The sequence below is a fragment of the Electrona antarctica genome (assembly GCF_951216825.1).
Source record: "Electrona antarctica genome assembly, chromosome: 14".
NCBI lineage: Eukaryota > Metazoa > Chordata > Actinopteri > Myctophiformes > Myctophidae > Electrona > Electrona antarctica.
In genome coordinates, this window is record NC_136795.1 from 16,065,129 (window position 1) to 16,137,217 (window position 72,089).

The 72,089-nt window shown below is 39.0% G+C and overlaps 1 protein-coding gene and 3 gene segments (V, D, J or C); all 4 read left to right on the plus strand.

The window, feature by feature from the left end:
* Nucleotides 1–20,925: 20,925 nt before the first annotated feature.
* On the plus strand, nt 20,926–23,232 carry LOC306937019 (Ig heavy chain V region 914-like). The segment is given in 2 exons: nt 20,926–20,951; nt 22,932–23,232.
* A 3,088-nt stretch (nt 23,233–26,320) lies between these two features.
* Nucleotides 26,321–31,134, plus strand: LOC306937020 (uncharacterized protein; the record flags this gene model as incomplete). The annotated part of the gene is made up of 11 exons (XM_079520696.1): nt 26,321–26,360; nt 26,453–26,605; nt 28,191–28,328; nt 29,346–29,483; nt 29,679–29,777; nt 29,885–29,956; nt 30,053–30,172; nt 30,350–30,418; nt 30,570–30,617; nt 30,730–30,801; nt 30,960–31,134. 11 exons carry the CDS (start codon nt 26,321–26,323, stop codon nt 30,992–30,994), a joined length of 984 nt encoding a protein of 327 aa, XP_079376822.1. The 3' UTR covers nt 30,995–31,134.
* Nucleotides 31,135–51,711: 20,577 nt separating this feature from the next.
* On the plus strand, nt 51,712–52,425 carry LOC306937021 (Ig heavy chain V region G4-like). The segment is given in 2 exons: nt 51,712–51,754; nt 52,118–52,425.
* Nucleotides 52,426–64,274: 11,849 nt separating this feature from the next.
* Nucleotides 64,275–67,858, plus strand: LOC306936123 (Ig mu chain C region membrane-bound form-like). The segment is given in 5 exons: nt 64,275–64,322; nt 64,654–64,968; nt 66,054–66,398; nt 66,494–66,802; nt 67,329–67,858.
* Nucleotides 67,859–72,089: the final 4,231 nt, after the last annotated feature.

The following is a 72,089-nucleotide window of genomic DNA, read 5'->3' on the forward strand; positions in this document are numbered from 1 at the left end:
ATTGGGGGTTGGTGATTATTACAATGCATTAGTAATTTCTTAATTATAGGCTACATAAAGAAAACCATCAAACATGTTGATGTGTTGATTTGTCTACACTCTACAGGTATTGAGGGTCAGACTTTGACTGAATCTGAACCAGTGGTTATTAAAAGCTGGGAGAATCTCACAAGTTGACCTGTGCGGCCTCTGGATTCACATTCAGTAGGAAATTAATTGGATCAGACAGGCTCCTGGAAAAGGACTGGAGTGGATTGCCTACATCGCTACCACCACTAGCACTTATCCCTGTCAGTCTAGGGTCGGTTCATACAGAGACAATAGCAGACAGCAGGTGTATCTCCAGATGAACAGTCTGCTAGACATTCACAGGGCTAGCAGAGCTATAGACAAAAACTAGACAACAAAAAATGTGTAACAAAGCTGTACGAAAACTAAATCGTTGAAGAACTACCTCTTTTCACATTTCTAAAACTATACAATGTTGTTATAGTCACAATCATGACAGTTACAGTATACTGAGTCACCATGAAGGAAATCATTTCTAAAAAAACCTTATACCTGTTTGCGATTGTGTAAGAAGTTTTGTAGACATGAACATGTATATCTGAAGTTTTATCTCCATGTGAACCATGAAGGCTGAGGACAATGCATTGTTTTACAGTTTCTGGGGTTTAGAGTGATACATACATTAGATTAAACACCATTCTTCAATTTCACATAATTATTTTGGAGACTATTGTTTCTATAGAGACACTAGCACAAGAGAAAAAGTAAATGAAAAACCTTTATAATAGCTTTGTGTCATTATGTATAAAACACCCTAACAGCTCTCATATAAATTACATTTATTTAATATTTATGGTTGAGACAATCAGTCCTTCCCTCTTTCCCCACACAATAATCCATTATTATAAACATTTCATAAATAAATTCCATGATCAAGATGAACCATGACAGTAATCTAGTCTTGCTAATGGTAACATCTGTAAAGAACATGAATAATGTTAATAATAGCTTTGTATAATTATGTAAAACACATATTTGGTTTCCTCATCCTAACAGCCCTCATATAAATGCCATTCACTAGTTGAGAGAGTCGGTCCGTCCCTCTGAGAAGAGCAGCTTCCATCAGTTCATCTTATAAAACCATGTTCTCTGTAGCTCTGCTGCTGCTGGCAGCTGGTTCCTGTGAGTCTCTCTAGATTGTTTATAATCGAAGACAGTTGTTATTCTACGGTGTAAATTGATAATTTATTACTAAACAGTTCTCTTTTCAACAGGTGTGAACAGTCAGACACTGAGTCAGCCAGCCTCCCTGACTGTCCAGCCTGGTCAAACACTGACCATCACCTGTCAGGTCTCATATTCTGTTGCTAGCTATTACACAGCATGGATCAGACAACCTGCAGGGAAAGGACTGGAGTGGATTGGGAGTAAATATACACAAGAGGAATACTATAAGGATTCCCTCAAAAATAAGTTTAGTATCTCATTAGACTCTTCTAGCAACACAGTGACTCTGAATGGACAGAATGTACAGCCTGAAGACACAGCTGTGTATTATTGTGCCAGGAGTCACACAGTGAAACAAACCAACAGAAGTGATGTGCAAAACCCCCTGTCCTTAAAGAGCCCATGAAACAGATGTCAGAGCTCAGTTTAGGATGCAGGCCTTTGTTGAGAGGATGTTGAGACAACATGATTGAATTGCAATACATCACATTAAAAATATGATGCAATTTTTTGATTTGCTCAGGGTCCATATATGGAGCTGGCCATCATTCTGACGTCTGCATATACTCCATATTTGGGCATGCCAGAACTCTACTGTATATGTGGGCATAAAAGGGACACCGGCCATTTCCAACTTGCATCGTTCCAAGTAGGCCAGTGCCCAACGGGCCCCGCTGTCGAGGCCCCACGGGCACCTTTAGTATATAAATAAAATAAAATCAATAAAAATCACACCAATGTGAAGTGAGGGGCGCTCTTATCATCTTACAATGAGGTGATGTAATGATGATGTAAAACAGGGACACTGAGGACAATGCATTGTTTTACAGTTTCTGGGATTTAGAGTGATAAATACATTAGATTACACACCATTCTTCAATTTCACATCATTATTTTGGAGACTATTGTTTCTATAGAGACACTAGCACAAGAGAAAATATACACTTGCTCCTTTACTGTTTAACAATCTTTGATTTTGAATGTATCATTCAGCATGCAACAATTATCCCCCCCACAATAATCCATCATCATTATAAACATTTCAAATTAATTCTGTGTTCAAGTTATTAATTTATTAATTCATCTATACAGTAGGCCTAAATCTCAGTCTTAATAATAGATCGATAATGGTGACATCTGTCCCTGTAAAGTAAATGAAAAACCTTTATAATAGCTTTGTGTCATTATGTATAAAACATCCTAACAGCTCTCATATAAATTACATTTATTTAATATTTATGGTTGAGACAATCAGTCCTTCCCTCTTTCCCCACACAATAATCCATTATTATAAACATTTCATAAATAAATTCCATGATCAAGATGAACCATGACAGTAATCTAGTCTTGCTAATGGTAACATCTGTAAAGAACATGAATAATGTTAATAATAGCTTTGTATAATTATGTAAAACACATATTTGGTTTCCTCATCCTAACAGCCCTCATATAAATACCATTCACTAGTTGAGAGAGTCGGTCCGTCCCTCTGAGAAGAGCAGCTTCCATCAGTTCATCTTATAAAACCATGTTCTCTGTAGCTCTGCTGCTGCTGGCAGCTGGTTCCTGTGAGTCTCTCTAGATTGTTTAGAATCGAAGACAGTTGTTATTCTACGGTGTAAATTGATAATTTATTACTAAACAGTTCTCTTTTCAACAGGTGTGAACAGTGAGACACTGACTCAGCCAGCCTCCCTGACTGTCCAGCCTGGTCAAACACTGACCATCACCTGTCAGGTCTCATATTCTGTTGCTAGCTATTACACAGCATGGATCAGACAACCTGCAGGGAAAGGACTGGAGTGGATTGGGATGAAATATACACAAACGGAATACTATAAGGATTCCCTCAAAAATAAGTTTAGTATCTCATTAGACTCTTCTAGCAACACAGTGACTCTGAATGGACAGAATGTACAGCCTGAAGACACAGCTGTGTATTATTGTGCCAGGAGACACACAGTGAAACAAACCAACAGAAGTGATGTGCAAAACCCCCTGTCCTTAAAGAGCCCATGAAACAGATGTCAGAGCTCAGTTTACAGGATGCAGGCCTTTGTTGAGAGGATGTAGAGACAACATGATTGAATTGCAATACATCACATTCAAAATATGATGCAATTTTTTTATTTGCTCAGGGTCCATATATGGAGCTGGCCATCATTCTGACGTCTGCATATACTCCATATTTGGGCATGCCTGACAAAGAACTCTACTGTATATGTGGGCATAAAAGGGACACAGACCATTTCCAACTTGCATCGTTCCAAGTAGGCCAGTGCCCAACGGGCCCCGCTGTCGAGGCCCCACGGGCACCTTTAGTATATAAATAAAATAAAATCAATAAAAATCACACCAATGTGAAGTGAGGGGCGCTCTTATCATTTTACAATGAGGTGATGTAATGATGATGTAAAACAGGGACACTGAGGACAATGCATTGTTTTACAGTTTCTGGGATTTAGAGTGATAAATACATTAGATTACACACCATTCTTCAATTTCACATCATTATTTTGGAGACTATTGTTTCTATAGAGACACTAGCACAAGAGAAAATATACACTTGCTCCTTTACTGTTTAACAATCTTTGACTTTGAATGTATCATTCAGCATGCAACAATTATCCCCCCCACAATAATCCATCATCATTATAAAGTAACATTTCAAATTAATTCTGTGTTCAAGTTATTAATTTATTAATTAATCTATACAGTAGGCCTAAATCTCAGTCTTAATAATAGATAATGGTGACATCTGTCCCTGTAAAGTAAATGAAAAACCGTTATAATAGCTTTGTGTCATTATGTATAAAACATCCTAACAGCTCTCATATAAATTACATTTATTTAATATTTATGGTTGAGAAAATCAGTCCTTCCCTCTTTCCCCACACAATAATCCATTATTATAAACATTTCATAAATAAATTCCACGATCAAGATGAACCATGACAGTAATCTAGTCTTGCTAATGGTAACATCTGTAAAGAACATGAATAATGTTAATAATAGCTTTGTATAATTATGTAAAACACATATTTGGTTTCCTCATCCTAACAGCCCTCATATAAATGCCATTCACTAGTTGAGAGAGTCGGTCTGTCCCTCTGAGAAGAGCAGCTTCCATCAGTTCATCTTATAAAACCATGTTCTCTGTAGCTCTGCTGCTGCTGGCAGCTGGTTCCTGTGAGTCTCTCTAGATTGTTTAGAATCGAAGACAGTTGTTATTCTACGGTGTAAATTGATAATTTATTACTAAACAGTTCTCTTTTCAACAGGTGTGAACAGTCAGACACTGACTCAGCCAGCCTCCCTGACTGTCCAGCCTGGTCAAACACTGACCATCACCTGTCAGGTCTCATATTCTTTTGCAACCTATTACACAGCATGGATCAGACAACCTGCAGGGAAAGGACTGGAGTGGATTGGGAGTAAATATACAGGAGCGGAACACTATAAGGATTCCCTCAAAAATAAGTTTAGTATCTCATTAGACTCTTCCAGCAACACAGTGACTCTGAATGGACAGAATGTACAGCCTGAAGACACAGCTGTGTATTATTGTGCCAGAAACCCACAGTAATACGAACCATCAGTAGACATGAACAAAAACCCTCAGCAGTTACTGTAATACCTGAAACCACCAGAGGAGGCACTCACAACACATGACTGAATTGAATGATGAAAACAAATACCTTATTAATCAAACAAAGTGTTTTCTACAGATTTGGTATTGTAGAACATAAATTATTACATAAGATAAGATTTTCTATTTCTGTAACCTACACTACAGCTTGTTTAAGTCAACTTGGTTCCTTGCTTCATCATTCAAACCTGAACTGTCTGTCATATGATCATCTCAAACAATAAAGTACCTTTACCTGCTTTTCACAAAAAATTGGGTTGAAATGTTTGTCGAAATTTGCACAATACAAGAGTAAAATGTGTCTCACCAATGATCAGCTATTTGGATGTTGTGACATAATGTTATTAAAGATACGTCCCCAACTATATTTTAAACACATACAAATATTCATGTATTTTCCTTATTCAACATCACTCCGTTGATGGTTTTCAACAGGACAATCCATCCTCCCTCTATGAAGTCAGTGCCTGTTCTATGCAAAGTCTACTTCCTTGTCACACTGCTATAAAGAGTTCATGTTGCTCACAGGTGAATCAGAAGAAGATCATCTCCCCCACAGTTCAGCTTCAACACCATGTCCTCTGTAGCTCTGTTGTTGCTGCTGCTGACAGCTGGTATAATATGTAAGTCTCTGGTGAAATACTGTAATAATAACATTATCAATTGTCAATTTATAATAAAGTATTGCACATAATTAGATTTTCACTTGTTTGTTCTTAATTCCTCTCAGGTGTTAGTGGTGAAACACTGACTCAGCCAGCCTCTCTGACTGTCCAACCAGGTCAACCACTGACCATCCCCTGTCAGGTCTCCTATTCTGTAAAGCCTGGTGTTTTTTGTTTTTTTATCACTTAAATTTGTATTGATTTTTGAACAAAGGCAAAAGAAAGAAAAACACATACAGAAAAAGAAAACATACAGTACAAACAAACATGAAAAAATTAAATGAAATAAAATATTTCTAGGCATGTACTGTTGTTATTCATTCTGTTCAGTCTTAAATGTTGTCCATTTGGACCATTTGTCCTCCATTTGCTCTTCCTGTAGCCTCAGACGGTGTGTCAGTTTCTCCATGAGATGTACAGTATCTCCTGAATCAACTCCTCCCATTGTCCCTGTGTTGGAGGCTCCTTCTGTCCCCATTTCCTCGTGATAGCCTTCTTTCCATGCACAGGCACTTGCTGCCCTGCAGGCCTATTCCCACTGGCTTGCACAGTTCTATGGGGAGGTCCACAGACAAAACCAGAGATTCAACCATCTCATCACATCGGCCATATATGCTAAATGGTGCATTTATATAGCACCTTTATCCAAGGCGCTTTACATAGATTCACCCAGGCATTACATTCACCCATTCACACACACATTCATACACCGATTGCAGCGGAAGCCATGCAAGGTACCAACCAGCACATCGGGAGCAATTTGGGGTTCAGTGTCTTGCCCAAGGACACTTTGACATGTAGACAGGAGGAGCCGGGATTCAAACCGCCAACCCATGGATCATTGGACGACCTGCTCTACCTCTTGAGCCACAGTCGCCCCTAGCTAGCAGTCCACTTATCACTGCCAAGGTAACTTACTCCAGTCTGAATTTACACTTTGTTTTCAAGTGTCAGTTTTATATAAAGAAAACAACTACTTAGATTAAAAGGTATAAATGCAGGTGCTTAGGCAGAGGGCAACATCAACAACAAAATAATAAACCTGCACACTGCCAACTTGCACGGTACAAGAGAGAGGTTTCGGTCGTGGAGACCTTCCTCAGGCATAACAAGTGTCAGTTGACAAGAATTGCATATTTTCAGCTGAAAAGAGAATATGTTATTTCTGTGTAGCAAAAGTCCCTTTATCCCTTTCCTTGCACATGATTCGTTTTGGCTGCGGGCCATTATGCATAAATAAAGAAGACCCTGGCAGTGATTAGATCTTTCAAAATAAGATGTGTAAACTCACATCCTCCATTCTTGGTGCTGAGCCAAACTGTTAAAACAGACAATGTAGAAAAAAGCAGGAGCTCAGTGATTCAATGTTTAGCACTTCAATCTATTTTAACTATCGGTAAGTAATAGTCAAACAATGAACATCGTTTAATTCTTATGGTTGATGTATAGTTAAACTTGAATCTCTTCTTTTCACTTAATCATCAAAACATTTCATTGTATTTCAAAATTTAGCAGGTTTTTGATTGATCGATTGAATACATTATTAACAGTTTGCAAATAGTACAAAGGTACGATTATACAACAATGCTAAAAGGATAACACAAAAAGCCCTGAGGGCTTGTTTCCATTGTGGTTAAGGTTGTCTATGTTTTATTGCATGTTATTTTGTTGTACAATAATAACCAAGTGCCATCAGATAAGTTCACATTGCATTGGTATTACAATGGTATTACAATTTGACAAATTGACACATTTTCCCTATAGGGATGACAGGGTTAATGTGGTTAACATACAATTTTATTTAAATTGTGATATTATCAAATACCAAACATAATGACATAATTTTCAAGGAAATGCATGTATTTAATTACGTCTGACCAGAAGCAGGGATACAACAATAAAGCAATGACCAGACAGGGATTTCAAAAGCAGAGCCATGGACCCCCCCAGCAAATGGAAACCTGCACAGAGTCATGTTGTCCATAGATTACCAATCAGAACCTATAGAAAGTGCACACCCAATGGTCCACAATCTTATATAACAGCCTTCATGATGTCTTCAACTATATCCTGCAAATCTTCTTACATAACAAAGTTAATCCTTGTGTTTGACCATTCATATTAAAATAACCACTCACAGGGTAATTTACCATTTATGCACCCATTGATTGTAAATGAAAGAGTGGGGTGGGAGCTATCTCTGGGAGAGCTTTTCTTTTTCTTTTCTTTTGTTTTGTCCTGTATGTCTGTATGTATGGTTATACTGTTGTATTGTTTTGTGAACTGTATTGTACAATGTATCTGTGTTGAGGACCCCCTCTAAAATGAGATGTGACATCTCAAGGGGCTTATCCTTTCAATAAAGGTATATATATAAATGCTAGGGATGGGGTAAAATAATCCAATCTAGAATAGCCAGCTATCTCAATCTATTCTGGTTATTAGGTTGTTAGATGACTGAAGTCTCCTGAAACCTGTTTCGATTGATAATGGATAGACAGGCCAACAACCACTGCCGAACTGGCTTACCTGAGGTTAAAGTAGCTTTATCTCAGACATGTATTTTTAAGATTATACTGTTATACAATGTGTGGGATGTTTTGTTTTTCACTATGCACTTCCATGTCCGATGGTTCCAAAAACACCTGTTCCCCCTCGGATATTTTTGGTGCATGCCACGTACTTCCTTCCATCTGTTCGTGTGAAACTAGTTGTCTAAATGGCCGACATGAAACTCACATTTAATGTGTTCTTTGAACCTAATACATCAGCCCCTCCTGATGCAAATCATGTGTACGGTATACAATATACATCTGAGGAGATTATCTATGTGCTGTTGTTTTGTGAGGAACAATTGAGGTTGCATCTAAAGGATGGAGGTCAAACTGTCTCTTCTGTTGATGGCTCTTTGTCTGCCCTGTGAGATTTCATGTGTTTACTGATTTTGTATTCCATTCCACGTAATTCATATAGTTATTATCACTTCTATAATTCTCTCTCTCACATTTACCTCTTTCTTTCTTTGTGCGTCTTCTCTTATACTTTTTAATCAGGTTTGAATGGACAGGCCATAGAGTCCATTCCTTCCAGTTCAGTGCAGAAAAGGCCTGGAGAAACTCTGTCTTTCATGTAGGGGAACTGGGTTTACATTCGGCAGCTATGGAATGCACTGGATAAAACAACGCGAAGGAAAAGCACTGCAATGGATTGGGGCTATTTGGTACGATGCAGACACTACTGGCAGTTTATGCCAGTAGTGTCGAAGGACGTATAGAAATCACCAGAGACAATACCAACAGCATGGTATATATGACACTCTCTAACCTGAAGCCAGAAGACTCTGCTGTGTATTACTGTGCGAGAGACCACAGTGCTGTGTGAGAGTATTTAACTGCACAAAAAACAGTTAGAGATTATTTTAGTCAACAGGGGGCAGTAAACGGTTAGACATCAGTTAACACTAAACAGGGTAAAACTCACACTCAAACACAATTGTTCTTTGAGTCTGAATGTTATCATCAATGTTAAAAACAAACAAAAAGCATTTTGAACAGAATTACATCTTCCAACTGTCGCACACAATCATAAAGCAAACAGTATTCAAAAAGAAAAAACATTTTCAGATGAGGGTTCGGGACATGCACACCCACACAAAACCATCAGTAACAGTTGACAGACTTCCTAAAACTGAAGACAAAAACATTTCCTGTGTCTATGCAGTGAAATCCATTTTGGTTGAACAGCTGATTGAGAACCCTATACCACTCATAAAGTTCAACATGATATGGGGTGTGTTAATCAGTGAAATCAGTAGTGTAAGTGGATGTGTGGTAAATGTAGTGTGGGGTCAGGTGTTGAATGGTGCAAACCAAAGAGAAAACTAAAATGTTGGTGCCAAGAAGAGAGAGAGAGTCAGAGAGACTGAGGCCCCTTTCAGACGATGATGGTCTCCAGATAAAACGGCAAAGTCCCGTTGCGTTCTCAGTTTTATTGACCCTTTACACGAGAACGCACACTTTATGAAAACGCTATAATATCGCTAGGTGGCGGTAACGGGCTGCCAAATAGACCAGTCACCCACGTTATGTACAAGAAGAAAAGCCAGCTCCCCCTTCACGCAACAGTTTCATTGTTTCCTGTCAATCACACTACAACACACACTACAAGTACACACTTCAACCCCCACTTTTCAATGACTTACATAGCTTGCTGTGTTAGTTGTTAGACTACGAGACCATTGTCCCCATTGGCCGTGAGTTCAAGCCTCACAGCGGACAGTTTTTCGCGATTTTTGCGGTCACTTTATTTTCTCACATAAAAACGCTACCAGATTAAAGTTAGGAATAAATAATACTGAGGTAAATGTTCATTAATAGGTTAATAGGGGAGGGTGATTCCTTTTTGTTTAATCACCTGAGGAGGGGACTGGATTTTTATTTTCATTCACAGGGAGGGTGATGGTGGTGACAGATAGCCCAGAGCATGCCGGCAGAGCGCGCCACGGGATGGTTATATATTTTATAATACATTAGGCTACATAAACGCTGCTGCCGCGGCTGCCACCTATCACAATTAAGGCATTTTATTTACATCATGGTTTTACATTCACCATCGCTGATGAGCAGCGCTTTGTAGGCGAGGAGGGAGGCTTGTTCAGGAACTCCATTATATCATAATTATGCATCAATGTAATAATATATGCGCTGCGAGCCAACGTGAGCCATGATGTCATAAGTTTTGCGGATTCACCGTTTTGCCTGTTTACACTGAGAAGGGATAAAACGGCGTTCTCAAAGATTTCCACTCTGGGAGGTGGTTTCACTTTGATGCGTTTTCACCTCCTGAGAACACCCTTCTCGTCTAAAAGGACCCCAGCAAACGATACGTTATTTTGCCGTTTCTTATGAACACCATCCTCGTCTAAAAGCCACCTGAGTGTGGCCAACTCAGGCATTTATAGTGCACCTTGGGAACACTGGCCAGGTGCTCCCAATGCACCTGATTGGCAATTCCTCAGGCCTACAGGAATACACACAGGCCCTAGTACGCCAACTACAGGGGCTGTAGATGTAAATGTTAACATTTTAACCACATGGAATGATAGTCCAGTTTAGACCTTTAGAGGGCGTATATGCAAAGTATCTTTCTCCTCTAGCTCTTTATAACCAGACTCAGTTCTCATTGATGTTAAACTGACTGACATTAGAACCATGGAACTGCAGATTGACTGCAGTTTACTACTGTTGATTGATGGTGTCTGTATAGTATTGGGGGTTGGTGATTATTACAATGCATTAGTAATTTCTTATAGGCTACATAAAGAAAACCATCAAACATGTTGATGTGTTGATTTGTCTACACTCTACAGGTATTGAGGGTCAGACTTTGACTGAATCTGAACCAGTGGTTATTAAAAGCTGGGAGAATCTCACAAGTTGACCTGTGCGGCCTCTGGATTCACATTCAGTAGGAAATTAATTGGATCAGACAGGCTCCTGGAAAAGGACTGGAGTGGATTGCCTACATCGCTACCACCACTAGCACTTATCCCTGTCAGTCTAGGGTCGGTTCATACAGAGACAATAGCAGACAGCAGGTGTATCTCCAGATGAACAGTCTGCTAGACATTCACAGGGCTAGCAGAGCTATAGACAAAAACTAGACAACAAAAAACGTGTAACAAAGCTGTACAAAAACTAAATCGTTGAAGAACTACCTCTTTTCACATTTCTAAAACTATACAATGTTGTTATAGTCACAATCATGACAGTTACAGTATACTGAGTCACCATGAAGGAAATAATTTCTAAAAGAACCTTATACCTGTTTGCGATTGTGTAAGAAGTTTTGTAGACATGAACATGTATATCTGAAGTTTTATCTCCATGTGAACATCATGAAGGCTGAGGACAATGCATTGTTTTACAGTTTCTGGGGTTTATAGTGTTAAACACCATTCTTCAATTTCACATCATTATTTTGGAGACTATTGTTTCTATAGAGACACTAGCACAAGAGAAAAAGTAAATGAAAAACCTTTATAATAGCTTTGTGTCATTATGTATAAAACATCCTAACAGCTCTCATATAAATTACATTTATTTAATATTTATGGTTGAGACAATCAGTCCTTCCCTCTTTCCCCACACAATAATCCATTATTATAAACATTTCATAAATACATTCCATGATCAAGATGAACCATGACAGTAATCTAGTCTTGCTAATGGTAACATCTGTAAAGAACATGAATAATGTTAATAATAGCTTTGTATAATTATGTAAAACACATATTTGGTTTCCTCATCCTAACAGCCCTCATATAAATGCCATTCACTAGTTGAGAGAGTCGGTCCGTCCCTCTGAGAAGAGCAGCTTCCATCAGTTCATCTTATAAAACCATGTTCTCTGTAGCTCTGCTGCTGCTGGCAGCTGGTTCCTGTGAGTCTCTCTAGATTGTTTAGAATCGAAGACAGTTGTTATTCTACGGTGTAAATTGATAATTTATTAGTAAACAGTTCTCTTTTCAACAGGTGTGAACAGTGAGACACTGACTCAGCCAGCCTCCCTGACTGTCCAGCCTGGTCAAACACTGACCATCACCTGTCAGGTCTCATATTCTTTTACTAGCTATTGGACAGGTTGGATCAGACAACCTGCAGGGAAAGGACTGGAGTGGATTGGGATTAAATATACAGGAGGGGAACACTACAAGGATTCCCTCAAAAACAAGTTTAGTATCTCATTAGACTCTTCCAGCAACACAGTGACTCTGAATGGACAGAATGTACAGCCTGAAGACACAGCTGTGTATTATTGTGCCAGAGACCCACAGTAATACGAACCATCAGTAGACATGAACAAAAACCCTCAGCAGTTACTGTAATACCTGAAACCACCAGAGGAGGCACTCGCAACACATGACTGAATTGAATGATGAAAACAAATACCTTATTAATCAAACAAAGTGTTTTCTACAGATTTGGTATTGTAGAACATAAATTATTACATAAGATAAGATTTTCTATTTCTGTAACCTACACTACAGCTTGTTTAAGTCAACTTGGTTCCTTGCTTCATCATTCAAACCTGAACTGTCTGTCACATGATCATCTCAAACAATAAAGTACCTTTACCTGCTTTTCACGAAAATTTGGGTTGAAATGTTTGTCGAAATTTGCACAATACAAGAGTAAAATGTGTCTCACCAATGATCAGCTATTTGGATGTTGTGACATAATGTTATTAAAGATACGACCCCAACTATATTTTAAACACATACTAATATTCATGTATTTTCCTTATTCAACATCACTCCGTTGATGGTTTTCAACAGGACAATCCATCCTCCCTCTATGAAGTCAGTGCCTGTTCTATGCAAAGTCTACTTCCTTGTCACACTGCTATAAAGAGTTCATGTTGCTCACAGGTGAATCAGAAGAAGATCATCTCCCCCACAGTTCAGCTTCAACACCATGTCCTCTGTAGCTCTGTTGTTGCTGCTGCTGACAGCTGGTATAATATGTAAGTCTCTGGTGAAATACTGTAATAATAACATTATCAATTGTCAATTTATAATAAAGTATTGCACATAATTAGATTTTCACTTGTTTGTTCTTAATTCCTCTCAGGTGTTAGTGGTGAAACACTGACTCAGCCAGCCTCTCTGACTGTCCAACCAGGTCAACCACTGACCATCCCCTGTCAGGTCTCCTATTCTGTAAAGCCTGGTGTTTTTTGTTTTTTTATCACTTAAATTTGTATTGATTTTTGAACAAAGGCAAAAGAAAGAAAAACACATACAGAAAAAGAAAACATACAGTACAAACAAACATGAAAAAATTAAATGAAATAAAATATTTCTAGGCATGTACTGTTCTTATTCATTCTGTTCAGTCTTAAATGTTGTCCATTTGGACCATTTGTCCTCCATTTGCTCTTCCTGTAGCCTCAGACGGTGTGTCAGTTTCTCCATGAGATGTACAGTATCTCCTGAATCAACTCCTCCCATTGTCCCTGTGTTGGAGGCTCCTTCTGTCCCCATTTCCTCGTGATAGCCTTCTTTCCATGCACAGGCACTTGCTGCCCTGCAGGCCTATTCCCACTGGCTTGCACAGTTCTATGGGGAGGTCCACAGACAAAACCAGAGATTCAACCATCTCATCACATCGGCCATATATGCTAAATGGTGCATTTATATAGCACCTTTATCCAAGGCGCTTTACATAGATTCACCCAGGCATTACATTCACCCATTCACACACACATTCATACACCGATTGCAGCGGAAGCCATGCAAGGTACCAACCAGCACATCGGGAGCAATTTGGGGTTCAGTGTCTTGCCCAAGGACACTTTGACATGTAGACAGGAGGAGCCGGGATTCAAACCGCCAACCCATGGATCATTGGACGACCTGCTCTACCTCTTGAGCCACAGTCGCCCCTAGCTAGCAGTCCACTTATCACTGCCAAGGTAACTTACTCCAGTCTGAATTTACACTGTTTTCAAGTGTCAGTTTTATATAAAGAAAACAACTACTTAGATTAAAAGGTATAAATGCAGGTGCTTAGGCAGAGAGCAGCAGGCGACACCAACAACAAAATAATAAACCTGCACACTGCCAACTTGCACGGTACAAGAGAGAGGTTTCGGTCGTGGAGACCTTCCTCAGGCATAACAAGTGTCAGTTGACAAGAATTGCATATTTTCAGCTGAAAAGACAATATGTTATTTCTGTGTAGCAAAAGGCCCTTTATCCCTTTCCTTGCACATGATTCGTTTTGGCTGCGGGCCATTATGCATAAATAAAGAAGACCCTGGCAGTGATTAGATCTTTCAAAATAAGATGTGTAAACTCACATCCTCCATTCTTGGTGCTGAGCCAAACTGTTAAAACAGACAATGTAGAAAAAAGCAGGAGCTCAGTGATTCAATGTTTAGCACTTCAATCTATTTTAACTATCGGTAAGTAATAGTCAAACAATGAACATCGTTTAATTGTTATGGTTGATGTATAGTTAAACTTGAATCTCTTCTTTTCACTTAATCATCAAAACATTTCATTGTATTTCAAATTGATCGATTGAATACATTATTAACAGTTTGCAAATAGTACAAAGGTACGATTATACAACAATGCTAAAAGGATAACACAAAAAGCCCTGAGGGCTTGTTTCCATTGTGGTTAAGGTTGTCTATGTTTTATTGCATGTTATTTTCACTATGCACTTCCATGTCCGATGGTTCCAAAAACACCCGTTCCCCCTCGGATATTTTTGGTGCATGCCACGTACTTCCTTCCATCTGTTCGTGTGAAACTAGTTGTGAAATGGTCTAAATGGCCGACATGAAACTCACATTTAATGTGTTCTTTGAACCTAATACATCAGCCCCTCCCTCAGGAAGTCCTGATGCAAATCATGTGTACGGTATACAATATACATCTGAGGAGATTATCTATGTGCTGTTGTTTTGTGAGGAACAATTGAGGTTGCATCTAAAGGATGGAGGTCAAACTGTCTCTTCTGTTGATGGCTCTTTGTCTGCCCTGTGAGATTTGAGATTTCATGCGTTTACTGATTTTGTATTCCATTCCACGTAATTCATATAGTTATTATCACTTCTATAATTCTCTCTCTCACATTTACCTCTTTCTTTCTTTGTGTGTCTTCTCTTATACTTTTTAATCAGGTTTGAATGGACAGGCCATAGAGTCCATTCCTTCCAGTTCAGTGCAGAAAAGGCCTGGAGAAACTCTGTCTTTCATGTAGGGGAACTGGGTTTACATTCGGCAGCTATGGAATGCACTGGATAAAACAACGCGAAGGAAAAGCACTGCAATGGATTGGGGCTATTTGGTACGATGCAAGTAAAACAGTTTATGCCAGTAGTGTCGAAGGACGTATAGAAATCACCAGAGACAATACCAACAGCATGGTATATATGACACTCTCTAACCTGAAGCCAGAAGACTCTGCTGTGTATTACTGTGCGAGAGACCACAGTGCTGTGTGAGAGTATAAACTACACAAAAAACATTTAGAGATTCTTTTAGTCAACAGGGGGCAGTAAACGGTTAGACATCAGGTAACACTAAACAGGGTAAAACTCACACTCAAACACAATTGTTCTTTGAGTCTGAATGTTATCATCAATGTTAAAAACAAACAAAAAGCATTTTGAACAGAATTACATCTTCCAACTGTCGCACACAATCATAAAGCAAACATAGTATTCAAAAAGAAAAAACATTTTCAGATGAGGGTTCGGGACATGCACACCCACACAAAACCATCAGTAACAGTTGACAGACTTCCTGAAACTGAAGACAAAAACATTTCCTGTGTCTATGCAGTGAAATCCATTTTGGTTGAACAGTTGATTGAGAACCCTATATCACTCATACCAATGAGGCAATGACATTCCATTCCAATAACAATGAATTGATCACATTAATACACTATAAAACCTGGATTTCCCCCATGACAGTATTTAAAACACACTCGACATAGGTCGAGCAGGTGCAACACCACAAGCATTTCGCTACAAACATCAATGAAACTCTAACACACACAAATGCTGTTATGACCTGGCTATTGGGCCATAACAAGGAGGAAGACACACCACGGCTGTTTAAAAGTGCACAAAACAATATTTATTTACAATATAAACCATAACTTAAAGTTCAACATGATATGGGGTGTGTTAATCAGTGAAATCAGTAGTGTAAGTGGATGTGTGGTAAATGTAGTGTGGGGTCAGGTGTTGAATGGTGCAAACCAAAATGTTGGTGCCAAGAAGAGAGAGAGAGTCAGAGAGACTGAGTGTGGCCAACTCAGGCATTTATAGTGCACCTTGGGAACACTGGCCAGGTGCTCCCAATGCACCTGATTGGCAATTCCTCAGGCCTACAGGAATACACACAGGCCCTAGTAGGCCAACTACAGGGGCTGTAGATGTAAATGTTAACATTTTAACCACATGGAATGATAGTCCAGTTTAGACCTTTTGAGGGCGTATATGCAAAGTATCTTTCTCCTCTAGCTCTTTATAACCAGACTCAGTTCTCATTGATGTTAAACTGACTGACATTAGAACCATGGAACTGCAGATTGACTGCAGTTTACTACTGTTGATTGATGGTGTCTGTATAGTATTGGGGGTTGGTGATTATTACAATGCATTAGTAATTTCTTAATTATAGGCTACATAAAGAAAACCATCAAACATGTTGATGTGTTGATTTGTCTACACTCTACAGGTATTGAGGGTCAGACTTTGACTGAATCTGAACCAGTGGTTATTAAAAGCTGGGAGAATCTCACAAGTTGACCTGTGCGGCCTCTGGATTCACATTCAGTAGGAAATGAATTGGATCAGACAGGCTCCTGGAAAAGGACTGGAGTGGATTGCGTACATCGCTACCACCACTAGCACTTATCCCTGTCAGTCTAGGGTCGGTTCATACAGAGACAATAGCAGACAGCAGGTGTATCTCCAGATGAACAGTCTGCTAGACATTCACAGGGCTAGCAGAGTTATAGACAAAAACTAGACAACAAAAACCGTGTAACAAAGCTGTACAAAAACTAAAGCGTTGAAGAACTACCTCTTTTCACATTTCTAAAACTATACAATGTTGTTATAGTCACAATCATGACAGTTACAGTATACTGAGTCACCATGAAGGAAATAATTTCTAAAAGAACCTTATACCTGTTTGCGATTGTGTAAGAAGTTTTGTAGACATGAACATGTATATCTGAAGTTTTATCTCCATGTGAACATCATGAAGGCTGAGGACAATGCATTGTTTTACAGTTTCTGGGATTTAGAGTGATAAATACATTAGATTAAACACCATTCTTCAATTTCCCATCATTATTTTGGAGACTATTGTTTCTATAAAGACACTAGCACAAGAGAAAATATACACTTGCTCCTTTACTGTTCAACAATCTTTGACTTTGAATGTATCATTCAGCATGCAACAATTATCCCCCCCACAATAATCCATCATCATTATAAACATTTCAAATTAATTCTGTGTTCAAGATAATAATCTATTAATTAATCTATACAGTAGGCCTAAATCTCAGTCTTAATAATAGATCGATAATGGTGACATCTGTCCCTGTAAAGTAAATGAAAAACCTTTATAATAGCGTCATTATGTATAAAACATCCTAACAGCTCTCATATAAATTACATTTATTTAATATTTATGGTTGAGACAATCAGTCCTTCCCTCTTTCCCCACACAATAATCCATTATTATAAACATTTCATAAATAAATTCCATGATCAAGATGAACCATGACAGTAATCTAGTCTTGCTAATGGTAACATCTGTAAAGAACATGAATAATGTTAATAATAGCTTTGTATAATTATGTAAAACACATATTTGGTTTCCTCATCCTAACAGCCCTCATATAAATACCATTCACTAGTTGAGAGAGTCGGTCCGTCCCTCTGAGAAGAGCAGCTTCCATCAGTTCATCTTATAAAACCATGTTCTCTGTAGCTCTGCTGCTGCTGGCAGCTGGTTCCTGTGAGTCTCTCTAGATTGTTTAGAATCGAAGACAGTTGTTATTCTACGGTGTAAATTGATAATTTATTACTAAACAGTTCTCTTTTCAACAGGTGTGAACAGTGAGACACTGACTCAGCCAGCCTCCCTGACTGTCCAGCCTGGTCAAACACTGACCATCACCTGTCAGGTCTCATATTCTGTTGCTAGCTATTACACAGCATGGATCAGACAACCTGCAGGGAAAGGACTGGAGTGGATTGGGAGTAAATATACAGGAGGGGAACACTATAAGGATTCCCTCAAAAATAAGTTTAGTATCTCATTAGACTCTTCTAGCAACACAGTGACTCTGAATGGACAGAATGTACAGCCTGAAGACACAGCTGTGTATTATTGTGCCAGAGACCCACAGTAATACGAACCATCAGTAGACATGAACAAAAACCCTCAGCAGTTACTGTAATACCTGAAACCACCAGAGGAGGCACTCACATCACATTTTATGAACGAAGACTTGTTGTGACCAAATATAAATGAGAAAGATGAGAGTAGATTAATCATAGAACACAGATTTCCATCAATTATGAAAACAATTATTAATCATCGTCTACAAGTCAATCACCACCTGTAGGTGGCTGTCTAGATGTGTTTTTCTAAAGATTTGTATTGTAGTTCACTTGTTCTATCAGTTCACATTCTATATAGCTCGAGCCTGTTATTTAGAAAACCATGGCAACCTAAATTATTACATAGAGAAGATAAAGATTTTCAAAAGGTTTGGTAGCACATTATAATAACTATATACTACACTATTAAGCATTAGTTAAGCATTAATTAACTAGTATGCATGTTTATATTAATGTGTATAAACCTTTTACCTTGTAAATTTGTGATGTGAAAATAAAGCTGATTGTTTTGTGGCCTATATTTCACCTTCAGATTTCTTTTTATATATAATTCATATTCAAATCGGTCAATAGGAGACTCAGTTGGCTTAGGATTGCGACAAAAACAAAAACATCTCCATGAATTCAAAGCTTCATGGGGTGTGAAATTGTTAGAAAATAAGTCATTTTTTGGGTGAACTACTCCTTTAACCCCTAGAGGGTGGTCTATGCAAAGTCTCTCTCTCTACCCATCTCTTTATAACCAGACTCTCAGGTGTAGTTGTCTATGTTATTGACTGACTTTAGAACCATGGAGCTGAATTGGAGTTTATTAATGATACTCTTCTTGGTAGTAAATAAATATTGTAAGTGCTTAGTCTTTTCTTTGAAGAATTACTCCATTACCATTAACTTGTGTACACCCTGAAATATATGTGTTGACCCGATTTGCTTGTGTTCTGTCTATACAGGTGTCAATCACTGACTGAATCTGAACCAGTGGATGAAAAGCCTGGAGAATCCCACAAGCTGACGTGTACATATTCTGGGTTGGGTGTCATTAATGCTGCTTGGATCAGACAGACTCCTGGTAAAGGACTGGAGTGGATTGCTTACATCAGTAGTAGTGGTGGTACCGTCTACTACTCCCAGTCAGTCCAGGGTCGGTTCATCATCTCCAGAGACAATAGCAGACAGCAGGTGTATCTCCAGATGAACAGTCTGAAGACTGAAGACTCTGCTCTTTATTACTGTGCTAGAGAGTCACAGTGACACAGGAGAGAGCTGTACAAGAACTAAAGATGTTGAGGAACTTCCTATTTTCACTTGAATAAAACTAGTATACAAACAATAAACAATGATGCCATTAGACAAATTCATGAGAGTTATACTCCCTGTGAATGAATTATGTTGTAAAAGGACCTTGTAGATTGTACCTAATGTGCAGTCTTGTATGAAGCTTTGCTTTTGCTTTTCCCCCAATAGCCAATAATCACAAAATAGATGATAAGTGCTCATGGCAGATATGTGAAAAAACAAAAACAAAACATGAAGGCTGATATTGACACTGCAGTGTTTTATTGTTTCTAAGACTTGCAGTACAAAATACGTTACAAATCATACATCATTCTTTTACTTCACATACAAATTTAGGAAATTGAGTTGTTTGTATAGTGACACTGGCAGTAAGAGAAAAGATACACCTCTACTAAAAAATGTATCATTCAACATCCCACAACAACTTTCCCCACAATAATCCATCATTATAAACATTTCATATATAAATTTGATTATCAAGATGAACCATGACAGTAATCTAGTCTTGCTAATGGTAACATCTGTAAAGAACATGAATAATGTAAATAGCTTTGTATATGTAAAACACATATTTGGTTTCCTCATCCTAACAGCCCTCATATAAATACCATTCACTAGTTGAGAGAGTCGGTCCGTCCCTCTGAGAAGAGCAGCTTCCATCAGTTCATCTTATAAAACCATGTTCTCTGTAGCTCTGCTGCTGCTGGCAGCTGGTTCCTGTGAGTCTCTCTAGATTGTTTATAATCGAAGACAGTTGTTATACTATGGTGTAAATTGATAATTTATTAGTAAACAGTTCTCTTTTCAACAGGTGTGAACAGTGAGACACTGACTCAGCCAGCCTCCCTGACTGTCCAGCCTGGTCGACCACTGACCATCACCTGTCGGGTCTCATATTCTGTTGCTACCTATTATACAGGTTGGATCAGACAACCTGCAGGGAAAGGACTGGAGTGGATTGGGATTAAATATACAGGAGCGGAACACTACAAGGATTCCCTCAAAAACAAGTTTAGTATCTCATTAGACTCTTCCAGCAACACAGTGACTCTGAATGGACAGAATGTACAGCCTGAAGACACAGCTGTGTATTATTGTGCCAGAAACCCACAGTAATACGAACCATCAGTAGACATGAACAAAAACCCTCAGCAGTTACTGTAATACCTGAAACCACCAGAGGATGCACTCACATCACATTTTATGAACGAAGACTTGTTGTGACCAAATATAAATGAGAAAGATGAGAGTAGATTAATCATAGAACACAGATTTCCATCAATTATGAAAATAATTATTAATCAGCATCTACAAGTCGGTCACCACCTGCGGTCGTTAGTCTAGATGTGTTTTTCTAAAGATTTGGTATTGTAGTTCACTTGTTCTATCAGTTCACATTCTATATAGCTCGAGGTTGTTATTTAGAAAACCATGGCAACCTAAATTATTACATAGAGAAGATAAAGATTTAAAAAAAGTTTGGTAGCCCTTATAATAACTATACACTACACTATTAAGCATTAGTTAGCATTACAACTAGTTGAATCCTGCAAGTCTGAATAATGTGTGATTATAAATGTGTATAAACCATTTACTTTGTAAACTTGTGATGTGACAATAAAACAAATCTTTCACCTGTAGAAGTACTCATTTTAAATTACAATAAAATCCAATCTGTGTGATACATACAATTGTTTTGTGGCCTATATTTCACCTTCAGATTTCTTTTTATATATAATTCATATTCAAATCGGTCAATAGGAGACTCAGTTGGCTTAGGATTGCGACAAAAACAAAAACATCTCCATGAATTCAAAGCTTCATGGGGTGTGAAATTGTTAGAAAATAAGTCATTTTTTGGGTGAACTACTCCTTTAACCCCTAGAGGGTGGTCTATGCAAAGTCTCTCTCTCTACCCATCTCTTTATAACCAGACTCTCAGGTGTAGTTGTCTCCACCAGGCCGAAGGCATGGGGAGAGAGTATGTTTTGCACTCCGTCCGTGTGTGTGTCCGTCCTTCCTTCCGTCCTTCCGTCCTTCCGTCCGTCTGTGAACAGCTAATCTCCGGCACCGTTAACCCGGTCGATGCCAAACTTTGCACACACACTCCCTGGATGCCAACGATGAACCTCTGCCCCACATTTTCCAGAACGGCCTGTTATAGCGCCACCATGAGGCAGCTTTTCACATTTTTTTTACCTAAAACTGCACCGATCTGCGTGAAACGTTGCATGCACACTCCCTAGAGGCCAAGGACAAACCTTTTACCTGCATTTTCCGCATCTGCCTTTTATAGCGCCACCAGGAGGCCGACTTTTGTAAAACACATTTTTTGATATTACTCCTCCAGATTCTGTCCAAAAATCTCACAAATAGTTACACAGTATCTCTATGGTCATGTGCTCAAGTCGGATCTGTCTGATATTTCATATTCCATCCTAATTGCCTATAATTGGCTTTCACAGTTTGCACGATTGCCCCGTTTTGAACAATAGCCTCAAATCATGAACGCAGCATGCAATTTATGTGAAATCTTTCACACATTTTCTTACTAGGCTGAGGAATATATCGCACCCTTTTCACATTGGCCTGTTATAGCGCCACCAACAGGTTGATTTTTGCAAAACACATTTTTGGAACAAAATGCCTCAAATCGGTACACATGATCTCTGTAGTCATGTGATCAAGACGAGTCTGTTGGATTTCTCAGATTGTACACTGATTGGCTAAGATTGCCTTCCAAAGTTTTCAGGAGTGGCCCGTTTTGTACAAAATGCTGCACATGTCCTGCTCATCCAGAATTCTATCCTCAGAGATGCTATGAGTGATCTGGCTCTGCATTTCCTCAACAAAATGAAGGAAAAAAAATCCTCCTAAACATTTTGCCAAACATCACACACACTCCTATCCTCCTGGTGGAGACCTGTGCCCGGAAGGGCACTTTTTCTAGTTGTCTATGTTATTGACTGACTTTAGAACCATGGAGCTGAATTGGAGTTTATTAATGATACTCATCTTGGTAGTAAATAAATATTGTAAGTGCTTAGTCTTTTCTTTGAAGAATTACTCCATTACCATTAACTTGTGTACACCCTGAAATATATGTGTTGACCCGATTTGCTTGTGTTCTGTCTATACAGGTGTCAATCACTGACTGAATCTGAACCAGTGGATGAAAAGCCTGGAGAATCCCACAAGCTGACGTGTACATATTCTGGGTTGGGTGTCATTAATGCTGCTTGGATCAGACAGACTCCTGGTAAAGGACTGGAGTGGATTGCTTACATCAGTAGTAGTGGTGGTACCGTCTACTACTCCCAGTCAGTCCAGGGTCGGTTCATCATCTCCAGAGACAATAGCAGACAGCAGGTGTATCTCCAGATGAACAGTCTGAAGACTGAAGACTCTGCTCTTTATTACTGTGCTAGAGAGTCACAGTGACACAAGAGAGAGCTGTACAAGAACTAAAGATGTTGAGGAACTTCCTATTTTCACTTGAATAAAACTAGTATACAAACAATAAACAATGATGCCATTAGACAAATTCATGAGAGTTATACTCCCTGTGAATGAATTATGTTGTAAAAGGACCTTGTAGATTGTACCTAATGTGCAGTCTTGTATGAAGCTTTGCTTTTGCTTTTCCCCCAATAGCCAATAATCACAAAATAGATCTCATGGCAGATATGTGAAAAAACAAAAACAAAACATGAAGGCTGATATTGACACCGCAGTGTTTTATTGTTTCTAAGACTTGCAGTACAAAATACGTTACAAATCATACATCATTATTTTACTTCACATACAAATTGAGGAAATTGAGTTGTTTGTATAGTGACACTGGCAGTAAGAGAAAAGATACACCTCTACTGAAAAATGTATCATTCAACATCCCACAACAACTTTCCCCACAATAATCCATCATTATAAACATTTCATAAATAAATTTGATTATCAAGATGAACCATGACAGTAATCTAGTCTTGCTAATGGTAACATCTGTAAAGAACATGAATAATGTAAATAGCTTTGTATATGTAAAACACATATTTGGTTTCCTCATCCTAACAGCCCTCATATAAATACCATTCACTAGTTGAGAGAGTCGGTCCGTCCCTCTGAGAAGAGCAGCTTCCATCAGTTCATTTTATAAAACCATGTTCTCTGTAGCTCTGCTGCTGCTGGCAGCTGGTTCCTGTGAGTCTCTCTAGATTGTTTATAACCGAAGACAGTTGTTATACTATGGTGTAAATTGATAATTTATTAGTAAACAGTTCTCTTTTCAACAGGTGTGAACAGTGAGACACTGACTCAGCCAGCCTCCCTGACTGTCCAGCCTGGTCGACCACTGACCATCACCTGTCGGGTCTCATATTCTGTTGCTACCTATTATACAGGTTGGATCAGACAACCTGCAGGGAAAGGACTGGAGTGGATTGGGATTAAATATACAGGAGCGGAACACTACAAGGATTCCCTCAAAAACAAGTTTAGTATCTCATTAGACTCTTCCAGCAACACAGTGACTCTGAATGGACAGAATGTACAGCCTGAAGACACAGCTGTGTATTATTGTGCCAGAAACCCACAGTAATACGAACCATCAGTAGACATGAACAAAAACCCTCAGCAGTTACTGTAATACCTGAAACCACCAGAGGATGCACTCACATCACATTTTATGAACGAAGACTTGTTGTGACCAAATATAAATGAGAAAGATGAGAGTAGATTAATCATAGAACACAGATTTCCATCAATTATGAAAATAAATATTAATCAGCATCTACAAGTCGGTCACCACCTGCGGTCGTTGGTCTAGATGTGTTTTTCTAAAGATTTGGTATTGTAGTTCACTTGTTCTATCAGTTCACATTCTATATAGCTCGAGGTTGTTATTTAGAAAACCATGGCAACCTAAATTATTACATAGAGAAGATAAAGATTTAAAACAAGTTTGGTAGCCCTTATAATAACTATACACTACACTATTAAGCATTAGTTAGCATTACAACTAGTTGAATCCTGCAAGTCTGAATAATGTGTGATTATAAATGTGTATAAACCATTTACTTTGTAAACTTGTGATGTGACAATAAAACAAATCTTTCACCTGTAGAAGTACTCATTTTAAATTACAATAAAATCCAATCTGTGTGATACATACAATTGTTCTGTGGCCTATATTTCACCTTCAGATTTCTTTTTATATATAATTCATATTCAAATCGGTCAATAGGAGACTCAGTTGGCTTAGGATTGCGACAAAAACAAAAACATCTCCATGAATTCAAAGCTTCATGGGGTGTGTAATTGTTAGAAAATAAGTCATTTTTTGGGTGAACTACTCCTTTAACCCCTAGAGGGTGGTCTATGCAAAGTCTCTCTCTCTACCCATATCTTTATAACCAGACTCTCAGGTGTAGTGGTCTATGTTATTGACTGACTTTAGAACCATGGAGCTGAATTGGAGTTTATTAATGATACTCATCTTGGTAGTAAATAAATATTGTAAGTGCTTAGACTTTTCTTTGAAGAATTACTCCATTACCATTAACTTGTGTACACCCTGAAATATATGTGTTGATTTGCTTGTGTTTTGCTTGATTTGCTTGTGTTCTGTCTATACAGGTGTCAATCACTGACTGAATCTGAACCAGTGGATGAAAAGCCTGGAGAATCCCACAAGCTGACGTGTACATATTCTGGGTTGGGTGTCATTAATGCTGCTTGGATCAGACAGGCTCCTGGTAAAGGACTGGAGTGGATTGCTTACATCAGTAGTAGTGGTGGTACCGTCTACTACTCCCAGTCAGTCCAGGGTCGGTTCATCATCTCCAGAGACAATAGCAGACAGCAGGTGTATCTCCAGATGAACAGTCTGAAGACTGAAGACTCTGCTCTTTATTACTGTGCTAGAGAGTCACAGTGACACAGGAGAGAGCTGTACAATAACTAAAGATGTTGAGGAACTTCCTATTTTCACTTGAATAAAACTAGTATACAAACAATAAACAATGATGCCATTAGACAAATTCATGAGAGTTATACTCCCTGTGAATGAATTATGTTGTAAAAGGACCTTGTAGATTGTACCTAATGTGCAGTCTTGTATGAAGGCTGATATTGACACTGCAGTGTTTTATTGCAGTGTTTCTGAGACTTGCAGTACAAAATACGTTACAAATCATACATCATTATTTTACTTCACATACAAATTTAGGAAATTGAGTTGTTTGTATAGTGACACTGGCAGTAAGAGAAAAGATACACCTCTACTGAAAAATCCATCATTATAAACATTTCATATATACATTTGATTATCAAGATGAACCATGACAGTAATCTAGTCTTGCTAATGGTAACATCTGTAAAGAACATGAATAATGTAAATAGCTTTGTATATGTAAAACACATATTTGGTTTCCTCATCCTAACAGCCCTCATATAAATTCCATTCATTTGTAGTTGAGAGAGTCGGTCCGTCCCTCTGAGAAGAGCAGTTTCCATCAGTTTGTCTTATAAAACCATGTTCTCTGTAGCTCTGCTGCTGCTGGCAGCTGGTTCCTGTGAGTCTCTCTAGATTGTTTATAATCGAAGACAGTTGTTATTCTACGGTGTAAATTGATAATTTATTAGTAAACAGTTCTCTTTTCAACAGGTGTGAACAGTGAGACACTGACTCAGCCAGCCTCCCTGACTGTCCAGCCTGGTCAAACACTGACCATCACCTGTCAGGTCTCATATTCTGTTGCTAGCTATTACACAGCATGGATCAGACAACCTGCAGGGAAAGGACTGGAGTGGATTGGGAGTAAATATACACAAACGGAATACTATAAGGATTCCCTCAAAAATAAGTTTAGTATCTCATTAGACTCTTCTAGCAACACAGTGACTCTGAATGGACAGAATGTACAGCCTGAAGACACAGCTGTGTATTATTGTGCCAGGAGTCACACAGTGAAACAAACCAACAGAAGTGATGTGCAAAACCCCCTGTCCTTAAAGAGCCCATGAAACAGATGTCAGAGCTCAGTTTATAGGATGCAGGCCTTTGTTGAGAGGATGCTGAGACAACATGATTGAATTGCAATACATCACATTCAAAATATGATGCAATTTTTTGATTTGCTCAGGGTCCATATATGGAGCTGGCCATCATTCTGACGTCTGCATATACTCCATATTGGGGCATGCCTGACAAAGAACTCTACTGTATATGTGGGCATAAAAGGGACACCGGCCATTTCCAACTTGCATCGTTCCAAGTAGGCCAGTGCCCAACGGGCCCCGCTGTCGAGGCCCCACGGTCACCTTTAGTATATAAATAAAATAAAATCAATAAAAATCACACCAATGTGAAGTGAGGGGCGCTCTTATCATCTTACAATGAGGTGATGTAATGATGATGTAAAACAGGGACACTGAGGACAATGCATTTTACAGTTTCTGGGATTTAGAGTGTTAAATACATTAGATTACACACCATTCTTCAATTTCACATCATTATTTTGGAGACTATTGTTTCTATAGAGACACTAGCACGAGAGAAAATATACACTTGCTCCTTTACTGTTTAACAATCTTTGACTTTGAATGTATCATTCAGCATGCAACAATTATCCCCCCCACAATAATCCATCATCATTATCTATTATACATTTGAGAAGGTGTCCCCAAGTAGGAAAATAAAGTCACCAGCTACTACGTCACTGACACGCTGCAACACGCTGCAACACACACTGCAAAAAACACACTAACACGACACAGCCTTACCCTCCGCGTCGATCCACGGCTATCTCCTCATGTCGCGCCGCACGGCCACACTCAACAATAACCGCGTAAAAACTGTCATTGCACTGCCACTAGAGCCGCCTCCCGTCCACACTCACAAACAACATCAATATCAATAATAAACACAAACACGCCACAAGCACCGACACCCCCCCACTCACACACGGCCCACTGTTGCCAGGTCTATGCAAACAAGCCCAGAAAACAACACGCTCCTCACACACACTACAACACGCTTAAAACTCGCGGACCTGGCAACACTGCATCCTTTTCTCCCATTGCCTACTCTTACTAATTTGTTGCCACGTCTATGAAAACAAGCACACAACAATGCCATTCAACACGCTACTTACACACACTACCACTCGCTTACAATACGCGGAACTGGCAAAGGACCTGGCAACACTACATCCCCTCTCCCATTTGCTCACAGCCAACCACGTGACCCCCGACAGCTTTGGTTACGGATTTCACATCCGGTTGGACCGCCACAAGTTACACACACACACACACCGCGAGCGCACACACACACCCTCACACACACTGATTCCAACTTGGCTGGAGATCGGCGCGATTACATACACAGTTTAATTCATGAAAAGACGACAATTGCGCGCGGGACGGACTCTCGCATTGCATTGAATTGCGTATCGCTGTCCCCCTCGACCACGACACCCTTCTTCACAGCACTTTCACTACTCACTTGGACACGACCACTACGCCTCTTTCCACCATTACAGGTAAGTTAACTACAATTTAAGGGTGCGTGCGCGTGTGTGTGTACTGTGTGTGCTTGCTACGTGTGTCAATACTGAAACACAGCTGCTAATGCTATTATTAATAGCATAACAACTACATAAACAGCTGCTAATGCTATTATTAATAGCATCATAACCATAGATATAGATATATATCAACTCTACATAGCTCACCCGCGCTGTTAAACAATGGAGAGCGACGTCGTTACGTGGCGCCCATCTTACCTCTTACCATTGTGTCTATGATGTACTCTTAAATGACCATAACTTGCTCAATTTACAACCGAATTTCAAACGGTTTGGTTTGTTATAAACCTCAGAGACGTCCGCATACTTATATGCTTTTATACGACCTTAAAAAAAAAAAAAAAAGAGCGACGTCGTTACGTGGCGGCCATCTTACCTCGGCCCACATAACATTGTGTCTATGATGTACTCTTAAATGACCATAACTTGCTCAATTTACAACCGAATTTCAAACGGTTTGGTTTGTTATAAACCTCAGAGACGTCCGCATACTTATATGCTTTTATGATACGACGTTAAAAACAAACAAAAAAAAGCAGATAAGCTTCCTGAATCAGAGCCACGTTATGATTCTGTTGATGCATCAACACCATCAACAGCTGATAATGCCATGTCTCATGTACAACAGCTACTGCCACACAATTCTCCATTTATGTTGGCAATGCTGAAAATAACGCCTGCTAACAATACAGGCTGCTAACAATTGGGCTGTTGCCAATTATGCTCTTACAAATAGCATGACAATAACAATATTAATAATAACACTAGCATCATTACAAGCATAATAACACGCCGCCATGTCTCATGTACAACAGCTATTGCCACCCAATTCTGTCTTCATGTTGTCAATGCTGAAAATGAGGGCTGCTAACAATTCCGCTGTTGCCAAAAATGCCATTATTTGCCTCATACCATAACTATACTTTCATAATTTGTCGTCAATGCATAAAACACTTCTTTCAACCACTTCAGCTACATACAAAGCCATGCCGAAGAAACGCACATCATCCCTTGGATACCGAACGGCAAACGCCACCCAAATACGCTTGCACACAGCTGCCAGACAACACCACGCACCATCCGCACAAGGTACAGCACCATCCGCACAAGGTACATGTGCTCTAACAACCTTCCACAAACACTTGCACTGCACAATACATGTGTGCGTCTGTGCACACTGTGCACACACGTACTCCTTCACTGTGTGTGGACCACCATTTACTAACATCGTACCACACGTAACCAGTTTCCCACACGTGACCAGTTTACACTAACTCATGCATGCTGTCCAATCACACTCCACAGAACAACGCAATGAGGATCCAAACTTCCACCACAACCCTGCTCGCGACACTCTACGTGGCCACACACACACCCGCTCATTGGAAGACACCCAGCCCACAGGTACCCAGTACACTGACACCTTTCTATTTACTGTGTGGCGGCAGGGACCCATCACACAGCACCATGTCATAGCAGCACAACTTGATGATGATTGTCTCACTTCACAGCAGAACGCCTTGATGACGCGACTACACCACGACTGCTCCACACCCCTACTTTGCACCTGCATGACACCAGAGGTAATGCATTCACATATGTTGCACTCAAATTTACCCCTACTGCATTGTGTCCACTACACATACTCACATACTGTGCAAAACATCCATCGCCAACAGCTACACGCAAATGCATGCATCAAGCAGCTGAACTACTACATGGACCCTCCCACGCCACTCACACGCCAACAGCCCCAACACAACGCTTGGTTCCAGCAGCTGCAGCACAACATGTACCAGGTAAACTTGCTCAAAACTACACTTTGCACAGCACATTGCACAATGCAATACACTGCTGTTTCTTTCTCCACAGATACTGCAGTATCTTCATCACATAACCTACATTAATTGTGTACACTACACTCACACCCTGTGCTCTACTTAACTCATACTATCTCTCTACACATCACTTCACAGCTCAACACCAGGGCAGCACTCCTCCACAAATGGCCAACACACCTTCATTGGACGTGGCTGAGGCCAGAGGTACTGACTTCTGTTATTCAGATAACCTTACTGCTTGGTACCGAGCATCCTGACACACTGTATAGAGACATCTATCTACATATCTCTGCATAACATGTCGATAACATTTTGTACCTCTGTGTCTACACACACTACTGACATCCATACCCAGGTCAGCGCAGGCGGGAGCAAACACGTGACAGAGTGAGACGGACCAGAGGTAAGGCCTCAGATATGTTGCCCTCTGCCTCAATGCATTACGCATATGTGTGTATGTTATACCTACATGTACTGAATATATAGTCACATACACTCCCATCTTAATTTCTCAGCTCAGCATAACCTGGACAAACAGCAGCACATGATGGCTACAACACAGCCAATGGCCACAGCAGAAACCACAGGTAACCAACGCACTACACTCACATCTACACTTTCACCTCAATAACTCTAATACAACTATCACATTGTCCCACTACACATACACCCTGGAGAACTACCAAGACAGAATGCGGTTCAACGTGGAATACCTCAACACCCTCTGCCCCAATGGATTTCCCAGGCACCTCATCACCCTCAAGCCAGGAATGCCCTTGATGCTACTGCGCAACATCAGCCCCAAAGACGGACTCTGCAATGGCACCAAACTGTTTTTCCTCAGAACCCTCAACAACAAACTGCTGCTGTGCAAACTTGCAGCCACACAAAAGGAAGTAACATTGATTAACACTTTCCAGAAATATCACTACCTTTCACATGATCTGTGGTGGACATGTCACATTGTGTGGTTGATTCATCCCTTATCTGTGTCTCCTTTTCTGCAGGCTCAACCATGACAATCTCTGGAACCAGAAACACAAACACCCCTTCCACATCACCCCACTCCTCCACGCCCTCCTCTGGATCAGCTGCCAAATACAATTGTTCCTTTGCTAAGTTGGCCTTTCCACGACAACTGCGTCTTCCCCAAACCATCCCCATCAACGTAAGGCTGTTGCATTCTTACAAGTCTCATTGTTGATTAGTCTACATAACTGATAATCAAACATAGACATAGCATTGTCATTCCATTCACAACATACCTGGTGGAGATGTCTCAATGTATACTTTATCCCTACCTTCTCTGTTTCCCCAATTCTACAGCCTCTGCAATGTATAGGCTGTTGCATTCTCACAAATCCCATTTCTGATTGAACTACATCACTGAAGATGATGATGATCCCATTCTGCAGGCTCTACTGGCCAAATCTGGGCAACCTCATGGCACTGCAGCTTCTTTTACTACACATTCACTGTTAACATTAACATTCTTTCCTAAAAAAACACTCAGACTCCATTAAAAATACACTGAGAACTACATTTTGAAATGTTGTGACTTTGTCTACCTTTGCTCTCACAATTTCCTTCCTCCGATTTGCGACGCGCAGGGAGCTAGGATGAGTGGGCCGAAGGCCCGCGAAATTCTAGTAAAGTAACATTTCAAATTAATTCTGTGTTCAAGTTATTAATTTATTAATTAATCTATACAGTAGGCCTAAATCTCAGTCTTAATAATAGATAATGGTGACATCTGTCCCTGTAAAGTAAATGAAAAACCTTTATAATAGCTTTGTGTCATTATGTATAAAACATCCTAACAGCTCTCATATAAATTACATTTATTTAATATTTATGGTTGAGACAATCAGTCCTTCCCTCTTTCCCCACACAATAATCCATTATTATAAACATTTCATAAATAAATTCCATGATCAAGATGAACCATGACAGTAATCTAGTCTTGCTAATGGTAACATCTGTAAAGAACATGAATAATGTAAATAGCTTTGTATAATTATGTAAAACACATATTTGGTTTCCTCATCCTAACAGCCCTCATATAAATGCCATTCACTAGTTGAGAGAGTCGGTCCGTCCCTCTGAGAAGAGCAGCTTCCATCAGTTCATCTTATAAAACCATGTTCTCTGTAGCTCTGCTGCTGCTGGCAGCTGGTTCCTGTGAGTCTCTCTAGATTGTTTATAATCGAAGACAGTTGTTATTCTACGGTGTAAATTGATAATTTATTACTAAACAGTTCTCTTTTCAACAGGTGTGAACAGTCAGACACTGACTCAGCCAGCCTCCCTGACTGTCCAGCCTGGTCAAACACTGACCATCACCTGTCAGGTCTCATATTCTTTTGATAGCTATTGGACAGGTTGGATCAGACAACCTGCAGGGAAAGGACTGGAGTGGATTGGGAGTAAATATACAGGAGCGGAACACTATAAGGATTCCCTCAAAAACAAGTTTAGTATCTCATTAGACTCTTCCAGCAACACAGTGACTCTGAATGGACAGAATGTACAGCCTGAAGACACAGCTGTGTATTATTGTGCCAGAAACCCACAGTAATACGAACCATCAGTAGACATGAACAAAAACCCCTCAGCAGTTACTGTAATACCTGAAACCACCAGAAGAGGCACTCACATCACATTTTATGAACGAAGACTTGTTGTGAACAAATATAAACTAGAAAAAGTGCCCTTCTGGGCACAGGTCTCCACCAGGAGGATAGGAGTGTGTGTGATGTTTGGCAAAATGTTTAGGAGTAATATAAACATGTTTTTTTGTTTGTTTGTTTTTTGCAACAATTTTCGTCATTTTGTTGAGGAAATGCAGAGCCAGATCACTCAGAATCTCTGAGGATAGAATTGTGGATGAGCAGGACATGTGCAGAATTTTGAACGAAACGGGCCACTCCTGAAAACTATATAGCGCCACCATGAGGCTGATTCGGAAAAGAATGAGTGGCATGTCGTCCTCGGCCTAGTGGAAATGTGCGTGTATAATTTTACGGAAATTGCACACTGTGTTTGTGATTTGTGGCATTTTGTTCGAAACGGACCAATCATGTGAGCTTTGGAAGCCAATATTAGCCAATCAGGATGGAACATGGGAAATTGTGCAGATCTGTGTTGATCACATGACTATGGAGATAGTGTATACCGAATTGTGTGATGTATGGATAAAATGTGTACGAGTAATCTACAGAAATGTGTTTTGCCTAAATCGGCCTCATGGTGGCGCTATAACGGGCCGTTGAGGAATATTTGGGGCAGAGGTTCATCGTTGGCATCCATGGAGTGTGTGTGCAAAGTTTGGCATGGATCGGGCCAACGGTACCGGAGATTAGCTGATAACGGACGGACGGAAGGACGGACGGACGGAAGGAAGGACACACGGACGGACGGAGTGCAAAACATACTCTCTCCCCATGCCTTCGGCCTGGTGGAGACAATGAGAAAGATGAAACTAGATTAATCATAGAACACAGATTTCCATCAATTATGAAAATAATTATTAATCAGCATCTACAAGTCAATCACCACCTGTAGGTGGCTGTCTAGATGTGTTTTTCTAAAGATTTAGAGCTCGAGGCTGCTCAAGGCTGTTATTTAGAAAACCATGGCAACCTAAATTATTACATAGAGAAGATAAAGATTTTCAAAAAGTTTGGTAGCACATTATAATAACTATATACTACACTATTAAGTATTAGTTAAGCATTAATTAACTAGTATGCGTGTTTATAAAATGTGTATAAACCTTTTACCTTGTAAATTTGTGATGTGAAAATAAAGCTGATTCTGAATCAATCAATCTATCAATGTCTTGTCTTGCTATGCCTTATTGTACAGTTGAAATTGGTTAGTAGGACAAATCTTTCACCTGTAGAAGTACTGTGTGATAAATAAAATTGTTTTGTGGCATATATTTCACCTTCAGATTTCTTTTTATATATATCGGTCAAATCGGTCAATAGGAGACTCAGTTGGCTTAGGATTGCGACAAAAACATCTCCATGAATTCAAAGCTTCATGGGGTGTGAAATTGTTAGAAAATAAGTAATTTTTTGGGTGAACTACTCCTTTAACCCCTATAGGGTAGTCTATGCAAAGTCTCTCTCTCTACCCATCTCTTTATAACCAGACTCTCAGGTGTAGTGGTCTATGTTATTGACTGACTTTAGAACCATGGAGCTGAATTGGAGTTTATTAATGATACTCCTCTTGGTAGTAAATAAATATTGTAAGTCTTTAGTCTTTTCTTTGAAGAATTACTCCATTACCATTAACTTGTGTACACCCTGAAATATATGTGTTGACCCGATTTGCTTGTGTTCTGTCTCTACAGGTCTGTCTATTCCCCCAATAGCCAATTTATCACAAAATAGATGATAAGTGCTCATGGCAGATATGTGAAAAAACAAAAACAAAACATGAAGGCTGATATTGACACTGCAGTGTTTTATTGTTTCTGAGACTTGCAGTACAAAATACGTTACAAATCATACATCATTCTTTTACTTCACATACAAATTGAGGAAATTGAGTTGTTTGTATAGTGACACTGGCAGTAAGAGAAAAGATACACCTCTACTGAAAAAATTATCATTCAACATCCCACAACTTTCTCCACGATAATCCATCATTATAAACATTTCATATATAAATTTGATTATCAAGATGAACCATGACAGTAATCTAGTCTTGATAATGGTAACATCTGTAAAGAACATGAATAATGTAAATAGCTTTGTATATGTAAAACACATATTTGGTTTCCTCATCCTAACAGCCCTCATATAAATTCCATTCATTTGTAGTTGCAGGAGAGTCGGTCCGTCCCTCTGAGAAGAGCAGTTTCCATCAGTTTGTCTTATAAAACCATGTTCTCTGTAGCTCTGCTGCTGCTGGCAGCTGGTTCCTGTGAGTCTCTCTAGATTGTTTATAATCGAAGACAGTTGTTACGGTGTAAATTGATAATTTATTAGTAAACAGTTCTCTTTTCAACAGGTGTGAACAGTGAGACACTGACTCAGCCAGCATCCCTGACTGTCCAGCCTGGTCAAACACTGACCATCACCTGTCAGGTCTCATATTCTGTTGCTAGCTATTACACAGCATGGATCAGACAACCTGCAGGGAAAGGACTGGAGTGGATTGGGATGAAATATACACAAACGGAATACTATAAGGATTCCCTCAAAAATAAGTTTAGTATCTCATTAGACTCTTCCAGCAACACAGTGACTCTGAATGGACAGAATGTACAGCCTGAAGACACAGCTGTGTATTATTGTGCCAGATACCCACAGTAATACGAACCATCAGTAGACAGACATGAACAAAAACCCTCAGCAGTTACTGTAATACCTGAAACCACCAGAGGAGGCACTCACAACACATGACTGAATTGAATGATGAAAACAAATACCTTATTAATCAAACAAAGTGTTTTCTACAGATTTGGTATTGTAGAACATAAATTATTACATAATTACATAGATTTTCTATTTCTGTAACCTACACTACAGCTTGTTTAAGTCAACTTGGTTCCTTGCTTCATCATTCAAACCTGAACTGTCTGTCATATGATCATCTCAAACAATAAAGTACCTTTACCTGCTTTTCACAAAAAATTGGGTTGAAATGTTTGTCGAAATTTGCACAATACAAGAGTAAAATGTGTCTCACCAATGATCAGCTATTTGGATGTTGTGACATAATGTTATTAAAGATACGTCCCCAACTATATTTTAAATACAAATATTCATGTATTTTCCTTATTCAACATCACTCCGTTGATGGTTTTCAACAGGACAATCCATCCTCCCTCTATGAAGTCAGTGCCTGTTCTATGCAAAGTCTACTTCCTTGTCACACTGCTATAAAGAGTTCATGTTGCTCACAGGTGAATCAGAAGAAGATCATCTCCCCCACAGTTCAGCTTCAACACCATGTCCTCTGTAGCTCTGTTGTTGCTGCTGCTGACAGCTGGTATAATATGTAAGTCTCTGGTGAAATACTGTAATAATATTATCAATTGTCAATTTAGAATAAAGTATTGCACATAATTAGATTTTCACTTGTTTGTTCTTAATTCCTCTCAGATGTTAGTGGTGAAACACTGACTCAGCCAGCCTCTCTGACTGTCCAACCAGGTCAACCACTGACCATCCCCTGTCAGGTCTCCTATTCTGTAAAGCCTGGTGGTTATTATACAGGTTGGATCAGACAACCTGCAGGGAAAGGACTGGAGTGGATTGGAAGCATATTTACTGGAGAGACAGCACTCAAGGATTCTCTGAGGAGTAAATTCAGCCTGACTGTAGATGGCTCCAGTAGAACAGTAACGTTGAAAGGACAGAATCTGCAGCCTGAAGACACAGCTGTGTATTATTGTGCCAGAAACCCACAGTGAAACAAACCAGCAGCAGTGATGTACAAAATCTCCCCATATCTCAAAAATACCTCCTGTCAGAGCTCAGTTTAGAACCCAGACCTCTGATGAGAGGATGTATATAGACAACAGTATAACACACATCTCATTCTATACATGAAAAAGAGAACAATATGAGTTTGATTGATTGTAGTTACATAAAAATACAAAATACCATCGTATAAATTATTTATTTAAAGAATTTAATTAAACTATTCTCACCAGTCACATTATTATTTAAGAAATATTACACAAGAGGGTGTGCTTTACTGTCATTAATGGCACGCCTGCATTTCTGCAGGCGCAGAATAATTGTAAATTCCTCATAACAAATAGGCTCCTGGTAAAGGATTGGAGTGGAGCCAATAATGTTATGACCTGCGGAGACTCGGGGTCCTACCGAACACTCAAAGAGTCTCAAAGAGTCTCCTATTGACTGATGACACGAACCATGGAGCTGAGTTGCTGGAGTTTATTATTAATGATACTCCTCTTGGTAGTAAATAAACATTCTAAGTGCTTAATCTAATCTGTGGAATTAGTCTACCTTTAACTTGTGTATACCCTGAAATATATGTGTTGACCAGAACCTGCATGTGTTCTGTCTATCCTGGTGTTAAGGGCCAACATCAGGCACTGACTGAATCTGAAGCGGTGGATAAAAAGCCTGGAGAATCCCACGCTGACCTGTACATATTCTGGGCTTAGTGGTAGCATTGATGTTGCTTGGATCAGACATGCTCCTGGTGAAGGACTGGAGTGGATTGCCTACATCAGTACTACTACATCTACTACTCCAAGTCAGTCGAGGCTTGGTTCACCATCTCCTCGCGGTTCTTGCACTCTCTCATCTTTAGAGACAATAGCAGACAGCTGGTGTATCTCCAGATGAACCGTCTGAAGACTGAAGACTCTGCTGTTTATTACTGTGCTAGACAGTGACACAATCGGCTCTAGAGCTGTACAAAAACAAATGTATGCCTCATTGTGAATACCATAATACTGTTGCCAAATGTCTCTTCAACTGAAAATATCTAGAGTAGTCACAGTGACAGAAATGTAGGCTATTGCACAGCATGCACTTAAGTCATATGCTGTAGTAGACACTAGTGTCTAGCTACTGTACCTGTTTTCCCCAACAAACACACACACACACACACACACACACACACACACACACACGCACGCACACACGAATGCACGCATGCATGCACACACACCTCAAGGTAGAATATATCCCAAAACACAGTTAGTAGATGCTGATGGCAAACTGGCTCTGGTCCATAATAGTGGCAAACTATCAGAAAGATTTGACTAACTTAGTGAGTTTGTGAAGCTAAATTCCCCATGACAAAAACCCCCTACTGCACTATGCACGTTTAGAAGTCAGCAGTGGTTGATGTTTGAAATACATGTTATTGATGTATCTCATATACACAACACAATGGGAAATTGCGCCCTAGTTACCAACTTGCTGGAAAGATGGCAGCGGTGTGCATAAGGTCAATTAGGTTACATTCCAATAACTAAATATAATACCTGAATTTCATCCATGAGAGGGCTTTATACCACACCTGTTCAGAGGGGGAAACCACTATTACTACACTGATATTGTTATAAAATGATAATGGCATCTGAGCCTGAAAACATATAAGAAATACCTCTTTCGACAGCCAGTTCCAACACCACATGCAGTAAGCTACAAATATCACAGAATAAAGAATGAATAACTTCTAAAGCTTAAAATTTCAACAACATAAGCAGTCATGTAGTCCATTTAAACCAGAGGGCGGTATATGCAAAGTGTCTCTCTCCTCTATCTCTTCATAAGCAGACTCTCAGCTCTGATCTTCTCACTGATGTTAAACTGACTGACATTAGAACCATGGAACTGAAGACTGGCTGTAGTTTACTGCTGATGATGGTGTCTATATTCAGTAATAGTGAGTTGCTGCCGATTCTACTACTACAACACATTCATAATTCCTATAAGAAATTATGAATTAAGAAAAAGGTCAACTCATTGATGTGTTGATTTGTCTACAGGTGTTGCAGGTCAGACTTTGACTGAATCTGAACCAGTGGTTAAAAAGCCGGGAGAATCTCACAAGTTGACCTGTACAGCCTCTGGATTCACATTCAGTAGTTTTGGAATGAATTGGATCAGACAGGCTCCTGGTAAAGGACTGGAGTGGATTGCCTACATCAATAGTGGTGGTAGTACCGTCTACTACTCCCAGTCAGTCCAGGGTCGGTTCATCATCTCCAGAGACAATAGCAGACAGCAGGTGTATCTCCAGATGAACAGTCTGAAGACTGAAGACTCTGCTGTTTATTACTGTGCTAGACAGTCACCGTGACACATGGAGACTGTAGAGCTGTACAAGAACTGAAAATGTTGAAGAACTTCCTCTTTTCACTTTCCTAAATATGTTAATCAATGTCGTTGTAGCCACAATCATGAATGACTCTTGCCATGAAGCACAGCTTTCGTACATTTGTGCTGTCTTGTATGACGTATATATATATATATATATATATATATATATATATATATATGAACCCATCATAAAATACAGAACAGATGTCAATACTTCGCATCACAATTTTAGGAGAGTCAAGATAAATCTGCTCCTGTACTATTGTGATGAACAGCACAGTTTAAAATAATATGACACTCATGCAGCATTCAACAGTATCATTCCCCTCACGTCCATCTATCATCATAAATATTTCATAAAATGAATTGACTTTTCAAAATTGACCATGACAATAATCTATAATTAATGTAAGTCTCAGTCTTGATAATGGTGACAACTGTGGTCATGGGGGATTTGAGTTAGGTGATGTGTCAGAGTGACGGGGATTGTTCTGAGTGACGTGACAAAAACGCAGGGTTTCATAGTTATCTGTGACCTTCGGTCGCAATTATTCGTTTAACTAACAATGCACCATCACAAAATATACAGAACAGATGAAGTACTGTACTTCACGTTACTATTTAATAATTTAAGAGACTTGTTATTTCTATAGTGACAATTCTGTAACCTCTATTTAATTCAGCTTGATTCTCTGGTCATCAAATATGAAGGTCTTGCTTTCTTGTCTCAGTTCATATAGTGCTGTAATTACTTATTTAATTTCATTTTTTTGTTTTTTGTGTTGAATTGTTTTATTTTGCACAATTGTTTCAAAAGAGTCAAATTATTTGTCACCTCAGTGATCAGCCATTTGGACATCATGTAATTACATCTAATATTAATTCATTTAAAATATTTCATATGACATGTCATCTTTTAAAAAACATAATTCATATGTCTTTTCATTTAATACTTGACTCATGTATTTTCTTACTAATAAGAAAACAAGCATGAAGCATCACACTTGGTTGTTTACAACAGGACAATCCATCCTCCCTCTATAAGTCCATCCTCCCTCTATAAGTCAGTGCCTGTTCTATGCAAAGTCTTCTTCCTTGTCTGCTATAAAGAGTTAATTTGTTCCTCTCAGTTGAATCAGAAGAAGATAATCTCCCACGGTTCAGCACACCATGTCCTCTGTAGCTCTGCTGTTTCTGCTGCTGACCGCTGGAATATGTGAGTCTGTCTGTAGGGGATATACTGTAATAATCAAAGGTCAATTTGCAATAAATTTGATTTAGACTAATTTCTTTTTAATCCCTCTCAGGTGTGAGTGGTGAAACACTAACTCAGCCAGCCTCTCTGACTGTCCAACCAGGTCAACCACTGACCATCACCTGTCAGGTCTCCTATTCTGTTAGTAGCTATTTAACAGGTTGGATCAGACAACCTGCAGGGAAAGGACTGGAGTGGATTGGGAGTAAATATACAGGAGCGGAATACTATAAGGATTCCCTCAAAAACAAGTTTAGTATCTCATTAGACTCTTCCAGCAACACAGTGACTCTGAATGGACAGAATGTACAGCCTGAAGACACAGCTGTGTATTATTGTGCCAGGAGTCACACAGTGAAAAACACCAACAGAAGTGATGTGCAAAACCCCCTGTCCTTAAAGAGCCCATGAAACAGATGTCAGAGCTCAGTTTAGGATGCAGGCCTTTGTTGAGAGGATGTTGAGACAACATGATTGAATTGCAATACATCACATTAAAAATATGATGCAATTTTTTGATTTGCTCAGGGTCCATATATGGAGCTGGCCATCATTCTGACGTCTGCATATACTCCATATTTGGGCATGCCAGAACTCTACTGTATATGTGGGCATAAAAGGGACACCGGCCATTTCCAACTTGCATCGTTCCAAGTAGGCCAGTGCCCAACGGGCCCCGCTGTCGAGGCCCCACGGTCACCTTTAGTATATAAATAAAATAAAATCAATAAAAATCACACCAATGTGAAGTGAGGGGCGCTCTTATCATCTTACAATGAGGTGATGTAATGATGATGTAAAACAGGGACACTGAGGACAATGCATTTTACAGTTTCTGGGATTTAGAGTGTTAAATACATTAGATTACACACCATTCTTCAATTTCACATCATTATTTTGGAGACTATTGTTTCTATAGAGACACTAGCACGAGAGAAAATATACACTTGCTCCTTTACTGTTTAACAATCTTTGACTTTGAATGTATCATTCAGCATGCAACAATTATCCCCCCCACAATAATCCATCATCATTATAAAGTAACATTTCAAATTAATTCTGTGTTCAAGTTATTAATTTATTAATTAATCTATACAGTAGGCCTAAATCTCAGTCTTAATAATAGATAATGGTGACATCTGTCCCTGTAAAGTAAATGAAAAACCTTTATAATAGCTTTGTGTCATTATGTATAAAACATCCTAACAGCTCTCATATAAATTACATTTATTTAATATTTATGGTTGAGACAATCAGTCCTTCCCTCTTTCCCCACACAATAATCCATTATTATAAACATTTCATAAATAAATTCCATGATCAAGATGAACCATGACAGTAATCTAGTCTTGCTAATGGTAACATCTGTAAAGAACATGAATAATGTAAATAGCTTTGTATAATTATGTAAAACACATATTTGGTTTCCTCATCCTAACAGCCCTCATATAAATGCCATTCACTAGTTGAGAGAGTCGGTCCGTCCCTCTGAGAAGAGCAGCTTCCATCAGTTCATCTTATAAAACCATGTTCTCTGTAGCTCTGCTGCTGCTGGCAGCTGGTTCCTGTGAGTCTCTCTAGATTGTTTATAATCGAAGACAGTTGTTATTCTACGGTGTAAATTGATAATTTATTACTAAACAGTTCTCTTTTCAACAGGTGTGAACAGTCAGACACTGACTCAGCCAGCCTCCCTGACTGTCCAGCCTGGTCAAACACTGACCATCACCTGTCAGGTCTCATATTCTTTTGATAGCTATTGGACAGGTTGGATCAGACAACCTGCAGGGAAAGGACTGGAGTGGATTGGGAGTAAATATACAGGAGCGGAACACTATAAGGATTCCCTCAAAAACAAGTTTAGTATCTCATTAGACTCTTCCAGCAACACAGCGACTCTGAATGGACAGAATGTACAGCCTGAAGACACAGCTGTGTATTATTGTGCCAGAAACCCACAGTAATACGAACCATCAGTAGACATGAACAAAAACCCCTCAGCAGTTACTGTAATACCTGAAACCACCAGAAGAGGCACTCACATCACATTTTATGAACGAAGTCTTGTTGTGAACAAATATAAACTAGAAAAAGTGCCCTTCTGGGCACAGGTCTCCACCAGGAGGATAGGAGTGTGTGTGATGTTTGGCAAAATGTTTAGGAGTAATATAAACATGTTTTTTTGTTTGTTTGTTTTTTGCAACAATTTTCGTCATTTTGTTGAGGAAATGCAGAGCCAGATCACTCAGAATCTCTGAGGATAGAATTGTGGATGAGCAGGACATGTGCAGAATTTTGAACGAAACGGGCCACTCCTGAAAACTATATAGCGCCACCATGAGGCTGATTCGGAAAAGAATGAGTGGCATGTCGTCCTCGGCCTAGTGGAAATGTGCGTGTATAATTTTACGGAAATTGCACACTGTGTTTGTGATTTGTGGCATTTTGTTCGAAACGGACCAATCATGTGAGCTTTGGAAGCCAATATTAGCCAATCAGGATGGAACATGGGAAATTGTGCAGATCTGTGTTGATCACATGACTATGGAGATAGTGTATACCGAATTGTGTGATGTATGGATAAAATGTGTACGAGTAATCTACAGAAATGTGTTTTGCCTAAATCGGCCTCATGGTGGCGCTATAACGGGCCGTTGAGGAATATTTGGGGCAGAGGTTCATCGTTGGCATCCATGGAGTGTGTGTGCAAAGTTTGGCATGGATCGGGCCAACGGTACCGGAGATTAGCTGATAACGGACGGACGGAAGGACGGACGGACGGAAGGAAGGACACACGGACGGACGGAGTGCAAAACATACTCTCTCCCCATGCCTTCGGCCTGGTGGAGACAATGAGAAAGATGAAACTAGATTAATCATAGAACACAGATGTCCATCAATTATGAAAATAATTATTAATCAGCATCTACAAGTCAATCACCACCTGTAGGTGGCTGTCTAGATGTGTTTTTCTAAAGATTTAGAGCTCGAGGCTGCTCAAGGCTGTTATTTAGAAAACCATGGCAACCTAAATTATTACATAGAGAAGATAAAGATTTTCAAAAAGTTTGGTAGCACATTATAATAACTATATACTACACTATTAAGCATTAGTTAAGCATTAATTAACTAGTATGCGTGTTTATAAAATGTGTATAAACCTTTTACCTTGTAAATTTGTGATGTGAAAATAAAGCTGATTCTGAATCAATCAATCTATCAATGTCTTGTCTTGCTATGCCTTATTGTACAGTTGAAATTGGTTAGTAGGACAAATCTTTCACCTGTAGAAGTACTGTGTGATAAATAAAATTGTTTTGTGGCATATATTTCACCTTCAGATTTCTTTTTATATATATCGGTCAAATCGGTCAATAGGAGACTCAGTTGGCTTAGGATTGCGACAAAAACATCTCCATGAATTCAAAGCTTCATGGGGTGTGAAATTGTTAGAAAATAAGTAATTTTTTGGGTGAACTACTCCTTTAACCCCTATAGGGTAGTCTATGCAAAGTCTCTCTCTCTACCCATCTCTTTATAACCAGACTCTCAGGTGTAGTGGTCTATGTTATTGACTGACTTTAGAACCATGGAGCTGAATTGGAGTTTATTAATGATACTCCTCTTGGTAGTAAATAAATATTGTAAGTCTTTAGTCTTTTCTTTGAAGAATTACTCCATTACCATTAACTTGTGTACACCCTGAAATATATGTGTTGACCCGATTTGCTTGTGTTCTGTCTCTACAGGTCTGTCTATTCCCCCAATAGCCAATTAATCACAAAATAGATGATGTCAAGTGCTCATGGCAGATATGTGAAAAAACAAAAACAAAACATGAAGGCTGATATTGACACTGCAGTGTTTTATTGTTTCTGAGACTTGCAGTACAAAATACGTTACAAATCATACATCATTCTTTTACTTCACATACAAATTTAGGAAATTGAGTTGTTTGTATAGTGACACTGGCAGTAAGAGAAAAGATACACCTCTACTGAAAAATGTATCATTCAACATCCCACAACTTTCCCCACGATAATCCATCATTATAAACATTTCATATATAAATTTGATTATCAAGATGAACCATGACAGTAATCTAGTCTTGATAATGGTAACATCTGTAAAGAACATGAATAATGTAAATAGCTTTGTATTATGTAAAACACATATTTGGTTTCCTCATCCTAACAGCCCTCATATAAATTCCATTCATTTGTAGTTGAGCGAGTCAGTCCGTCCCTCTGAGAAGAGCAGTTTCCATCAGTTTGTCTTATAAAACCATGTTCTCTGTAGCTCTGCTGCTGCTGGCAGCTGGTTCCTGTGAGTCTCTCTAGATTGTTTATAATTGAAGACAGTTGTTACGGTGTAAATTGATAATTTATTAGTAAACAGTTCTCTTTTCAGGTGTGAACAGTGAGACACTGACTCAGCCAGCCTCCCTGACTGTCCAGCCTGGTCAAACACTGACCATCACCTGTCAGGTCTCATATTCTGTTGCTAGCTATTACACAGGTTGGATCAGACAACCTGCAGGGAAAGGACTGGAGTGGATTGGGAGTAAATATACAGGAGCGGAATACTATAAGGATTCCCTCAAAAACAAGTTTAGTATCTCATTAGACTCTTCCAGCAACACAGTGACTCTGAATGGACAGAATGTACAGCCTGAAGACACAGCTGTGTATTATTGTGCCAAAGACACACAGTGAAACAAACCAACAGAAGTGATGTGCAAAACCTCCAGACCTTAAAGAGCCCATGAAACAGATGTCAGAGCTCAGTTTATAGGATGCAGGCCTCTGTTGAGAGGATGTAGAGACATGAGCACACACACATTATACATGAAAAAGAGACAATTGGATTTCATTTGGGTTTTTGTGTTACATTAACATAACAATAATACCATCGTATAATAAAACAAACCCCAAGACTATATATATATATATATATATATACAGTATATAAAAAGATGGAATTGCATTATTCTCACCAATCATATTTATTTAGTTATATGAATATCATTTTCAAAGCTGCTTTGAATAAAATGATTAATCATTCTGAACTGCAATACATCACATTAAAAAGATGATGCAATTTTTTAATTTGTCTGCTCATTTAAAAAAGGTGGAGTTAATGCAAATGGCCATTTATGTCCATATCTGGGTCTATACTATACCGAACATATAAAAGGACGATTTAAGACCCAGTGTGATGTCATATGTAGCCATGACTCTCACTGAACTACTGCTGTTGGCTGCTTGTCTTACAGGTTGGTACTTTTGACTGCACTGCATCCATTGTACACAGTGAAACAAAATGAAGTGAAATGAATGAATCAGAGATATGCTACAGTAATATGAATATGAATGATTTTTACAGCTGTGAAGACTCAGACACTGACAGAGTCTGAACCAGTGAATAAAAAGCCTGGAGAATCCCACAAACTGACCTGTACATATTCAGCCTCTGACAATACATTTAGTGCTTACAACCTTGGATGGATCAGACAGCTTTCTGGGAGAAATATGGAGTGGATCGGTCATATTTTTTCATATAGTGTTTCTGGTTCAGCGACGTTGAGGAGCCGGTTCACTCTGACCAGAGATGATGGTAGAAAGCAGGTGTACCTCCAGATGAATAGTCTGAAGGCTGAGGACACAGCAGTGTATTACTGTGTCCGTGTCACAGTGAAACAGAGTAATAGGAGTACTGTACAAAAACTACTTCCCTAATTCAACACACCATCACTCAATTCAGACAATTCTCTCAGCACAATGTTTCAGATAAAATATATATATTTTTATTTTTTGTTATTATTAGGACAAGTTCAATAACTGTACAATTTTAGGCTGTTATTATTGACAAAATATTAAGACAAACCCCTTAATAAACACAAACCCCTGTGTTCGACAAACTCTGACCAGCCATTTTTAACAAAATATGTGAAATTCTGTGTGATCTATTGGAAATGTTACCTTTTTTTAACTATATGCTAATTATGTTATGTATGTAACATTTTTGTAAATATGTCCAAAATGTATGGTAGTATATAGTATATTAATAATATATAATTTATACAATTGAGGGGGGTTGCATTGTGTCTCCCTGCTCTTCTATTGAGACATTTAGATACTGAGACATGACCTTTGACACAATCCTGTTTCTGGTTTGACACAAATTTTGACCTGAAGGTCAAGATTCAATGTATCCCCTGAGCTCAAAGGGAAACATTTCAGCACTTGTGCAGAAACCCGGGTTCAAATCTGGGATAGAAGAGGAAAGTTACATGAGAGTGCATGCAGATTGAGAACTAAGTAATGTGTAGTGGTGTTGTAAGTTGTAACAGACAATAGAGCAACCAGTGTGTACTTTTATCTCCTTCCATTAGGTTAAATGCATTTCAATTTATTCCCTAAAAAATATCTCCAGATGTTTCAAGATGTGAATGTGATTCAGCTCAACTTCAAGTCAATTAATCTATATGAGAACTAATAGACATGCTGGTGCTGATCTACTTAAGCCTGAAGGAGGCGATATTTTCTTACTTTATAATTATTATTACATTTGATAATACATTATTTATAAAGAAATATCTTGCACATAATTATTTCATCAGTTAAAGAGGCATAATGTTTTGCGAATAACTGAAAGAAAAAAACAATACAGTCACAGTGACATATATGTAATATTACATGTACATATTGCCAGGAGGAGCTTAGTAGTCAAATGATTGCACAGTGCCGTTTGTGTCTTGTTCATAAAAGCCTCTCGAGCTCACCCTCAAGATGTTGGACCTGTAAATATGGCTCATAGAAAGATGTTGCTGCTGTTGGTTGGTGTTCTTGTTTCTCTGGGCGTTGAAGGTCAGATCTTGACTGAGTCTGAACCAGCTCTTAAAAAGCCTGGAGAATCTCACAAATTGACCTGTACAGCTTCTGGATTCACATTCAGTAGTTATGGAATGAACTGGATTAGACAGGCTCCTGGTAAAGGACTGGAGTGGATTGCCTACATCGGTACACGTATCCATTACTCCCCGTCAGTCCAGGGAAGATTCATCGGCTCCAGAGATGACTCCAACAGTAAACTTTACCTCCAGATGAACAGTCTGATGACTGAGGACACAGCTGTGTATTACTGTGCTCGACACAGTGACACACTGCAATAGGAGAGTAATACCAGAAGTACTTCCTCGATCAACTCTCTAGCGCAGGGGTTCTCAACGTTTTTGGCCGGGGACCCCCGGAAATGCTTTGGCAATGTCTCGGGACCCCCGCCCCGCCCCTCCCGATTCCCGACCCCCAATATAAATTGACTGCTACAATAACCTTAGAGACAATACACCATAAATAAATACTGAAACCAGATATAATCATTAGGGGAGGTGTATGCATGTACTATGTGTACATGTAAACTCTTCATTTCCACTTATTGTTTTTATTTTTTTAATAATTTGGGGAACCCCCAAAATAATTTGGCAACCCCCCCTGAGGGGTCGCGACCCACGGGTTGAGTACCCCTGCTCTAGCGAAACTGTCCCTCCATTCTCTCGATGGTACTATGTGTTTTGGGGGGATACATTGCATCTTACCATCAGGTCCAAATTCGTGTCAGATCCTGTGTCTGTAGGTGAGACATGACCTTTGACACGATTTAAATGTCTCAATAGAAGAGCAGGGAGGCAAAATACAACCACCCCAATTGTGTTCTGTATTAACAGAATTAGCGTATTACTCTACCTTACAGATTGGACTACATTTGATTAGAAAAGCTATACATACTGTAATGCCACTTTAAAACGTCAGTATTCCCTGAAAATAATCATTTTATTAACTCTATAATGAAGGTTTATAGCACATAGCTCTTTATTGCTTATTCTCCATTGTAGCATCTCTGTGATTTATTTTTGAGTGGTGTAAACCACTCCTACAACTGGCTTTGTTAGTTTACGTGTCTGTCTGTCTGTCTGTCTGTTCGTACCAAAATGAGCATGCTATGGTCACCCAGTTCACACGGGTGTGATTTCATTACGTCAGACATTACGTCAGACCACAGCTGATCAGTCTATATAAGACCTTACACCACTCAGTTCACACGGGTGTGATTTTTAAGTGGTGCAACCACTTCATTATGAGCTTTGTGTGTCTCTGGGTCTGTCCCTGGCTGGCTGCCTGCCTGGGTGTGTCCGAGCACGAAAATATCTGTCCGTGCACGAAAATAGCGTTTGGTTGGTTTTCACCACCAAGTACACTGTTACGCAGCCTAACACACTGTATATTAACTGTATATATGATGGTTTTGGGTGTGACAGTACAGTACAGTACAGTACAGTAGAGGGACCCCCTGGGGACCCCCACATGGTAACTCTGTCATTTCTCAACCGTTTCGGACGCGGGCGGCTTGCCGGAACCGTCCCAGCTCACCGGAACCGCCCCCCTGGGCGCGTTCCTGGGGGTCTGGATGTTCCGGGGACCCACCGGGGACCCCCGGGGACCCCCACACGGTAACTCTGTCATTTCTCGATCGTTTCGGACACGGGCCAGCTCGTCGGAACCGGGCCGGCACCCTCGGCACGTTCATGTGGGTCTGGAAGTTCCGGGGAGCCCCCGGGGACGCCCACACGGAGTTGCACCACTTACTTCACACGGGTGTGTTTTTTTTCTTTATTATTTACTCATTCTACTGTATGTGATCTTCTCATTTGTGGGAGGAGGAGTCAATGCAAAACTCTGATCTCTTCCATCTCTACAAATCTGTTTGCAGAGAGACTAAACCAGACATAGTGACTGGTTAGAAAAACGTATTAAGATGTACTCCACAGAATTTGTGATTGGATTTCTTATGCTGTCTATTATCTTTTCAGGTAAATAGAATTAAACTAAATTTATTAGAACAAACCAGCTGTGGTTGCCAGAGCAAATGCATTATTTTGTGGTATTCTGATATTTGCAGGTATTGAAGGTCAGACACTGACAGAGTCCGAACCAACTGTTAAAAATCCTGGAGAATCCCACAAGCTGACCTGTACATATGCTGGGTTTGGTGGCCATTACACAAATGTTTGGATCAGACAAGCACCTGGAAAAGGATTGGAGTGGATTTCCTACATCAGTGATGGTGGTCTACTACTCCCAGTCAGTCCAGGGTCGGTTCATCATCTCCAGAGACAATAGCAGACAGCAGGTGTATCTCCAGATGAACAGTCTGAAGACTGAAGACTCTGCTGTTTATTACTGTGCTAGAGTCACCGTGACACAAGAGACTGTAGAGCTGTACAAAAACTAAAGATGGTTTAGAAAAGTCTGTGTAGCATAGAATCTGTGGAAAGGCAAACATCATACAATCACATACAAAGATGTAATTATTCTATTAAGTCTCTTTAGATGATGTGGGCCTTATACAAAAGAAGCACTCTTCCCCCCCCCCCCCCCCCCCACCCCCTCTCTCTCTCTTGTGTACAATTTTGTGTACACTACAGTAGTAGTTAGTTGATAAAGAAAGTTTACCAGAATACAAATCACTAAATGTGTTCTTTGTTGATTTAATATCAAGAGATTTCATCTATAAATTATGTGTACAAACCATCTGTGGTAAAATACCTACTCACAAACCCTATTTAAACCTTTAGATGGCAGTCTATGCAAAGTGTCTCTCTCCTCTATCTCTCAGCTCTGGTCTTCTCATTGATGTGAGAATGAAAGACTGAACCATGGAGCAGGCTGCAGTTTACTCCTTGGTGTCTATATTCAGTATCAGTGAGTTGTTGGTGATTGTCATAAATATTCCTCCCATCATCATGACACACCAATGACTAATTAATATAGTTACGTTTTATGAATTGCATTGTGAGCTTGTAGATCTGCTATTTTCAAATAGCCAAAGTTTAAATAGAGCTTAAGTGGTTAATGTATGTTTTGTAATAACAATCTAAATCTACAAAGTAACTAGAAACTGAAGTTTCCAAAATAATGCAGTGGAGTAAAAAGTACAATATTTGCCTCCGAGTAGAAGTAAAAGTATTGAAATGTGTAAATACTCCAGTAGTGTCAGGAGTGAGTACGGATGTGGACCCAAATGCAGGCGACAGCAGGCAGAGCAATAAACTTAGAAGGATTTATTAAATAAACTGAGGTTCTTCCATAAACAGGGCAAAGAAGGCAGGAAACATCACCGAAAACATACAGCAACTCACACAACAGGGAACTACGAACCAACAAGAAGACACTGCAAACACAGGACTTAAATACACACAGGATAACAGGGCACAGGTGGAACCAAAATACAATCAACACTAGGATAGGCTGGGGGACTAAAAGGACACAGGTGGAAACACTGACAATTTACAAGGTAGGTTAGACAAGGTAACTAACAGTAACTAGGAAGACAGGAAACACTAGGAACAATACTACAAAATAAGATACACAAAACCAGGGCAACAACAGAGTAACAGAAAACCAAAACCAAAGAGAAACAGTCAGGAACACATGCGCAAATACATCCAAAACATACTGAAAACAGTGAAATGACAGAAATACATATTAAAGTCCAAAATCTAAATAAGGACAGTCAAAGTTCACGGTCCGAGGAGCGGATCGTGACAAGTAGGCTATGGATGCTTTTTTCAATTGGTATCATTAACTGTCATTGTTGCATTACAAGCTTTCTTTCCAAGAAAAACAAAGAAAGGGAAGGAGAGATAGAAAGAAAGAGAGTGAGTGAGTGTGAGAGAGAGAGAGAGAGGGGGGGGGGGGGGGGGGGGTTGCTACAAATGGTACAACCAAGGGTCTCTTAACTTATTTAAAAGCTTTTGCTACAAAAATATTACATATTTAAACTTGAGATTTAGTACCTGAGATAATATATACGGTGCATGTGCATGAGCATATAGCAGCCGCTGTGTACTGTGCATTATATACTTAAGGACTGCCTGTGGTTTTTAATTCTGCTATTGGTGATTCTGTGATTATGCTGTGATTTATGGATTGTATGTACTATCTTAACTCTGTAATGTTATGTTAATATGTTTATGTAACAACTGTATCTTATTCTCCGTTCTGGGGGGTTTGTGATCTCGGTTTCTGTATCATGCTTGCGCAGGTAATCTGTAATATCACATGAGCAGAGCCCCACAGCCAATATCCTTGCATTAAATGGTTAATCCTGAGCTGAAGTGTAGTTGAGTCATTGTGGATAGAGTAACTGACATTTCATATAGAGAATAAGGTAGACCACAATACACAAATAGACGGCCTCATTACAATAGTTTCACAATCACGCAAATATGCACAATGAAGCAGTCTCCTCCCACTGCAGAATCATTATTTATACAGTATAGCGCACCTTTTGACCTGCAGATCAGCCCCACTTAGCTCTACTCTCTACTCTCTCTACTCAAAATTTCAACAATGACAGTTGTTGAAATCATCTCCCTCTTGGCTCTTATTTCAGGTGAGTGGAGCTAATTTGGTGTCTGGTCAGGAATGAAGGACCGGAGCTCTAACTATATGATTATTTTCTTATTGATTATTTTATTGATAACAAAATTATTTTATTTTAATAATCAACTAAATCCAATCCGTCTGATTAACCGCTTAAGTCCTAATTGCCGTATAATGGTGTCGCACGAAAAAAGAATGCCTTGTGAAATTGTAGATCGACCAGATCATCAGCCACTGCAGTATTTCAACTGTTTTTGAAAATCGATAATTGTATTAACTTATTACTTTTTTTTAATAATAAATTAGTTCAACTAATATTGTTGCACCCCTGCTTGTTTGCTGGCTCTCAAATCAACCTCTGTGTCGTTTGCAGTTGCTAAGAGCCAGTCCCTTACCTCTTCTGATGCTGTGGTACAAAGACCTGGACAGTCAGTCACACTGTCCTGTGAGGTATCTGGTATTCCTCTTCAGTGGCTCCACTGGATTCGGCAGAGGAAACCAGGGAAAGGACTAGAATGGATCGGACGCATTGATAGTGGAACTGGGACAATATTTGCCCAATTTCTCCAAGGCCAGTTTACCATCACCAAAGACAGCTCCCAGAATATGGTGTACTTACAAGTCAACAGTCTGAAGCCTGAAGACTCTGCTATTTATTATTGTGCTCGAGAGACACAGTGACCCAGAAGGCTACAGAGCTGTACAATAACTGATCCAACAAACACTGAGGTCTTACTCTCTATGAAAGGCAGTGAAGCATGTCTCGGCTTCCAAGTCTCGGCTCAAGAGGTAGAGCAGGTCGTCCAATGATCCATGGGTCGGCGGTTCGAATCCCGGCTCCTCCTGTCTACATGTCGAAGTGTCCTTGGGCAAGACACTGAACCCCAAATTGCTCCCGATGTGCTGGTTGGTACCTTGCATGGCTTCCGCCGCAATCGGTGTATGAATGTGTGTGTGAATGGGTGAATGTAATGCACAATCTATGTAAAGCGCCTTGGATAAAGGCGCTATATAAATGCACCATTTACCATTTACCAAAACACACACAAGTAAGGGCCTGGACATAGTCCGGCAAGAGACTATATGAGAAAAAAGACAGCAAAAGCATAGAGCAAACACATGCACATATTTTCAACGTATAATGAATTCATAGTCATAGTGGCTATATTGTGTTGTTTTCTTCTAATTCTTCTTCTTTTTTGTTAGCTTCATGTGAACTTCATATAGGCCTACAGTGGTTTGATTGGAAACAGATCGCAAACAGAAGCAAGTATATTACAGACAATCTGTATCCTCCTAGGTCCATGCAGGCCTACATCTTGTTTGCATGTGAATAGTAACCTGCCATGCAAGTAATTGCCCGTTTTTCCACTTCTTGGTAAGTTTTTCTTTTAATATACTGTATACGTATTTTATTTTACGTAATATACTGAAACGATATTCAACAGAACATGGAAAATGTTATATTACACTTCTGATCTTTAATTAAACTAGAGCGGTGCCCATTGGGCACTGGCCTACTTGGAACGATGCAAGTTCCTCCAAGGTTCCGTTGGACCTATAGGAGGATTCAGATTGTCTGTGATATACTTACTTGCGTCTGTTTGCGATCTTTTTCCGATCAAACAATACTGTAGGCCTATATGAAGTTCACATAAAGCTTAAAAAAAGAAAAGGTTACAAAAAAATGAAATAAACCTGAATATTACCAAATGAATGTATCAAAGCGAAAGAAAACACAATATAGCCAATATGCCCTCCCAACTTCACAGTTCTTCCGATACCTCCAGATTAGAGACTATTATACGCGCAGAAATATACCACATTTTGAATCTACTCTACCTCCCTCGCATGATTTCTACGATAATGTATGGCTGGCAGAATTGACCAACCTGCTGCAAATGGAAAAGATAAGATATGACGTTTCTCTTAAAACGAAAGTATTCGACAGAATGTGGCAACCGTTTTTTTCTCACCTATCATTAACAGGCTGAAGTATGTATGCACATGAGTGTTTTATTTTATTTTTTATTTTCTAAAACTCTTAACTGTGATCTATTGTATAGTATTATTTTCATTTGTGTATGTTTTGTTTTTGTTTCTGTGCTGAGTGTATTATTATTTTTCATTTTTTCATTTTTCTTTCCTTTGAATGGGGAGGTGGGAAGGGTTTGTGTGTGTATATGTGTATGTGATGTGAATGTTTGTAAAGTATGTCTTGTCTTTAAACCTGAAAATGTATAAATAAAATTGTAAAAAAAAATATATAGCCAATATGACTGAATGGCCTCAGATTGCATACTGTCTGATGGCCCTGGTCGTGTGTTTATTTTGTCCATCTGTGTCTGTTGTCCAGTACCCTTAGTTTTATTTGTGTGTGTCACACTATATGCTGCTGTAACGTTTCAATTTCCCTCTGGGAATTAATAAAGTGTATCTCATCTCTTTCAAGTTGGAAATGCATGCCCCAGTTATTATGTCTGTGTCCCTTTTATGCCCATATATGGAGTTATTTGTCAGGAATGCCCAAATATGAAGTATATGCAGATGTCAGAACAGGCCAGTTCCATATATGGAGATGTCTAGAGCCTGTGCAGGGGCCCTGTCCAGAGCTCGGGCAGAGGCTTTTGTGCTGGTTCTGGATAACTGGCGATCCGACGGGCAACGGACACTGCACTCCCTGTGGTGGTGTGGAACCCGTGTTTCAAGTTGGTGAAGCGAACGGTTCTCAAGTTATGTAGATTGCAGATGTACGTACACACGTACATACACACAGAGACGTGATGCATTTATATTAGGATAATAGCCTTTAGTTAAACAAAATGAAAATGCAAGGACTTACATAAAACAACAACATACAAACAGTTCAATAAGTTGAGGAATTGTTAAATCATGTCAAACTCGGTCTGTGATTGATTTTAACAGATGCATGTCTTAAGAATAGCATATGTTGAACAAAGCAAATAGGCTACAATACAAAGATACAACTAAAATGACAGATTATTAAAAATCACTCCTGTGTGAAGTGAATGGTGCAACTCCGTGTGGGGGTCCCCGTGGGGTCCCCGGAAGTTCCAGACCCACCGGAACGCGGCCAGGGTGCCAGGCCCGGTTCCGGCGAGCCGCCCTGCATCCAAAACGGTTGAGAAATGACAGAGTTATCGTGTGGGGGTCCCCGGGAGGTCCCCGGAACATCCAGACCCCAAGAACGTGCCCAGGGGGCCGGCCCGGTTCCGGCGAGCTGAAATGAATGAATACAAAAAGGCTTTATGTTCATACAGTATAACAGCATGAGTGCACTTTTTATTAAGTAATGGTCATATCGATGATTTTGGCATTAATTCTGTTCTGCCACATTCAACAACACATTCAAATGTTCTCTCTTGTCCAGTCAATTTACTATTGTATAAAGGCTCTGTACAGTATAACAGTATAACAAAAAGATTACACACATATCTTATTGCCTATAATATAGATTTACATGTAATAATAATGTAAGTAACAGATTGTGCTGCAACTTCTATTTGGTCTGTCTTGCTGTATCCATCTATTTGAAGAGGAAATATAGATTATCTTATAAAATGTGGAAGCATTGGCGGACTTGTCTGCATGTTAGACATTGAAAACCTGTATTATTTTTCTTTTCTTTTCTACTGTACTGTATGTTTTATACTGTGATGTATTTATTTTTTCTGTGATATGGATCTTCCTGGGTCTGAAATAAAGTATTGATTGATTGATTGATAGAGTGCAAGATGTGTGACCCATTATATCCACCATGGGTTCCCACCACCAATTGGTAAAGGTTTTGCACTGGCTTTAGGAAGAATATAATTATTTCAGACCACTAAATGAAAATTTGGAAATAGAAAAAACAATATGTTTTCATAAAGAGAAGTAACACTTTGCACATGACATGAGGAAAAGTTCATAGTTTCATACCATATACAACGTAGGGTCTACACAATAAGAAATTAACCAATTGATGACATTTTTGTTTGAAATATTAAAAGTTTAATTATTCAATATTTTACAGATCCAAATATCAGAATATTCAATAATAATAATAACTATAATAATAATAACAATAACAATAACAATAACAATAACAATAACAATAACAATAACAATAACAATAACAATAATAATAATAATAATAATAACAATAATAATAATAATAAAAGCAAGTACTGTAGCCTATTATTATTTTACAGCAGATAAAATGCCCTTACCTGCATGATTAATCCCAAAAAGACGCTGTGTTCGTGACCAGTGCATTAACAGCACTCTGTTAAAGTGTCGAATGTGTCTGGTCCCCTACAAGTGATGTACTACTGTATATGTGTTGACAGGGTTATTGTCATAGGACAGACCACTGTGCTACCAGTACGCACCATGACACAGCCCATGACAAAAACCTATACCTTCTCACTCTGCTGCTACAATATTGTACCAGTGGTTCAGGAACCCCCAGGGGTTATTGAGGGACTTCCAGGAGGAAAAGGAGTTAATACAGCATTAAAAACAGACTAACCACTTTAACCATGCTTTATACTTAAATAGCCAATCTACAAGCTCACAGTGTGGCACAATGCAACATGTTGAGAGCTTGTAGGTTTATTTTCGAAACATTTTTGCAAAATTGTGGAAAGAAACATTTCAATATCTTTTTAAAGATTTTACACAAATCTTATCTTTTGGGGGTATGTAGATGGTCCAATATGAAATGCAAATCCAAGAGATACACAATATTATCATAAACAGTGAACTTCCCCCCCCCGTGAGACTAAAAGCAAATACACTATGGGCTTGTTTTTTAAATGTTTGAAACGTATTAAATTAATCATAATGATTTTAATGTTGTATAAAGAAGGTATTTCAATATTAGCCGTAACTGAGAAGACATCTGGTACAGTAAAAAAATAATTAAAAAAAAAGTAGCCACTTAGGTTTTTGTAATGCCTTGCATCACTGTGCCTCGGAATAACCACTGTGATGAACACCATTACAAAAACCTCACAAAGGTTTGTTCAAGTGCAATATGTACTTTTGCTTGTATTCGTTTGCCATGTTCATGAAAAAACTAACAATACCAACATACTGAATTAAACTTTGTACGTGTATTAAGCAGCTATAATAATAATAACCAGTAAGACGCCCTGAGGGCGAGAATCGACTTCACCCTAAAGGGCGAGGTCTTCATATATGGAGATCCAGGTGATGATAGTCGGCTCCACATATGGAGATCCATTTGTTGAAACAACTTGGTTCATTTGCAAGTGTGACTTGCGTCGTGGCAACCACACTGGTTATCATGAGACCATCACGATATGGCCATATATATTGGCTTAATATTGATGACAGCCGATGCCCTAATTCTATCTAGCAGGATTTTTATTTATAATTGACGTTTTCAGGCCTGAAACAACAGAGCTTCTTAATACGGCACAGTTGAGAAGCCCAAGTTAAACTATTAATCTGGTGTCAGTGAGGTCAGATAGATTTGCTGCTGCCCGGCTCCATATATGCAGATGTTTTTTTTGTTTTTTTTATGTTCTGTTTATTCATTTTTTGTTTTTTTTTACAAATACAGGTATAGAAGTAAATTGAGAAATACAAACAGAGTAACAAATACAAATACAAAAAACTAAAACAACACACAACAATAAAACAACACAAATTTCAAATCAAGACAACCCAAGAACATTCAAAACAAAACAAAATAAAAAGATATATGCAGATGTGGTTGATGATTCAGTCTTCTCCATGTATATGTCCAGGGTTTGATGATGACAGTGTCGTGATCTTCATACCTATATGAAGATCCAGGTGATGATAGTCAGCTCCACATATGGAGATCCAGGTGATGATAGTCAGCTCCACATATGGAGATCCAGGTGATGATAGTCAGCTCCACATATGGAGATCCAGGTGATGATAGTCAGCTCCACATATGGAGATCCAGGTGATGATAGTCAGCTCCACATATGGAGATCCATGTGTTGTACGAACTCATCATTTGCAAGTCTGAGTCGCGTCGCGGCAACCACACTGGTTGGACTGACAACCATATATGGAGATCTAAGGGTCTCCATGATGTCACATGATGTCACGAGGCATGACCATATATGGGGGCGTCATGGGTGGAGCAACGAACGAACGAACCGGAAATGCAGGTTTTCATAGTAAACGCGACCTACTGTCGCAATAATACAAATAATAATAGATTGCATTTTTATAGCGCTTTATACTCAAAGAGCTTTACAATGGTCCATTTATTCATACAGCCAGGTGAAGCCTACAGATCATTGGACGACCTTCTCTACCTCCTGAGCCACAGCCGCCCAGCCAAATGGCTGGTTCTTGAGAAAGAAGAATGTGTTTGTTCCCACAAACAATAGAGTATACATTTAGTTCAACTATAAGCAATCTCAACACATCACACAGCTTAACCATATATTTTCTACATAGCATACTGTGAATTAAAACCCTCTGACAATTTTATATTTTAAATTATTACATTGTATTATATCATGTAACATCATAGTTGTTCTAAATACATTAACACTAATAATACATTAAAATATTGAATTAAGTGTGTAACATTATATTAATTGTACATCATCTTTTGAAAGGGCTTCATAAGGGTCCTATACGTTTTAGACCCGTAACAGACTACGAAATCCTTCAAATCAAAAATACTGTAAAGATACTTGCATTTCATGCAATGAAAATAATAAAGTTATACAAAGATCTGTGGAAGAACAATTAATTTATTTTAATAACCATAAGAAACAGATTGATGAAAAGGTGAATATATACTCCATGTGAACGCGTATGTGATCACTGATGGTTTTTGTATTGGAGTATGTCACTGTGGATGGGGGGGACACAGTGATACACGCTATGACAAAAACCTCTGCTGAATTGTTTGCCAGACGGCTGGCAAACAACCTTAGCACTATAACCTCTGAGCTTCTTAAGAAATGTAACACATTGACAAGTTAAAGTTATCGGTCTTAATTATGAATGATACAGGGGACTATTAATGAATCTTAGAATAATATAAACAACCGTTAACATATTATAAATATCCAGCTATTCAAAATTAAACCGTTCACTGACTAAATAAAACTATCCTTCAATCCTCTTTAAGCTTATTTATGTACACTTAATTTATACGTATTCATGAACTTGGAACATACGTTAAGTGTACTTATATCTTGAAGGAACTGGCAAAGTAAAAATACAATTTGGTTGGTGCTTGTGCAGAACAGTCAACCTTCCTGGTTAATATTTATGTAACCGACAGGAAATAATCTTCAGAACAGGTGCTTCCTCTATATGAGGACACAATTAAACCTCAGCTCCAAATATGCTGTAAAAAAGAGATTCAGGCACTCAGAGGTAAAAAAGGGAAAATACTTTATTTAAACCAACCATGTTTCAACCTACCTATACCTAGTATAACGGTTTTCATCAGGTCAGCCCTGGTGAAGAACGTTATAGGTCGAAACATGAGCATTTACAAGAGCATTTAAAACAAATGAGCATTTAAAATGACCTAACCTCAGTAAAACTATACCTTAACTAAACCTAACCCTAACCCCTATTGAAGATGTACTTGTTTCAAAAAGGGGGAAATAACAACAAAATAAATAAACATAAACATAAACATATGGGCTAAATTGTTATTTTAAACATCGGTATTGGCCAAGAATGGGTGCACCCCTATACCATAATAAATGTGTACAGGTGGATAACAATACGTACACTGGAGGGACGAAAGGGAAATCTGCACACTGTTCATCAGGGCGACAGAGTGGCATTCCAACGCACCGCCATTCCGACTACGTGGCTTCCGCGTGTGGTTAGGGTTAGTAATGGGGCGAATCGGAATGGCACTTCTGGTCTGATGCAGGTCAATGCAGAAGAACTACAATTTACATTGTACATTTCCGTACAGCTCTGTATAGGCTTCATTGCGGATAGGCGCGTGACGGTTGAATGATGATAGAAGGATCAAGTGTCATGGTTTACGGTTTGTACCTGTATGTTGTCCATAGCTGTTCAGCTATTTATCCATTTCAAAATCCAAGTTTAAAAGAATGGAGGAGTGTTATACGATGTGGTGAGGACGGCTCTCAGCTCATTGTTGGAGTTGAGCTTCCCTCCATTCAGGGAATAGATGAAAAGCCGTGTGCAGCCATGGCAAGGCGAATCGCAAGGACACTCACCACCCCAGCCAATTCATTCACACTGCTTTTGGAGTTTTGGAGGCGACTTTATTTTTGGGGGTATCATCACATCTACAGTATCACATCATGTCTGTGACAGTTGGCCAGGTGGCGGATTTGACTGGAGTTGCCCTGGAGATGTGTGCAGTGGGTTGGAGTGGGCTGGAGTTTTTGCTATCAGTGCTACCAAATGTATACCAACTTATCCAGTGGGCAATGGATTAATGAGGTTTCTAGAGTAGAGATAACAGCACTACGAGAATGCTATAGGATGCTGCTTAAAATATCCAAGAAATTACAAATTAAAAGCTCACCTAGAGGTGCTAACATTGCCTTTACTAACATATACTGTAACATGGTTTTATATATGGATGATTATATCATTTTGACATTTACCTTGATTGTGACCTTGACTTTGATCTTTTTTAACCAAAATGTAACAATCTCGTACCAAGGTTCATGAAAATATGCCCATCCTTTCCCGCTGGTTGGTCAGGCTTCGATCCCCAGCCCGGTCATACCAAAGACTCTGAAAGATGTGACCCAGGCCAGTGCCTGCCTGCTTGCACTCAGCATCAAGGGTTGGATTGGGGCAAAAGTCCCTGTGCCATACTAGCGCCATGTCCAGGGGGTGTACTTGTACATCAAGCAAGGAAACAGGAGATAGGCTCCTGCCCTTATGGGCCTCATGGCTCGGCAAGGCTTACTTCCTTGAGATATTAACAAATATTAACAAATACACACACATAGCCTGCCTTGCATGCCTTGCATGCATACAGGTATAGGAATAGGATAATGATTGGAGTTTAAACTGTATTTCTTACAGTTTTATTTTCATGTTGGTAAAATCTAGGCCCACATCAAATATTTTTAAGAACATTATCCTCAAAATCTCACATTTGTAGTAAGTCAAACGGTTTCCTTTTCAACAGCACTATAGGTATAGCAGTTAGGCTATGACAGTATGTTCACAATATTAGGCTGGAGGCCTTCCACATCTCTTCTGAATCACCCAGGAGGATTACGTCACCCAGGAGGATTGTATTACACTTATGTCAACATCCTCCCGCAAACCAACACCAATACTGCGTTCAAGATGTATTAATACAAGATGGCTACCCTGCTGTCCATATGCATATTGTTCTACATTTGTATTATAATAACCGTACTTTGTCTAAAATGCTTCTCTATTTGACTGATACAAGATAAGGAATAGATTAAATTGTAAAATATAAGTGTTTCTCATCCATAGTGATAAAACTGTAATTTCTTGAGGTTAATAGCCTATAGCCTGTCTGCCTGGCTTTCCTCAGCTCTTAGATTGTTTCTTGATGTACCTCTTTCTGTTGATCAAAATGTCCACATGGTCCAGGGTAAGCAAGATCGCTAGTTTACATGACGAGTGTCGGCGATCAATGAAAGTAGAATTTATGAGGAAAAATCTCAGACAGAATTGACGATAGCAAGTCATTTTGCAGGCACTGCAAATGTAACATTTGTATTCACCAGGCATGTGCAGAGGGGGGGGGGGGCTAGGGGGGCTTGAGCACCTGCCCCCTCAGTGCTCTCTGCACGGCCCTGGTATTCACCTTGCAGAAACAGCATCATGCTGCTGCAGACAAAACATCTCAGCTGAACTGCTCTAAGCAAAGAGTTGCCTGGGTTGTACCGTACCCACTGTGATGCATCAAAGAGTTGCCTGGGTTGTACCGTATACCCACTGTGATGCATCAAAGAGTTGCCTGGGTTGTACCGTATACCCACTGTGATGCATCAAAGAGTTGCCTGGGTTGTACCGTATACCCACTGTGATGCATCAAAGAGTTGCCTGGGTTGTACCGTACCCACTGTGATGCATCAAAGAGTTGCCTGGGTTGTACCGTATACCCACTGTGATGCATCAAAGAGTTGCCTGGGTTGTACCGTACCCACTGTGATGCATCAAAGAGTTGCCTGGGTTGTACGGTACCCACTGTGATGCATCAAAGAGTTGCCTGGGTTGTACGGTACCCACTGTGATGCATCAAAGAGTTGCCTGGGTTGTACGGTACCCACTGTGATGCATCAAAGAGTTGCCTGGGTTGTACGGTACCCACTGTGATGCATCAAAGAGTTGCCTGGGTTGTACGGTACCCACTGTGATGCATCAAAGAGTTGCCTGGGTTGTACCGTATCCACTGTGATGCATCAAAGTTTCATATACAAAAAATGTGGGTTATAACAAGAACGTCAGAACGGGGCAGTTTGCTTTTCCTCAGCTTGATATTCACAGCCAACAGCCAAGCCATGTTTTGGGCTTTCTTAGCACAGGCAACATTTCCATCATTGGCATGAATGATGTTGTATGTTGCCTTTATTTGTTGTAATGTTTTGTTTGTTCAAGTCCAAGGACCACAATGGAAATAAGTCACTGACTTTAATTGTGTTTCATGATGTTTCTGCGAGTATCATGTACACGTGTGTTTTAAATCAAATTGAATTATACTGAAGAATTAGCCAATAACATTTCACTACTGCTAATGGAAAACTCCTTACCAGATTATGGGAATGTAGACCTTATTGTTGTTGGGCATTGAGCTGATATAAGACACTCACTGAAAAAGGGGAAGTTCTTGTTAACTTTGGTGACCTGAACATTTCTTTAAAACTCTGTATAACAGGAAATGGAAATCTCAAAGGAGATGGTTAATAAACAGTAGCCTATATATGGATATGTTTAGTCAGTGAAACATGAATGTTGTTTAAACAGGTCGGATTCAAACCAGGACACAAATCACCTTGATGGATATTAAGAGTGAGCAAGTGACCAAGTGACCTTGACAAATATCACAGCAATATCTGGTAAGTAATAATATCATGACTTTGGTAAGAAAACTCTTACCATATTATTCAAATTTCAACTTTTATAGCGGTATGTACATTTCCATTAATTGGTAGAACTAGATCGTTTTTGTAATAAACATCAACGCTAGCATCAACTTTGGTTAGACATGTGAATGCCAATGGACTGATCTTTTTTGTACTGAGTGTTCATCAATCCAATCACTGTGATGACTACTTTGACTACTGGGGTAAAGGCACCACTGTGACTGTTACATCAGGTAATAACAACCACTTTGTTTCATACTCCAACTGAATTAACTTTATTTCTATTGTAATACTGTAATATGTTGGACCTGAATGGCATCTATCAAAAGCCATGTGCATGTTCATTGCATTTGTGGATGCTAGTTTTTGAACAGGACGTACATCAAAATGTTACACTGTGACAATAGTGTCTACTTTGACTACTGGGGAAAAGGCACAATGGTTACAGTTTCATCAGGTAAGTCAATTAAATAGTATCACAAAACATACAGTATGGATTGAAATACTGTGTCAATATGAGTTAATGACTGGCTTTTGTAGTATTGTAGTCATTTGTTAGACAACAGGGTTATTGTATGCAGTAGATGCCACTTTGTTACAGTGTGATAACTATGGTTTTGACTACTGGGGAAAAGGCACGATGGTCACTGTCTCCTCAGGTAAGAAATGTTTTTATTATTATTATTTGATTTATTACACAAAGATGTCACTCACATCATTAAGAGCAAAGTTGTTCTGTTGTTGTTTTTTGAGAAAACCATGCACTAACTGATGTAGTCTGTAATCTGTCATGTAATCTATCAAGATCTATGGAAAACTGTGTTTTAGAGTCTTAATATATTTAAACAGAATCGGCATATGATATTTAATAGTATCTGACCAAATGGGCAGGACAAAATGGAAGTTGATAAGAATGATAGTTTTTGTGAGATGTATGAATAGATCTTTATGACTGTGATAACTGGGCTTTTGACTACTGGGGAAAAGGCACACTGGTAACTGTATCCGCAGGTAAGTGTTTTGATATGATTCACGATCTGCATTATCTTAAAACTAAAGCAAGGTTATGATATACCAAGTTCATCTTAAAGTAGTTGATAATTTATCGTCATGTTAATTCATAAATATATATGTAGAATCCTTGAGTGACAGCCTATATCATAACCTTGTTTCTGCAATTTAACCACTCAAGCCATATACTTCAACTTTACAACAAATAGCAAAAATAGCCAATCTTTAATATCACAATGCCTCACAAGCTTGTAGATCTGCACATTTCAATTTTTTTCACCTATGGCATGCCCAAAATAGGGATAACATAGTGAAATTGATTATTTGGCTTTTAGAAAATTCTACTACGTATGTTAAATATGAAGACCGTAGCTTTTTGTACTAGTCAATGAGTATATTTGCGACTGTGCAACGGTGCTTTTGACTACTGGGGCAAGGGTACAATGGTTACTGTATCATCAGGTAAGAACAATTTTTATTGGTTAAAAGGAATAACAAATTGAATGTTTCTACTGCAATTGAATGTTTTTTTTCTTTATTGACAAACCAATAGGAGTTTAAGTTGCAGATTCAAGAAGATCTATTCCAAACAGTATGCCAGACATCTCAAATATGTATAGTTGCTCTCATGCTCTGCCAGTAATATTTGCACCTGCACGTTTCATTTCCCTATAGGATATTTATTAATATATCAACCGCAAATGCAACTGAAAATTCTGCGTTCTGGAAAAGTGTAAAATCAACGTATTTCTATTTTTTACTTATTTGTATAATTTTGTATTTCCTCTCCCAGCTACAGCGACTGCCCCTACTGTATTTCCTCTGGTCCAGTGCGGTTCAGGAGTCGGTGACACTGTCACTCTCGGCTGCCTGGCCACCGGCTTCACACCTGCTGATCTGACCTTCAAGTGGACCGACGCCAGTGGGACCGTTCTGTCGGGCCTGCCTACCTCTGGTTTTGTTGAATACCCTGCTGTTCAGAAAGGCGACACGTATATGAGAGTCAGTCAGATCCGAGTCAAACGAGAAGACTGGCAGAACAAAAATGTTTTCAAATGTGCTGCCAAAAATTCAGCGGGAGATGTGGAAGTGGCACTTGAAAGACCAGGTAAGAAACAAGTTAATCATTTGTTATTTATTTGAATAAATCTTCAAATTAATTATTAGTTTGGGAATTCCTTGTAAACTCCTTCCTATGTAAACTGTAACAGTTTTCTTAACAACAATCCTCAAAATGCAAAATACTTTAAATTAAATATGTGTTGTGGTCTAAATCTGTTTAAACAACTGATTTTTAAAACAAAAATATGCAGAAGTATGACATGATATACTAAACTATGATCATTTCAAAGCTGCTTTAAAAAAAACTAAGTGAAGAGTGTAATTATTGAAACAAAATCAGTTTAACAAAATAATGTAATAGCATAATACAGTAATAAAAATAAAAAATAAAAACACACGCTTATACAATTTCTGTCCACAAAATGTATCTAGTTTAGTTTAACAAAATAATTAATTGTAATAGCATAATACAGTAATACAAATAAAAAATAAAAACATGCTTATACAATTTCTGTCCACAAAATGTATCTTTGTGCTTAGATCATGCATGTTATGTGTGGTCATATCATGTGTTAAATGTTCCGTAAAAAATACTAAATTGCTTTGTTGCCTGAGAAAGTAATCAATGTTGACAGCGAAATTGACTATTCTTGCCTATGCAAATTGAACTGCTGGCTTGGTAATTTTTGGCGCTTGGCACTGATGTTACAGTATATATCTCGCTTGCATCCATTTTCTCCCTGTTCCCTTTCTGTGCCTTACTGAAATAATTAACATTAAAGACATTACGTGGGAATATGAGCTTTCAGTGAGAGCAATCATTGTTAAAAAGTATGTTTGTGGCTGGTTTGAAACGGTCTGTCAGGTACTTGTCTGTGCTATAGCTTGTGCACACAATGTACAGTATATGCAGAAGCAAGACTCAAGTCCTTAAAGTGTTTTACAAGACCACACTCTCTTTCCTTTCAGTATTTGTTAATTGTATAGCACACAGTAATGTTGCATAACATTGAAAGATTACATACAATTATTTGTTTCAATTGCCATTGTAGCAGCAGATTCTACTCGGCTTCTGCATATACTGTATAACATGCTTCTGCATACATCTGTGTATATATGTGTGTTTTGCAGTCGTGCATCATCAGTCCCCAACTCTTGAAGTGCTGGTCTCCACTACTGAGGATGTGATGGAGCAAAACAAGGCTTCCTTCTCCTGCTTTGCCACTGGCTTTTCACCGAAAGATTATAAGATCAAGTGGGAGAGAAATGGCGATGAACTCAACTCGAGCGAATACGGTGTCATCATCAAGGATGAAAAGACGGTGAATGGAACTTTGTACAGTGCAGTAAGTTTTCTCCAGGTGAATCAAACTGATTGGACCGATGGAAAACCAGTAACGTGTGTCTTTGAGGGGGGTGACGGAGGTGTGAACAAATCTGTAACGTACAAAAAAGGAGGCAGAGGAGGTGACTCAGGTGAGTAATATACTTTGGTACTATACTGTATATTGAAATGCCAACAATTTTTCAGATAATGCGGTTTACTTATACTCCCTAAATCCTCTCTCCAGGAATAGGATGTGAAGATGAGATGATGACAATGAAGATCTTGCCACTGTCAATAGAGGCATTGTTTCACAACAAGCCAGCCCAACTTGTGTGTGAAGTCCTTGAATTAGTGCCAGGTGTGGAGAGTGTCACATGGCAGGACACGGATGGAAACGAACTGCCTAATGCCAGAGATTCAAGAGAACGTAACAAAATCACCGTTGCTGTAGACGTGATGTACGAGGAGTGGAACAAAGGGATTGAGTATATTTGTATTGCTGTCCACAAAGATGCTATTACCCCAAAGGAGATCAGCTTCCAAAGGTCAAATGGTAAGCAAATGATTCTCAACCTTATGCACAGCTTTGTGTGTATCTGTCTGTCTCTGTATGTCTGTCTGTTTAAGCACGGAATGTGCTCAGCTGATTGGCTGAGCACGGAATGTCAGGTATGATGATAAGAGCGCCCCTCACTTCACACATATGTGATTTTTAATCTTTGGGATCTTTGGGAGCAAATTCCTCACTGTTAAATTGTAAAAAGAGTATGTGTAAAAATGGAACCAAATGGTTCCATTTGTACACTGTCAGAGTTACAGACCTGTAGGGTCCCCAGACCCAACATTGAGAAACAGTGATGTACAGTATGTAATGAAATGCATATTGTAATGCAAATGTATGTGTAGTAAGACTGTGATTTAATTCTACTTACATTTAAGTGCTGATATAGCTTTTGAATTTACATTCGGCAGACCTTATCAATACATGTTCAGTTTAGTGTTAATTGATAACCAGAAATAATATGTTGTGTGTGTTATCTGCAGCAAAAGATCTAATTGTTATACTCTCATGCTTGCAGAAGGAAGGATTGATCGCCCATTAGTTTTTCTGCTGCCGCCAGTCGAACAAACTAGTATGGTGACCCTGACTTGCTATGTGAAAGACTTCTACCCCAAGGAAGTTGTTGTGTCTTGGCTCATTAATGACGAGCCTGTGGAAACTCTGGGCACAAAAGAGTATGTGTATCATACCACAAGCCTTATGGAATATCGAGACTCAAGAAAAGTCAAGTACTACTCTGTCTATGGCCAACTAACGTTCAGCAATGCCACTTGGGGAAACACTGACACGGTGTATAGCTGTGTAGTTTACCATGAATCTATGATCAACACAACTCGAGTTATTGTTAGGTCCATGGTGCAAAGAACAGCTGACAAAGCCAACCTGGTCAACCTCAGCATGAACATCCCTCAAAGTTGCAAGGCCTAGTAGATGTCATGTTGTGTGTTATGTCTTGTTTTTGTTTGTTGCTTGTGATGTGACATCCTGTGTGTTTACTAAAGCAAAATGAAAATCTAAATAAAAAAATAAATCTAAGTAATTATTCTGCTGATGTATGTCCCGAAGTTCATTTTCAGTATACCTACCCAATCACTAATGAAGATTTTTGTTAGTTGGTAATAAATAAGTTAATCATAAGACATGGTTATACTAGATTGACAATCACATTATTGTGATTTTCTTATTTCTTACATCATAATTGCATACTCGCACTCACACTGACTGATCACAGACTATATAGCCTTTAGTATTACTTAAATTTGCTGTCAACTAAGACAATTTCAGAAGTCAGATCTTCATTTAGGCTATTTAGTGTTGCCCCTGTGTCTTGTCTTAGTGTGTTTGTGTTCACTCTACTGGGTCTTGCCCTGTGAATAATGGTGCATGTTCAAAATCTATTTCTCTAACCTACTGTAAATGTCAAGATGTTCTTTCAAAAGCAAGTCAGGCTCACTGTGATTACTGGTTTATTATACTTTTTTTTAAAAGCAAGAGACAAACAGTTTAGCCTACTTATACATACACAGCTTAGTCTGCTTATTTATGTGACATTTTAACCCATGAAACCGGGAAAGCATGTCATTTTAGATTTTAGCTATATATAGCGACATGTGTTTTTCAGAAAACTCTTAGGATTAAGAACAATGGTTCTAAAAAATAGCAGATATACAACTGCTATTTTTTAACCTTTTTGTTGAACGTGAAAAATATTGAAAAATATAGATTTGTTTTTACACAAATCTTCTCTTCTGGGGGGGTCCCTCCCTGGCACAAAACATTTTCAAATGGGGGTCCTTGGAAGTTGGAATGAAAAGGTTTGAGAACTACTGATTTAGAAGGCATTTCTAGAATCAGCCTCAGGTCTCAATGTGTTTAAAAGCATTAAAGCAGAGAGAAAGCCCAAGCATCAGCTTCACAGACACATAGCCTACTGTAAGTGCTCAGTTGTATGTTGTTGATGTTGTATTTATTTGATTAATTTGACTTGGTGCCCTTTTCTGGTACACATGATCACACTACACCACAAACAAACCATTAACAGCAGTCAAATAAGGAAAGCTATTAGTATTGAAATGTTTAATCAATATTATATGCTGATGTGATGCTATTTTCATCTTCACAGTACAAGCAGATTATCTGGTTTTGATTGACACCGATTGGAGTCACAGAGCAGAGACAGATCCAGATAGCATGCAGAACACAGCCCTCACCTTCATCTTCCTCTTCCTCATCACTCTGGTGTACAGCATTGGGACCACTATCATCAAGGTATGGACATATGAACTGTAGTGGAACAGCTATATGATTGCAGGATAATATTGGTTTTATTAAATAATGCCATGCATATATACCGTAATGTTAAATTTTGATTTGACCATTCAATCTAGGATAATAATAGTGCATAAAGAAAGACTGTTGGTATCCTATTCATATTACTGATCTAGATTTATTTCTGTTTCATTTACAGGTTAAATGAAACAAGAAAGGACAATTGAACTGTGTTTAAAGTCACATTTTTACCAATGGATAATTTGTGTATTTTTATTATTGCTACCGAAGGTATCATTTTTATTATTGCGGCCGAAGGTCGTACTCATGTAGGCCTACTCTTTTCCTAAAATGTGTGTACTGCTTTCCATGATAGCTTTGTAAATGGAATATATTCATAAATAAAGATGTAACTATAGAGAGTGATTCAGTGTAGTCAAGTCCTGTTGAAAAAAGTTCTGTTGAATTTCGAGTGCCTTTTTGGACCAGGGTGTTGCATGCTTCCGCCAGCTGCCTGCTCTGATCGCTCAGTCCTGTCTTACTCTAACATCTGTGTAACAGCCTTCCACCTCCACCTGAATATTGTAAGTATGTAAAGCACAACGACACCATCTAGCTAGAGTAGAAGGATACTACAGTTCAGTGTAGAGTATTGTGTTTCAATTGCACAAACGCCACAGGCATGTATAACATCATCAAAGATCTAATGTACAATCATCATTTTACAACTAGCCAATTCAAGTTTGAAACTGAAGTAACAATACATAAAATGATATGTTCTGTCTCAGTGCAGAGGGTTGTGTCTCCGTCCATCACCCTGTACCCTGTCTGGGACGATGAGGACAGGACTTCACCAGAGAGCCTCATCTGTGCCCTGAATCGCTTCTATCCAGACAAGCCGAGTGTGGAATGGCAATTGGACAGCCATAATCTAAACAGTCCAAGAGAAACTGCAAAGCACGGAGGGAGTTGAAAAAACCTTCAACAGACCATTTTCAGCTATATGCAAATAATAGTGTGTGGTTACAATGTGGTTCTATTAATGGCCTAGCTGTGTTCCAAAATGTTTTGCATTTTTGTGAGATCTCAACAAAATGGTTATGAGAAATTTAAATTTCAACTAATTTCCCTAACGGGCAGTGACTTCACACCTGGTGTGTGATGCACCGTTGCTCAGTGGCACAGTGGCTTGTTTCACTTCTGTAATTCGGGTGCTGTCTTGAGACCATCGCTTCCGCCTGCTGCCTGCTGCCTGCTGCCTGCTAATCTTACTCTAACATCTGTGCCTTACTCTAACATCAAGTTATATTTAAATTAAACTAAAAAACTAAAAATATTTTATTTAACTGATTAGTCTTTGTCAATTTGGTAGGCTTTGTCAGCACAACAACGCTGTCAACACAACAAGCATCTGTGTATTGAGACTGTAATATGTTTATTGACTGTGAGTCAATTGCCTTCACAAAGTGTTTGTATTAAAATACCGTATTCTGAACGTAATACTGAAACTAATAGAAACAAATTAACATCTTAAACAATAAAACTAAACTGAAATTAGCAAACCAACTCCGGAAACTAACCGGAACTGAAGAAAACTTATAAAAAACGAATTAAAATTAGTTAAAAACAATGAAAAATACAAAATTATAACACCTCTGCTTCCATGTCCACCTGGCAGCAAAACAAATCACAACTACTCCATCTAGATCAAGTAGTAGTATATTAGTATATTACAGTTTGCATTCCATGTAGTCTAGATCTAGTATCTTGTTTCTTTTCACAAAATCCACAGGGATTGTATAACCTCATCGGTGAAATATCACAAAATCATTGCACATGTCAATTTAAATTTGAGACTAACAATAAATAAAATGATATGTTCTGTCTCAGTGCAGAGGGTTGTGTCTCCGTCCATCACCCTGTACGCTGTCTGGGACGATAAGGACAGGACTTCACCAGAGAGCCTCATCTGTGCCCTGAATCGCTTCTATCCAGACAAGCCGAGTGTGGAATGGCAATTGGACAGCCATAATCTAAACACAACAACAGTCCAAGAGAAACTACAAAGCACGGAGGGCGTTGAAAAAACCTTCAGTCTAATTAGCCAGATTAAACCGGATAAAGACAAGTGGAAAAAGGGGTCAATTTTTAAATGCATATCCAGACACAATGCAGTTGAATCAAATCAGTCAATCAGTATTTGTACAAGTAAGTCCCCCTAACAATCATTGAAATACTATGAAACCTCATACGTCCATAAAACAGTTACTTTTCAGGATTCAAATGAGAAAATAGCAAAACAGTTAAAGGTCTATTTATCATTTTCAATTATGATGTTTTCAACATTATTTTAACTTCTATCCTAGATAGACTTTTTATGTAATTTTCTTTCTTCTGACAGTTCATCCACCTTCCTCTCCGTACATTCATTTTGAGACCCCCAGCTTCAAGACAGTGATGATGGCAGAGTCTGAGGTGACAGCTACGTGTGTTGTCCACACTGCCCTTGATGCCAGGGTCACCTGGTTCATTGATGAGAAAATCTCACCCAGTAAAAACAAAGTGGAACAGGCCAGAACCACAGCTGCTATCATCAGCAACCTCACTGTTTCCACAAGTCAATGGAAAAACTTCATTAGCATAGCATGTAAAGCTGAACATCGCTGCTTCAGTACTACTTTGAAGACCGTGAGTTTCAAAGGTAGGAGATATTGGAAAATAAATGCTATTAAGTGATGCCAGGTAGAACTGAACACTGAACTTAAGCAACATTTCTTGTTTTTGTCATCAAGGTCATACAGTGAGAGATCCATCAGTGCTGATCAGAAGATCTTTCCCACAATCACTAAAAGAAGACAGCGCTGTTCTGGAATGTCACGTCACTCAGATCTCCTCCAGTGATCTCTACATCACCTTTCAGGCCAACGAAACGGAGATCTCGGAAAAACAGTTTGTTGAACTTCCTGCGAGCACAGATATCCATTTAATCACTAGACAATTCTCTGTTCCC